The following is a 72,089-nucleotide window of genomic DNA, read 5'->3' as shown; positions in this document are numbered from 1 at the left end:
AAATACATGCAATAAATTAAATTTGTGATGGCTATTTTTTATTCTAAATGGAGACAATTCAGACATTCAGTTTAAATTTGTGCTCCGAATTGTCATCAGTCCATAAAATTTGGAGTTCGGTTATTAAAACTGAAATATATGTACATATGGAGACATCGTCCTCGACATCACTGTTTTTACTGCCTTCCACTATAGTCACTTCTGCCAGACAAACGTTGTTTCCCATCTCCATTCAAATCCTTTTTCTGAGGTGAAGATTTTGATGTGTTCTTTTTTATGGGCAACACCAGCGAATTTAGCTTGTAGTAGTCGAGGAACGTCCGCGCCACATTGCGGCCAAGTTTGAAGTAGCCTTCTTCAGTGTAAGGTGACATTCCTTGGGAAACTGCTGTGTTGTAGCTGAAGAATGACACTTCTAGCGTGTAGCAATGTGTCTTTGGGTTGAGACAGCTCCCAAGGAAACGACGCCCTGTGCCAGCTTTGACAGCATCTTTGTTGAACGACGTGTTAGACAAGGAGAAATCTTCTGCATTAGCGCATAGAAGCCTCGGATACACAGCCTGCCGTTCAAACCTCTCCTCCTCGTCGTAAATATTGCCATACATGAAGCCGTTCATCATGGTGGAATGCGCATGGATGTCGATGTAGAAGTCAAGGTGAACGTTTGCATCTTCGTCGAGTTGCATCAAAAGATTCTTACAGGCTACAAGAGTTGGATGGGCCCAAGGCGATGGTTCTTGCCAGTGTCGATTCAAGTCAAAACCCATCAGAGAACAACGGTAGTTGCCGAGAACAACACCGTCTGGGTTTAACATGGGCACTACTTTGAACACCAGATAGTCTCGCAAAACTCTGGCTACTGGATGGCTGCTCACAAGGAAGTCAATCGCACCTTGACAGACATAAGATGATGGACTTTCACCTGAAAGAGACAACAGAGAAATTTTGTTAATCGAACACAAAGATCCTTTTTGCCAAACTAACAAAGCAAAGAGAGCCGATAACTGAATTAGCCACAGTCACCATTCTTAACTGTTGGTACAAAAGCATTTTCGAAGTATAATTAAAGCAGGTAAAATTTCATTCATATGGTTGAGTTTGCCAATAAATCTCTTACATTTTAATCAAGCTTGCCTGGGAGACCACTGTACATAGATTATTCCGCTATAGACCTTGCAACGCTACCTTGATTCATGCCGTCAAGGACTAGCTGACATGCCCATCACATCTCAGAACAAACACCGGGAAACAAACTACATCCTGTATGGCTTCCGTCTTTTGGCATAATATTCCTTCTTATTTGAAAAACCTTAATGTGTACCAGTTTTCTAAACAAATTAAGTTATATTTTGAACATTTCAACATTTAGTTTGAACATTCTGTTACTGCGAATATCCACTTCTCATATAGTTCGGTCTGTCTACCTGTGTTTGCACCTTATTTACTTGTCTATTTCATTCCCTTGGTCTTATTTTGTTTTGCACGTAAAAGGCACGGGAATAACTCGGCCCTGGGGCCCGTTTCTCGAAAGCCCCGGAAACTTTTCGGGCCCGTAAAGCCATTTTTAGTCCATCTGTATCTAAAAACGGATAAGTGTATGCGCCTGAAACTTCTTGTATGAAGGGAACTTCTCTTCATATTAAGAATATGTGAATAAAACAGCTCTGTAATCGTAAGGTTCGAGATTTTGCTATGGCTCTACGGGCCCGAAAAGTTTCCGGGGCTTTGGAGAAACGGGCCCCTGGCTCGACTTTAAGCACATATCTTTTCCCTAAGTTATTGTAAGTTGTTGTAATTTTCTTCGCAAATGTGTATTAAGCGTCTAGAGTAAATAAAGCATTGTTGTTGTTGTTGTTGTTGTCTTCCGGATTATAAGATACGCACACTACAATGGAAAGTGTGATGGTTTAAGTGCACTTTGCGCAGGATCAAGTTGTCTGAGTTTGAGCCCTGGCTGAGGTCATTGCGTGGTTGTCTTAGGCAAGACAATTTACTCTCACAGTACCTCTCTCCACCCAGGTGTATAAATGGGTAACAATAGATTGCTGGGGCAACCTGACAGAATGCTGGAGTGTAACCTGAGATGGACTATCATCCTTTCCAGGGGGGGAATAGGCAATACTGCCACATGTAACTGCTTCGTGCTACAGAATTGAAACTGGACAGGGTTGCCACCCACCGGAACAAAAAATATCCCTGACTTTTGCCTGACTTTTCACTGACTGTAAAGCAATTTTCACTGACCCTACAGGATGACTATTCTGGCCATGAATCAACAAAAATAAGGATGGCTCAGATAATTTTTAAAACAAAATTGTCTTATTTACACAAAAACATCTAATAAAATAACTTGCGGCAACCTTAAGATAAAATTCCCTGACTTTTCACTGACTTTGAACAGGGATTTAGAAACTCCCTGACCTGATATAAAACTTTCTCTCTAGGAACAAAAAATTTAAAGAACTGTATGAAGCTAACTGGTAATTGAAAATTATTTTCAGAGTGCTGGTGGTGGTGGGGGGGGGGGGTACCCTTCAGTGGGGGAGGTATGGATATCTTCTGGAACTACACAGTGTTAATTTATACCAATCAGAAGCATGCCAGCTTGAGTCTAGCTGACTGCATAAAATATCTTTCTCTCTGTGAAGGAGTAGCTGGACATGGCGTGGTAACACAAGTTGACAACCAATAAAACCAGTCCTGGCAACTGGTTAGATATGGGGAATCAAGACCATATAGCAGTGCAGCATAGGGACAGCATGTAAAATAGTCATGTAAAATAGACAGCATGTAAAATAGACTTGCGTGCGGGAATGTAATTTTGAATTACCACATATAAGCCACATCCTTATGGAAATTTCAGACCTTATTCTTCCAGAGAGAGCATTAAGAAAGCTTAACACTTATCTAGCAACAGAAGTGAGTGAAATAAAACTATGCTAGCAAAACATTTGGCAAATAACAAACATGTCCATGTTAATAGCAGATACCAGGGCTGTGACCCCCAAATATCATCTACAAGCAAACCATATTCACACTACTCTACTCTACTAAAAACCATTCTAATAGCAAAGCATAATTATGGTATTCTTCAGAATAAGATGCAAAGCTAAACAGGTCAGAGAAATACAAATAAGAGAATGGTTTATACACAAAAAATGCTATTAACTGTTGGACTCATCAGAGTTGGTGGTCGGCATCAGATGGCATTTTCTGGCCAATCCAGTAGGGCTGTATCAATAAATTTTAAGTTTAGGTCCCTGTCTGTTCTTGGGACAAAATGAAGACCAATCTCAAGATAGTAGTGGAGAATGAAAACCCACACAGATGTTTAATTTAAAATGACAGTTCACAAACTGGAGTTTGTGTTTTGTTATGCTCTAGTTACAGTTACAGTTAAATTAAATTTACAGGTAATCAAATGTACACATGTACAGATTTGATTCAGTTTTTGTTCTATCCAGTGCAATGAAGTATATCAATTTATTGTGACATTTAATGGAGTTAAAATACTGGATTTAATGGAGTTAAAATACTGGATTTAATGGAGTTACTACTTGATCTTGTGATCACCAGATCCGCTGCAGTTCCCCTGGTGTCTAACTTTTGCATCGCTGAGCAACCAATCTCTGATCATAAAGCAATTACATTGTACCTTCAACCTGACACTTGGTAAACCACCTAACAAATGTAAAACTGTTGTCTCCTGGGCACTCAAGAACCTGTATGTTGAAACCTTCATTGATACTGTTAACCAAGGAGGGTTATTGGATGATAATCTGTGTCTGGTCTCTGCCGTATCCAGATATAAGCTCATTCTTGTAGATACTCTTAACCAGATGGTACCAATTAAATCCAGATTAATTACTATTCATACATGTAGTAGTGCATCATGGTACGGTGACGAGATTGCAATTGAAAAAAGGCTGAGAAGAAAGCTTGAATGCAAGTGGTGCCGCTCTAAATTTGAATGTGATCGGTTAGAATATATCCAACAATGTGGTATAGTTAATCACTTATGAATAAAGGTCATTTGGGGTATACTGATACCTTAAAACCTGTAAATGGAAAATGTCCTTTGGTACCTCTGGATGTTAGAGCCTTTAAGACATTTTTTTAACCCACTTGTAAGCCCCTCCCTTCCCAGTTTATAAGCCCACCCAAAACCTTTTTACTTTATTTATTTTTTCATAGCATTTTTATTTCAATTTCCATAAAAAAGATACAAAGAAATTACAACTGTTGGTATGCAAAAGGTAGAGAAAAAATGGCGAGGGAATCTAATAAAAACCATGGGGCTTGTAAACGCAGGTTCCCCTTCAAGAAATACACGTCTAAGACTATTCATTAGTGAAGTTGTATATGCTTGGTGCCTATAACCAGAATTTTACAGTATGGTGGGCAATCAGAGTAGAAAACATTTCAGGGTAAAAGTTTGGGAGAGCAATGAATTGCTGTGGAACGCGAGCCACTGTGTTACTGCTCTTTTTCATATCTTATAAAGTTTCAGATTTTCCCTCAGCCTTACTTTACATGACATTTAATATAATAAAAATGTCTTACCTGGGTGAATTCTAGCAGTTATAAATATAACCCTCTTTTTGAGATCATCTTTCATGTTTTCCGGTGAAGTGATTGTTAGCAATTCAACTCTCCGTTGTTGCACAGTCAAACAAAGCAACTCCCGCTTGTAACATTCCAAGTTTCTTTTATCCAGTTCATCAAGGAAGTTTTCCAGACGGGAATACGTGTAAGGGAAACAGTAAGCGAACTGATAAACATCGGTGTCATTATCGAAGGCAAACGCAAACGATAGGACATAGTTTTTTCTGTGATCAGGGCAGCGATAGTAAAAGCAGTTCTTAGCTGGAATTCTTTGCCATTTTGTTCGACTGGTAGATTTCACCAGTGGAGTCATCCCCTCGCGATATAAGCTTTTCGTCTTGCTGAAGTTCACGATGTTGAATATGACACGTTGATAAGGTGCTGTGTTCTCCACTGTGAAATTAAACCAAACTCGGAAGCGAGGATTGCAGGTGTCCGGACGAATAAACAAATCATACTCGAATTCGGTGATATAGTCAACTCTGCCGAGATTTCCACTTTCAAAACACGCATCGAACATCAGATGTCCCTTTTTCGGCGTTCCAGAATATCCAGGTGGTAGAGCATAGTATTTAGACAAGTTACCCACAGGTTCGTCCACTTTAACGACATTTTCAGCGTCCAAATCTTCGTTCACGCCGCTCTCCTGACTTTCACTGCGAGAGGCCATCTTGAAAATTCTGAGACCCAGTTAGTTACTATGACAACAGACTTAGATCCCTTTCCCCCAAGGGGTCCGGGTAGATAAGGTCGGGGAGGGGGTCAGTTTTTGAAAAAAAAAAAGAAAAAAAAAAAAAACGATTCGGACGGCTTTGGGTAAGCTAGTAGTCCCTGCAAAGAAGAACGCAAAAGCTATGGTTGGCTATAGTCGTTCTTAGATAGAATTTCAAGCCTTCATAGTATTCTCATATCTTCTCACTCTGTGCGCGAGCTGTCATGTCACTATTTAAAAATAGCAACACGCAATAAGATATCGAGTGCAAGTGACATAACACATGATTGTCTTTGAACGTGGGTCGTCCGCTGTCTTCGCATTCGGCAGCGAGGCGGCCTTTCGATTATCAAGGTGGGAGAGTGATTTGGGCCCATATAGACCTTATATACAAAATAATCCCTCTTAGGTTATTTTTAGACATTGCACCCAGTTCTTCCGCGGATGTTACTCGCGCGTTGCGTGGATGTTTTCGTGGAGCCGATGTTTTTCAGTGTAATGTTTCGTTCCGTTTTACGGGCCCATTAACCGATTTTTAATGGGCCCTTAAAGCAAAGGAAAACCTCTAACTTTATCGGGATATCTTCTTTGATGTTTTGACTACAAACAAAGGAGTATAAAGAAGTTTCGGCTCTCGCTATGTTTTAATACATTTCGGGACTTAAATAAGAGTTGATAAGAGACGGATGTGTGTTCCCTGCGCAAACAATGACAACTGAATAGTGAACGGCAGAGAAATGTTTAGACAAACGAGTGCAAAGCGAACGAACTTCGGAACAAAAGCTAGGTAACCGAACAAACAGATGGTCGAAGGTGCAGGCAGATGCTCGCCGCCCAAGCGGCAAAAGGCAGTTTAAGCAACAACGGCAACAACGCCAAAGACAACGTCGAACCTACGAAATCCACGAATCTCGCAAGAATTCATCCGTGATTCATTCAGTTTTCTATGCTGTCAGAAATATCCCAAACAGATGTAAGACAGCGTCAAAATTCGAAAAAGAAATTTAAAAAATTGGCCGTGGTAGTTCACGTTCTTTCGAATATGCAGAATGTTGCCATTTCACGTTGTTCAGTTTTGTAAAGAACGGCAAAGAAATGAACATAGCAATATAACGCACGCTTACACAGCCATTGTACTCGTTGCCGTTGCCGTTGAAGTTTGCTTATTAAACTCCCTAAAACCAAATAAACAGCAAAATAATAATCAGCCAAACGAGCGCAAAACAAACGAAAGCCCGGCCGAACAAAAAGATGGCTGTCAGTGCAGAAAACATCTCTCTATGAAACGTCTTTTGAAAATCAAAACATATAAAATGACTTTTCCGACGTTTTGTCCTAGGTAGTTTCGAGAAAGTTGCTTGGACTGTCCACGCATCGGGCGAGTAACATCCTCGGAAGAACTGGGTGCCATGTCTAAAAATAACTTCAGAGGAATTGCCTGGGGTATATAGGATTCACTCTCTTACCTTGATAATCTCTTGGCCTCACCAAGAGACCATGATCCACCTCATTTTCTCTTGGCCTTACCCATTACTCATCTGAGTTCGAAATGCAAGTGATAATAGCGGAGCTCCAGCGGCCCACGCCAAGCGGAGCCCCATACTCATATAGGAAAGAAAAGGAAAGGATTTTCTTATGGTTATCACGGCTAGCGGTAATGCTCGTGGGCGCGTACGCACGACGACAGCGGCGACGGAGTCGCACAAGATGGTGGCCATACTCCAAATAATAGTTGACAGAGATATGCAGCCTGTACTTTTTTGATATTGGACATCGGCATGTTATGACCAATAGCCCTTTTCACGGTTAATTTTTCTCATTTGCATTACAATGTAATCCAACGTGGATGCGAGGCAATTTCGGGCTAAAACTACAAAATAGCCCGAAATTGCCTCACATACACGCTAGATTTGGGTTGTTCGGAAGCCGGTTAACGCTAACCCAGGATTAAAAGTTAACTGTTTTCACTGCTTTTGTTTTGTGTTAAAACTCAAAACAGAAGGCCAAACAATATACAGAAAACCTCACTGCAAAGTTACAAAACTCAAATCAAAATTCTACCAGTTATCCTGGGTTAGCTTAATCGCGCTCTGAGCAACCCGGCGGAGGTGCTATGCTTTTAAGCTTGCCTAAACGGCTATATATTATTTTTATAACTCGACCAGATATACGACCTTGCTCATGTTTTCAATTACATTTAGTGATTTACGTAAAGATCTTCTCTTTTCCACAATGCAAGACCCACATTTGACCAGATCTTTAAAAATGTGATGATTTTCGCCACACGCTATGGCTAATTAATTTTCGTATACAGAAATCACAGGCGCTAATTGTTATCTCGCGACAAAAATATGATAAATTACTTTGACTCGTAGGAAGATGTATATATCTGTATCTTATCTCTGCATCGTCACTCTCCATTTAGTGACATTTGAAGGGGTGCCCGAAGTAATGAACGTGGTTAGACCACAAACAATAATTCTTTTTATTGCCAACAGTTTGAACGTCATTCACATTGCGGGCGCGTGGGTCGTCCCCGTTTTTATGGCTATAGTATTTTTACCATAAATATAACCTTCTTTCGGCTCAAGTACCATTAAATAAGATTTCTTTTTGTAACTTGAATGACGGATAAGTTTGTTCCTTTGCATTACGTTCTGTACAGAGACTACTAGGTTCTCCCGTGTCAGTAGCTTACGATTTTCATGTCTCTGTACGTATTGCATGTCCATGAGCTCGTAGCTTTATGCGATGGCTTCAGTGTCTGAACTACCATTTTACATTATAATTGGAACTTAAAAAAGATAAATTAGTTTACATCCACAATAAATCGACAGTATTCAATCATTTCACGTTATGAAAGTGAAGAATGACCATCGCAGTTAATTTTCGAATTTAATCAATTGGAAAGAAGAAACCTGAAAAAAATCAGCGCTTCAACGGGATTCGAACCCGTGACCTCCGCGATACCGGTGCGATGCTCTACCAACTGAGCTATGAAGCCACACATTGGGAGCGAGGTCAATTAATTGAGTTCATATCTTCCCGTGAGGAGTGAAATGATGTGAAGTTTGTATGAAATAATTCATATATGAACTGCGGTTGTAGATGAAAGTGAAGAATGATCATCGCAGTTAATTTTCCAATTTAAGCAATTGGAAAGAAAAAGCTCGATTAATTGACCTCGTCTTCGCCCATGTCTTATAATCAGGACAGGTACAAACTAAAAATCTCGCTTAGTTTACATTGCATGAAGACGAGTCTTGAGTTCCTAAAGAAAGAGGAAACTTGACTGTTTGATTTATTTTCTCGTATTTCTTGATATGATGAGGCTAGCTTCAATCAAGGAAAGGTAAAAATTTACTCCTATATTTCAAACGCAGTTGCACGAAAATTTGGTATTTCCTATTCAATCTTGATATTATTATGTCAGTTGTGCTCGGTTCCTGTAAGTTATCGCACAGGAAGTTGTAAAACATGCTGTCGTTCGTGTACTCCTACACCATATCTGCCATGTTATATCTTAAGACGTATGGCATAGTTTCAGCTAAATACGTTTCTTAAGAGAGAGCTTAAGCAGGAGGTTTACGGCAGACGGCAAACGGCAAAGATTACCTCTGATTTTTTTATTCGTTTCTTGTAATCCTCAAATAAATCACGCAGGAATAGAAAAATGTCTACCACTATTCATTGCAAATACAAATATTTTCACTGTTTTCACTCTAGAGGCCCTGTTAGGGGTAAATTCCGACAAGCGACATGGCCTTGGAACGGCGACATGAGAGCTATGAATTGGCGACGAAAGACAGACTACTCTAGCGAAATAGAGAAAGCGACACCAATGGCAAGATAGACCGACAACGAATTTCGGAACTGAGAATGCAGTGATTGTTTTAAACGTCTGCGTCGAAGTGAAGACGCATTTCCAGAGTTTTAAATGTGTTTTCCTCCCTCACGCGCGATATCGACGGGTCGTGAAACACAGGCTTTCTTATATATATGCTAAAACGTCCACTTCGAATAAATCGGTCCGTATTTAGTATTTTTCTCACTCTCAGCCGAGAGAACAGTGGCCTAAAACGCCTAAAAACACGCTTAAGGAAAAAGGAAAGAAATCTTCGAAAGTCTGCTTCATATTTTTATCAGTGGGTCACCAGTAAAAGAATATGAAGTTGTATTATCAACAAATGGCATTATGGAAGGAAAAGAGAGACAGGGGAAAGCTGCCAAGGTCTTCTCGTGTTCAGCTGAAAGTAAGGGTTACGCCAAATTCAAAGGAAGATTATAGACAGGAGAGATTATCTGATTGAGGCCGTTGAGATTTTGAGTTAAAGAACAGTTGTTAAACATAAACATGGTAAAAATATTCATAGGTTGGATTGTACATTAGGTCCAAATACTGACTGGAAAATGGCTGAAAATAGCAGTTCCAAGCGTCTAAATTTCAAAATTTCCCGGGGGAACATGCCCCCACATCTCCTAGGAGGTTAGCAACTTCAGCGCTCGAAAGCATGCCCAAGCCCTTAGAAAGCATGCCCCAAATATGCCTCCAGCATGCCCCCAGCCTCTTAGAAAGTTTTGAAAAATTGAAGTAGCTAATTAAGAAGTCTTTTCCTTCATTCTGAGTCGAAATGTGATGCTTTAAAAGTAACCTTAAAATAATCATTAAACCCACTGACCGGAGAAATGCTGGCTCTGCATAAGAATTCCTAGTGCTGAAAAGTGTTCGAAGTAAGTGCAAAGCATACAAGGAGTAAATTATATCCAAAGAGATACTTAATTATATATGTACTGGACTAAGACAGCAAAGAACCTTCAATGCGTGAGATATAATAGTTTCAGCGTGAGAGCGCAAGATTGAATTCGTTTGCGTGAGCCTCATGCTCAATGCGTGAGACTTGGGAGCACTGTGTCGGTTTTTTTTTTTTTTTTTTTTTTTTTTTGATAAACAAAGGTATTACGATCTGTTATACGTGTAACTTCGTCTTAATCGAACAAGGTCAAATTTCCCGACACAACTCTTCTGAGGCGAAATTCCGACAGGCGACATAGGAATCTTGCGAAATGCCGACATGGCTGGTGGCGAAATTCAGACAGGGGACATGGGTACCCCCCCCCCCCTAACAGGGCCTCACTCTACTGTACAAACAGCTAAAGACAGATGGCAAAAGCTTCACTTTTGCCGTTTGCCGTTTGCCGTAACGTCATGCTTTATCTCTCTAATGTAGGTCACTTCGGCACGGAAGCCTTTTCGATCTGTTTTGAAGTTCGTCGTTCGTAATTCGTCGAAATTTTGCCCAATCATATCCATTCTCGTACCGTTTTGATTTATATTTTCACTTTGGTGTTTTACACCCAAGTATGATCTTAGATTGGGTTGCCTTTACAGTAGATGACTAATACGTCTATTTAATGTCTGTCAGGACTCACTAAACTGGTCTATGCTAAATTAAATCGTTGTCACCCAACTTTGGCATTAACATTATATATATAATACAGCCCGGAGAACCTCTTTAATACGGACAGAGGACAGAACCACAAGCGCGTGTTCCTATTACTGAAGTGAAAAGGAGAGATTATATGAATTCTGGCTTGGATTAGACCAAGTGAACCTTGCGTAAAAAAAAAGTAGTTGGTGCCTGTAAGCATGGGTTCAACTGGCCACAAATATCTGGCCGTATTAACGGGGTAGCCGTGTTAAAGGGGTTCTGAAAAATGACTGGCAAAGCTTTTGTTCTGGCTGTAAAAACGAGGTGGTTTTACCAGCGGGGTGGCCGAAAGGACTCCACTGTATCTATCTTCGAACATTTTTATACTTCCTGCAAATCAATTATCACTTGATTGAGAAAGTCAGGAATGTGGTAATCGAGTAACAATCAAAATCACGAGCTATGACTCAGCACATGATTTTAATCTGCGTTTTCTTCAAGTTTTGCGTTAATTTTCTTGTTTGACTTAGTTCTTCGAGGGACCACCATCAACGGTCTGTGGTAAACAATCATCCAGAATTCATTACAAGGTCGACTAAACAGCCTGTCATGACGATAGATTAATTACTTCAGTTTGGCGACTGAGATGGCTTGATAACATCAGGTCATTGAGTCCGTCAGGCTTAAATATGGGGCGTGTCATCTTTATGAGAGGTTGTGCTGAAAGACATTTAAGATTTGTTTACTGATAAAAGAAATGAGCCGCAAGAAATAATCTAGGGAAGAAAAGAAAACTTACAAGCCACAGGCCAAATGAGTCACGTCCATGCAATGCTCGGATAGGCAGGGGAAAAATGAGTGGGTATGCATGTCCACCTTCTCTCTTGACGTTTCACCCATGTACCGCTCGCATGCTCTGCTCTCCTACCTTTTTGTTTTTGTTCCTCCAAACGCACTAAGGGGCTTATTCAAAGGCTAGTTGTTTACTAGAGTGTCCAACATCTAATTTATCTTTACAGTGTAAGTACAATATTTAGCAGACATGCAAGTGAGAAGAGTATGGCCCGCGAAACTATCAACAACTGACCTGGTGGCTTAGCCCAAATGCATGACATTCCTGATTACACAGAACTGAACATGAATTTTTTTAAGTAGACTCTAAACTTTTCATCTTGAGATAATGAAATAGAGAACAGTTAATCTGTAAACCTCTGTAATGCGCTGTGATGTTAGTTTTCGATAGCAATAGTTAAAGTATGTTGCCACATAGCTCTTTGAAACAATACGTTTAGCACTTTGAATTTTCACTATTTTCTCTATGCGTAAATTTCACCAAGAGAAGCCTTTACGTCTTGTCTGTCCCCATTCTAAAAATACACAGCAGACCTTAGTTTCCATATGCCGCGCTCTTGAGAGAGGGACATTTTCTTTGAAACTGCAGAAGGGCAAAAATATTACGAACGTGCTAAGAACGTCTCCAATGCAAAATTTTGGGCAAGAATTTTGCCTTTAATGGAAAAATAACAAATACAAGTACTCGGTTAATTGATTTTCATCGACATTAACTAATTTGAGGAGAGTAAACACAGCCGCAAGGCGTCACATTACGTCAAAAATGTGACAAATGATTTTCAACTCGGAAGATGACGCATACATTGTCGGCTGCAAACACAAACGTGAGGAATCAAGACCCTTTGCTATTATATTAATTAGGAGCGTGCAAAATCATTAGCGCGGTTAGATCACAAACAATAACTATTTTAATTGCCAGCATTTTGTCAAACTGATATTACCCACGTGTGGGAGCGAAAACGCAAAGAGACTCGTTGATTTTGTCGTGTATCAGGGGCTGCACAATGCGGTACATTAGTGCTAGTGCTGGCTTTATATTAGGCCCTGTTAGGGGGGTACCCATGTCCCCTGTCTGAAATTTGCCACCAGCCATGTCGGCATTTCGCAAGATTCCTATGTTGCCTGTCGGAATTTCGTCTCAGAGGAATTGTGTCGGGAAATTTGACCTTGTTCGATTAAAACGAAGCTTCACGTATAACACATCGTAATACCTTTGTTTATTGAAAAACAAACCGACACAGTGCTCTTAAGTCTCACGCATTGAGCATGAGGCTCACGCAAACGAATTCAATCTTGCGTTCTCACGCTGAAACTATTATTTCTCACGCATTGAAGGTTCCTTGCTGTCTTAATCAAGTACATATATAATTAAGTATCTCTTTGGATATAATTTACTCCTTGAATGCTTTGCACTTGCTTCGAACACTTTTCAGCAGTACGAATTCTTACGCAGAGCCAGCATTTCTCTGGTCAGTGGGTTTAATGATTACTTTATGGTTATTTTTAAAGCATCACATTTCGACTCAGAATGAAAGAAAAGACTTCTTAGCTACATGTATTTCAATTTTTCAAAACTTTCTAAGAGGCTGGGGGCATGCTGGGGGGCATATTTGGGGCATGCTTTCTAAGGGCTTGGGCATGCTTTCGAGCGCTGAAGTTGCTAACCTCCTAGGGGATGTGGGGACATGCTCCCCCGGGGAATTTTGAAATTTAGACGTGAGTGAGTGAGTGAGTGAGTGAGAACTTTATTAAAGACGCTTGGAATTGCTATTTTCAGCCTTTTTCCAGTCAGTATTTGGACCTAAAGTACAACTGAACCTATTTTTACCATGTTTATGTTTAACAACCGTTCTTTAACTCAAAATCTCAACGGCCTCAATCCGATAATCTCTCCTATCTGTAATCTTCCTTTGGAATTGGCCTAACCCTTACCTTCTACTGAGAAGACCTAGGCAGCTTTCCCCTGTCTCTCTTTTCCTAGTTGATAATACAGCTTCATATTCTTTTACTGGTGACCCACTAATAAAAATATGTAGCCGACTTTCGAAGATCTCTTTCCTTTTTCCTTAAGCGTGTTTTTAGGCGTTTTAGGACACTACTCACTCAGCTGAGATTGAGAAAAAATACTCAGCAATGACGGACTCGATTTATTCCACGTGGACGTTTTAGCATATATAAGAAAGCCTGGGTTTCACGACCTGTCGACATCGCGCGTGAGAGAGGAAAACACATTTAAAACTCTGGAAATGCATCTTCACTTCGACTCAGACGTTTAAAACAATCACTGCATTATCAGTTCCGAAAATCGTTGTCGGTCTATCTTGCCACTGGCGTCGCTTTCCCTATTTCGCTGGAGTAGTCTGTCGTTCGTCGCCAATTCATAGCACTCATGTCGCCGTTTCAAGGCCATGTCGCTTGTCGGAATTTACCCCTAACAGGGCCTCTTATATGTCGTTTCGTTGGGTATATCATGTCTAGTCACATAACTAATTAATTAGTTAATTAATTAATTAAAAAACGAGATTTTTTTTATAAACAAGCCGAAAGACCTGTCATTAGTTTTACCCGTGAGCTAGAGTGTGACCGCTTTTTTGTCTAGTAGTTTTACAGTATTGAATATGTAATCCGGCCCCTTGTGATCCGAAACGCGGAACTGTACCTTTTTCCACAGCTAATTGCGTTCACCTAATAATGAGATGATGATTTTTGTGAAACTTTCAACGCTAGTGCTGAATAATAGGCAGTATTTGTTAAACAGGAATTTCCTAGATCACGAAGAGCTAGTGAAACTGGCGAGACGTACGCGCACTGAAGCGCTTTGACTGCCGTTCCCCCGGACTGGACTTAAATACGAGTTTCTTGTTTTGAGAAAACAAGATAATTTTTAAAGTTTGTTGTGCACTTTAGCCAAACGCGCAGCACTGTACCAGTCATTGTCAATTTTTTCTCACGGATTTCAAAAGGGCTAACTCAGAGTAACCGCAAATTACCTGATATCACGTGTAAAATGTACCAACTTCAGTTTCCTCGCTTACTTGTTTCATGTCAGTATGATTAATTTGTTTTATAGTGTCTGCTTTCATAGTCTGCTCGTTGACAAAAGCTTGGATAGATGTAGTCCCTTGGATAGAACAAAAGACAACAACAACAACAACAACAACAACAACAACAACAACAACAAAATGATTTAGCGTACAATTTCATCGATCTCGGAGATTCCTTCCTGTTTCTCCATGAATGTTTCAGGTGCGGGCCCGGCGGTTTCTGGATTACTCAATCTTCCTGCTTTTCAATTTTTAAGACGAACAAAACCCACAGAGCAAAATCAATACAGGCAGAGTGTTAGTTAATGAATCATTTTGCTTTTCAAGACTGATCAGCGCCTACACCTTATTCTGGCAATATTAATAAAGTAGAAACTAAAAGAACAAGAATTAATATAGTTTCAACAATGTATGTGAGATAAGCACTACAAATAATGTCTAAACATACCGCTAAATTATTTACAGACCTGCGGCGATAAACTATTGCAATTAGTAAATATAACAAAATTTCACCATAAACTAAGAAGAATTCATCTTTCGCAACCACTGACGCCGATAAAACCAATCTGTAAAACTTATCAAAATCGTTACTTACGATAACTTATGTACATCTTGTCTATGAACTATTGGCGGGTGTCAGCCCAGTTGCGTTAGAGCCCCATCTCTTTGAATCTGTTATTGATAACTAATGTTTTACGGAGTTCCAGTAGAGAGGTACTTCTAGATCTGCATCCCACTTGGATGTTGCGTTCAAGCTCTTTACAAATTGCCATTCTTCTTCTCTCAAAACTCTCACTTCCCTGATCGAAAACCGAATCATCGATGTCTTCCTCTTCGCTTTCCTCGCACTGTTCATAGTCAAAAGTATCTTTCTGTTGTTCGATTCGTTTTGAACAGGACCGTAGTTTCTTCTGGCTCTTTGTGAGCTCATCCTCGCAAACACACAGCTGGTCCAAGCGAGTCAAGCTTGCATATGGGATATTTTTAACGCCACGCTTTGGTTTGCAACTGAATGCTTTCGTGAAAGAATTTCTGATCCGTTTCCACGCATCTTCTTTCCAAAGCTTCCCAGCTTGTAGTGCCCTGGCTTTCAAGGTACTTTCATCTTTTCCTTTCTTATTGCGTTCACTGACGGAATTCTGTTCGCGGTAAGTTACATTATCCCACACTAGAATTTGCGATGGTTTTCTTCTAATGTGCATTTTATTTTGACCGTATTTAGCTATTTTCGACTTGTAGTCTTCCTTTCAGGAAAGTCAGAGACGAAAATACGTCGATACTGCAATGCCCCTGCTTTTATGCAACGCATTCGTGGAATGCCTTATACAATAGCTAAGACATTAACGCGTAATTACAGTCAACTTCCTTTAAGCTTTCACGGAGCTATTTTAGGAACACAGGAACATTCAAGGGTACAATCACTTAGCACCCTCCCTTTGTGAAAAGTGTCTGTTGAAAATGACTGATGTGTGGAAACCATAACAGTTTTTTAAAGCGCTTCATTTAAATATTTTTGTTTATATTCCATACCCCAAAGTAAACACCACTTTGTGGTAGCGAGAGAAATTCTAAACTAAACTCTGACGCACTTCCTTCAAGCAGCAGTGCGGTCACCTCCGTTTACAAAGTCGACGGAAATACCGCTCGCCGCAATTGCTTTTCCTGCGTAAACAAACATCTCTTTTACGATGAACTACAAGGCCGACGAAGCAGTCTGTCTACAAAAAGACAGATGGCTGCTTCGGAGACACGATGACAAGTTATGAGGGCAAGGTCATAGACTGATTACGACTCAAGAATTTTGTGTGTTGAAACTTGAAAGAGATGTGTTTTACTGGTAAAGAGAAGACAAATAATGATTTATGCGCTGATGTAAACAAAAACGTTTGCGTAAACTATTAACGGGGTGTGTGCCGCAATTGTATTTTAAATTCCGCGCGTGTTGGAAGCTTAAGACCACACATTACGGCCATTACGCGACACATCACTTAAAATAAACAAGAAAAGTTACTACTCCGTTTTAAAACTGAATGGATTGTGAACTTGACGATCTGTACCCAAGTTTTCGCATAGGTTCACCGCTTTCAATGATTCTCAAAGTCCTTTTCAATGCGGAAAGAAACTATTTCTCAACGCCTACGTGATTAAGACCCATCCGTAGCAATTTGAGAGAAAACGGGATTACATGAAGGGATAACTTCAGCAGGGGCCGAGAGGTTTCGCCCCTAGGAGTGTTTTGGTCTCACAAATGCAATGGGCGCGTACTTGATCTTAATTGCCAATTTTTGGCAGAAACGGAATTCTGGATGGGTTGACCTTCTTGTTTGACAAAGGGTATGGTTTTCTAGGAAATTACGAAAGCGTATTTAGATGGAAATGGCAAATAATATATCATTTTATCATAACGCGATGCGACAATGTTCCTCAGTTATGCCTAGCTACTCTGATCTGACTCTCAGTCTCTAACTCTTTCATTCAAATTTTACTCATAAGCTTTATTCCATACAAATTTAATTTGCTCACAAGAAGCTGTATTTTTGCAATAGAGTTTTCTAGTGTTTTGGCTACGTTTCATCTCTTCTTTTTTTTTTTTTCTTTCTTTTTGTTCGTCATTCTTTCCTTCTTTCTTTATCCGCTTCTCTTCAGCGGAAAAACCGTTAACACCTAACTTTTAAGAGGAACTCGATATTCAAACTCAGCTACTTGACGTGGGAGCTGAATGTTTCGCTAAACTTCGCAATAAACTCTTCTTGTTTTTCCCTGCTTACCTCTGTTTGGTTTTTAGACGAATATCGGCAAATTAAATATCCTCTTAATCTTATCACTTTATGCACTCATTTTTCTGGATTTCTTCTCGCAAAGTTCGCGTATATAATTCATTTATTACCACCACAAAAGTCTAAGAAATCCGTATACGGGAACCGTAACTAGCTTTATGAACACTTTCGTCAGTATACATATTTCTGTTTGTTTGATGACAACTTAGTATGTTTGTAGTTATTTTGTTAGGCGTTTCTGCTACTTTTTCTCGCGTATTGTTACAGTTTCCTAACGCTCTCCCTGCGTTTCTTTATCCTTTTCTTTTCAGCCGGAAAGGTTAAAACCTAACCTTTCAAGTGCTTAGTGTGTGAGCTAAGTATTCCGCTATAGTACTTTTTTTTTCTCTGCGGAACTGACAGAGTTGCGTTGGATTTTACAACTTTACGCATGTTTGCATTTTGTCCATAGCGCTCGGTTTTGAAATATATCCAGTTCTATTTACAAGACTAAAACATTACTTAAATTACTTGAAATTACTTAAAAGGAAAAAAAGGCCCAAGGGTCACGCCAGAATCAAACAATCAACTTAAAATCACTTTTAGTGAAGTCGCATCACAATAACTTAATTTGTTGTCTAAAATTTTGATTTCTCAATGCCCTTTTCAGGATCTTTTATTAACTTTAATAATATTTTAGCCTTGTAAATAATATTTCCACTTCGTGTTAACTTATGTTGTTTTTAATATCAACCTTTACGAACGCCGATGAAAGCGAAATAAACCTAATGGAAATTTATTAGTGAGAAAAATTTGACATAGTTCGGATTAATATATAAAACCGATCAATAATATTCAGTAGCCTTGGATTCGGCGTCACATAGTTTATCCAAAGCGTATAGACACTAAGAAATATTTACCATGCGGTAATTTCTTTTTCAAGCTCTCTTTTCAGCTTCATAATAATAGCTCTTAATCGGTGACAGAGTAGATTTCTTTGTCGTTAAATCTTTCACCCGAAGTCCACATACATGATTCATTCCACATAATTAGTGGTAAAAGCTTAGCTAAAGCGATTTGACCTCTCTTCAATTTTACTATTGTGACAATGTTGCTTTCATGTGATATTTGGTTGCTTATTCTCGCTTCTTCGTTACCCCATTGTCTCCTCCCTGTGTTTCTTAATCCTCTCTCTTTCAGCCGGAATAGTTTTAAAACGTTTAAGACGAACCCGAACTGAATCAAATGATTACCGGATACGTGTGCGAATCAGGCATTTCACTGTATATAAACAAGTTGATTTCTGTTGTGCATGGCTCTGGTGAAATGTTCGGTTTTACTAGTATTTGAAACATGTCTACAAAGATTTTATCAAGTTTGTACATAAGTATATATGTTGATCATCATTAGTAATCTTATAATTTACCAATGCATGGTTGACGTCACATGTTTTCAGTCATGGTTTTGCGTAAGGCCTTAAGGAAATGGCCAATTAAATTATAATAGAAGTAACACTTCAAAATGGAGGCGCCTTGTTTGGTGGAGTTTACACGTTTTTCCGCCGCATACTGAACGAGGGGTCAAATTTCAGAAGGGGAGTATATGAAACATAAGTATATTACCTAGTGTAAGAAGTGTAAGTAGTGTAAGTATTTTATAGCGGCCCATTCCTTAATAAATTTGGTAACCCATCAAGGCGAGAAAATTTGGTTATGAGGTCACCGTACAAGCGAACGCCATGCGTACAGACTCGATCTGAGGGAGGGGGAGAGGAGTCTCGCGGTAATGCGAACGGGGGAGTGGAAGAATGCCATCTTTTCTTGGTGGGAATTTTAAAGAAAAGAAAACTCATTTCTATTTGTTGTGTAAACAAACGATAGCGGAGGTTGATCTAACGTTTTTAAGTTGCGGTTGCACTGAAGCAAAATAAGATCGCGAAAGACAGCGGACCAGCGCTGGGGAAGGAGACGAAACAGTACTGAACAATGCCGTAAATTATAGCGAGTCAAGGGCTAGACTGAGAAAGGAGGTGAAATAATACCGAACAATGCCGTGAAGCAAAGCTAGCGAGGGCCATAGAAAGGAGGCGAAATACGCGGCAAATTGACTCAAAACCGAATATGTAAGACAGTCTTCGGTCAAAATATAAATTTAAAAAATTGGCCTTCGTGGCTCACGTTCCAGGCTTCGAAGAACTCGGTAATTTCATAATGTTGTTTCGCATTATTTTTTGGAAGGTTTATAACGCACGTGCAAAGCGACTGTTCTGCCGCCGGGTTCGTTAAAGCCTTAGCGACGTTCCCGATGCCGTCGTCATTGTGGTTTGCTTAAGGTTACCGTATACCTTCAGGGGTGTCTCGCGTCCAAGCGATGTAGCGCGTCCGGTTTAAGCTGTAGATACCTTAGACCCTATATCAAATTAAAGCTTATAGAGCTGGCTATCAAACCATACCAAAAATTTTGAAATAAAATGAATTGCCAATTTTTTCACGGTCACCAAATGCAAGCGTCCTAATCACCTTTTGGAAGCTACAAGTCAAAGCGAATTTTGTTTTTCGCCATTTTATTTTTTTCCTCGGTTTCAGGACAAAAAGCGCTAAAAAAGCGTGTCTGCGTTTTTCCATATTCAATTGTAGTAAAAAGTTACAGAACATTTTCGAAATAGGATTAAAAAAATGTGAAGTGATCGTACAAAAATCGCTCTCGGAGAAAAAATATTTCGAAATAAACAATTCGCAGACACGTTTTTGTTTTTTATATGTTAATCTAGCTACTGTCCAAATTTGAGGGCAAACAAACAAATTCCGTTTGAGTTGTAACTCTTTAAAGTGTCTGCTTCAAGTGAAAAAATTTATCCCAGAAAACAGCGCTAAGAAAAATATCTTACTTCGCAAACAAACTCCGCCCACAAACGCCTTCAACTGGGTTCTCAGATCACTGAGCCAATCAGCGCTTGGAAAATTTACTACCATTAACTCGCGGTGAAATTTACGCGTGAATCTGCAAAAAAAACCCTTGCGTTTCGCAATGCGCTCAAGGCGGAGAGATAATTTTTCTGCAGCTGGGTTTTTCTTGAAGCTGGTTTGGCAAAATGGGGAAGACGAAAAAGGATACGAACGTTAGAGTAGCTGGGCGACGAGAACAAACAAAAGAAAGCGCGGCAGAGCAAATGTGCATGGATAATATTGCAATGGATCTCAATGAGTTGGACGATTCATCGGTATCGAACTCAACAAAAGAGTCACTGCAAACATCGCTGTTATCGCTGTCGAGTTCCCAAATTTTACACAACCTTTCTCTTCTCTTGACTCGATCTTTTTGCCCGCTTGATACGTCCGTAGCTTCATCCGCGAGGCCAACTTTCGCTTCTTCACTCATTAATGTATTTTTATTCATTATTCGCTCTTTCGAACTGGTAAACGGAGTTTTCCGTGGTCCATGTTTACTTATAACTTAATAGAATTACATCTAACACGAAAAATGCTTGGATTAACAATGCTGATTAACTGAGTAGCCAGCCAATTCGTGGTATCAATATCGGTAATATTCCCGCGAAAGTAGTCTCGGTTGATTGCATACACGTTATAGGGCTGTCAATCAAGAGGGAACTTTTACTTCCGGCCATAACGTAAAACATCCATTTCTCCGCCAATATTAGGTTTTTTTCAATTTTGTTTTCAGAAATTAGAGATTACTCTTCGACCATTAGTTTGAACCAAAAATCCAAATTTGAAGAAAATTGCCGATCTGAAGGTATACTGTAACCTTAAAAATTCCTAAAAAATGGAACCAAAGTAATAACTATTGAACAGTCATGACCACAACAAACGCAGCGAACCAACTGCACATCTCAGTGAAACAAGGCGGTCTAAGATCGTAAGTAGGGCTGTTGCTTGACGTGCTGCTACGAGTGTTGATCATTTGCGGTGCGCAGCAGTTCTGAAAATAGCATGTGTGATATGTGCATGCTAATAGATGCATGTCTCAAAGAAATATCATGAAACTGTAATCGTTCTGATGTATACGTATTTCATCATGAAAACATTGCTTATCTGAACAGATCATTAGATGGAAGTGAAAGCTACGGTAATCATACTAAAGTTGATTTAAGTTGTGACGTCACCTGTCTCAGGGGAGATTGGGGTCACTGTCACGTTTGGTATTTAACAATATTTAAACCCATAAGGCTTTTCTACTGAGTAACACATTGCATAAAGTCCCACTAGTGAGGTGGCTTAGGGAAAACATCGTTACCGACTGGAAGAAAGCATAAAATTTGGCACAAAAACTCATTTTGGTCCTGCGAACAAATTTAGGCTGGGTGCCACATGATCCGATTACCCGGGGGCGTGGCACGCAATTCAATTTGCAACACTCTTTGCCAGCATGAAAACGAGGCTTGTATATTAAAATGTAAAATATTTGTTTAAAAACATAAGAAATAATCATTTGGGTACTCTATTTATTTCACAAAGATTTAACAGTAATTATGATGTAATCACCTGACAATCACATCCCGAGATTTTTGTTTTCTCGCACATACTGAATACATAACAAGAATGTCATTACAGAATGGAGTAACCTAAGAAAAGCACACACATCCCGTGTTTATATTTATATCGTAAACTGCAAGTCGTACTACGAAAATATTATTTATGACAAGCTCGAAAAAAATCAAATCACGGAGGTGTGTCAAGAAAACTTTGAAAACTGGCTGGCAACAAGGAATTTGAAACACATTCTATTAAGATCAGGTTAATGTTAATTATTGCTGCATTCTCCTGAACACTGACATAACCCTGCACAAGGGAGATTAGCTTTGATACATTTGCATCTGCCAGCACATTCTTGTTTGCAGCCACATTTAAGGAGTTCTAGACAGGCTTTGGCCGCTCCAGGAAGGGTCATCCAGACAGGTTTCCGCGTGCCATCCATGTCACACCAACCCCATCCCTCGGGTGAAGGAACCATCTGAACGGCCTGCAGGCTTGTGTACCAGATGCTACTTTGGTAAACTGCTCTTAAAGTGTGCTGTAATAGCGAGTCCTACATAAGCAAAATTAGAATTCAGCTTTGCTACTTTTGTCCCTGTCGTTACACATTTATTACTACAGAAACACGGCATGAAATAAATAAGAACAGTAGAATAAGTCGAAAGCCTGAATTTCACTCTTTACAAAATGTTGCGAGCTCAATTTACGTATGTGGGAGAGATGTTCTCTAGGGTCCTGTTCCTTTTGGTGAAAATTTCTTTGCGGGCTTCATTTACATTGATCACATTGCTGGCCTTGTCGTAGAGAACTACGATAAATCGCTCCAGAAGTTTGAAGATGGAATCTTCTTTGTCCAGCTGGTAATAAGACTGATCTTGCAGGAACTTAAATGCCTCTGTCACGTTAGGGAATGACTTCCATACGTCCCAGGCGGACTTCTTACCCTTACCAAAGAAACAGGAGGTCGTGTCGCATCCAATGAATGAATGAAACATAGGGAGTGCCCGAAACGTTTCAGGGCCAAGAAATGCGCGGGTGGCATTCACACTGATGTATTGGACATATTTCCCCATGCCCAAACCAATCCAGATGGCTGCAGACGGATACAAAGCGATCAAGTCATGAAAAATCCCTATCATTATGACAAGAACATCCGTATCCACTGTGCGAACAAAAACCTCACTGCATCCTTTGTTCAGCGCGTGTTGAACATGTACAGCAATTCTTGTGCCGGCTTCCTCGTGGTCACATCACTGTATATCGGTAGAACCTCTGCTTGAGACTACAGATTCGTCTGAGGTGATGTTTACCTCCTTGTTCTCGGGAAACTGGAAGTTTGAAACTCTGCTTGTCAGGATGGCCAAGAGTTCTTTCTTGTTGGTATTGTCTTGAAGAAATGCTTTCCAGTTTGGAGGACTCTTGGTGTCACCTGTTACTTTTCTTCTCTGACCCTTACCTCCCTTCTCTCTTGTTGAATCCTTGATATTGTTCGCCTTGTACGTATCCCAAACAATGTCCACTCGTTTACTTGATTGGAGATGATTCAGAATGAATGGGATAAAGACGTTTTCAGCATAGCTATCAAAGGTGGAAACAGTTGTGGATGGAAGGGCGTGAACAACAGCTGCTCCATCAAAGATCTTACAATCGTAGAGTGGAGGTGGATCCGGCTGCTTTGTACTGGCAGGCTTAACACATGTCAAGAGGTCTGACTTCTTCCCGAATCTTAGCTTTCCAAACTCGGAGAGAGATGGTGGGTAGGGCTGGTTTTCGTGCATAAAAAATTCGTCTAGGTCTCCGCTTCGATGCTGGGTGGCAATGTACAAACGGCTGAAAAGGTTGCAATCGCTTCTCAGTACACTTACTTGCTGCTTTGATTTTGCTTTTGGCTTGGGCTTTTGTCGTTTAAACAGCGGCAGAGAATTTTTCTTGATGGTATCATGAATCGATATAGTTCTATCTTCGATCACAAAATTCTTGTACTGATTCTGGCCCACACTCTCGATAGACTTCAATGCATTTACAACCTCTTCTGATGCGCAATCTCCAGTGGCAATGTTCACAAGCTCTTGCACGTCTCCTTGAAACGGATTTCCTAATGCTTTCATCGCGTCTGTCAGTTTTAGCACCTGCGTCTGGTATGTCTTCTGTGCAGAAATGCCACTTTCATGGTGTTTACCCTTTACCTTTTTACTGAGCTTGAAACTCTCCCAGCAAGCGAGCAAACTCCGGACCAGAGACCATCCATCTTTGAAATGCTGTTGGGCTTTCGGTTAAGCCCACTGCACCACCAGAACCTTTTACGATGGCGTTGTTCTGCTCGTGAGCTTGATCAATTGGTATCATGGAAAATGGCTTCTTTGTCTTAGCTACAACTTAGTATTTCTGTACGTCTTCTTTGACTGCTGGTGACAAGGATTTCATGTCCCTGATGTGCACTGGAAGCCATCGTGCATAATTAGTATGATCCAAGGAGTGAAACCATGGAACGAGGGCTTCAAGTGCTTCAACATAGAGTAGAAAATTTCCTTCACGAAGGGATCTAACGAAAATGAGTATGAGGACTTCCAACCTGAGAATCATGTCCCAAAAATGGAAAGTGGGGCTCTTTTCACTTGTGGAGGACTTCCACTGCTCAAAAGATTCTTCATCATACACAGGGCCGGGACTCTGGAGAAATGCCTCCCTTTGGAGCTTGTGGAGAGCTAAAACAGTTACTTGGTGAGCATGCCTAGTTCTTGTTAAATGGGTCACTTTTAAGAACGACTCTGCTGTACCAGAAGATGTAATCCTAGCTTCTGCCAATGATGCTGTCCATCCTGAATCCTCCAGGAGGTCACCGCATACTATACACTCCATAGAGCCATTTCGATGTGCAGTCCACCAAACATCACTACATGCCTGCTCTCTCCATGGACCAAGGGCCAGTTCCATTGAACAAATTTTGCAACTGCAAACAAAGGCTGGTCAAATGAAGTGATATGAATTTGCCCCGGATTTAGGTACGCCGTTGCCTTTCGCTGCATCTCCATTCCATGTTTGACCATTGCCAATGAAGAAGCTTTTTCGTAAAACAGAAGCAGCAGTCCAGAAATTACTGGCAACATAGGCGGTGGCCTGTTCATGGATCCGTGGTAGCCTGACCAAGTAACGACGTCATTACTTCGAACTTCCTTGTCTACAGTAGCAAGAGCATGCTGAGCCCAACAATCTTCCTGTGCCATTGCTTCCTGTAAGTTTCCGGAAAAAGCTTCTGTATACTCCGTTTTTGATACGGCAAGTTCCGTTGCTTTAACGCCAACTGCAGGAACGGTTTTATAGCTCTCTAGAAGCTGTATATTCCTTTCCGATCCTTGAGGAAGTGTTATTGGAGGCCTCGACTGAGCGCCAGCTACCGAGCTGCTTGGGAACTGAAAGAGACTTATCCCTGTGCCGTGAAAGGATCCCTGTGCTGTAGTTGAAGAAGGATTGTAATCCATATTGTCAAGGGCTCCAACAGTAAAAAGGCCACAGTTCAAGTTTAGGGGAAAAACCACTCCATCTTGTTGAAAGCGACTGCATACAGCAGTGCCTAAGCCATTCATCAAATCATCCAGTCTGTCGCATGAGACGCTTATCCCCAGTTGATAGAGCTGGTTTATGATCTTCTTGCTTCTGGTATATGAGTGTATACTCAGGCCAACGTAAAGTGGTAATGGGGGCTCCCTTTCCAGTGAATGTCGGTTGCTGGAAGTTGAAGAGGATTTCTTTTTGGAGTTGAACACAATTAGTTGTGATATTGTCAGTGTTGCTTGTGACGCTGTTGCGCTTCCCTGTGCTATATTGGACCCGTTCAACAGCATTGATATTAACACCTTTAGAGAAGAGGGAACTGATGCATTTTGGCAATTACTGGGGAAACTCCCATCAAAGTGGAATCCAGGTTCGATAAACATTTCGCATCTCACAATCCTTGCTGCTTTCGCCAAAATTAGAGCGTCGGATTCATAATCATGTTTCCATAACTCTTCCCTAAGCAAGGACGCCATTCCTTTATTGAAAACTAGGAGAACATTCTTCCCGTCACTTTGTTCCTGAAGTTTGCAGGGAATTGACTTAGGATACGTGATTTTAGACGGGTCTTGTTAAGTTCTTTCTCAATTCCAAAATCTTGTAGACGGTTCACGTACAATTGATGTAGTTCTGTCAGGGTCAATATTTACTTTCCATCGTCTACGCAGCTCTCCATGAATGAAATTAACTCTACGAAAGCCCTAGCCTCATTCTTCTTATCTTCCTCACCTGACTGGCAATCTTGACTTTGACGAAGAAATGCCCTGTGAGGATTAGTTAGATTTGTCATACATTTTTGTGGTATTTTGCCTCGATTGCAATCATATCTCCACCTGCTCTGTGCTTTAACAAAGCTGAATCTTGGAGGTCGGTGGCCATTTTTCGCACTTTTTCATCAACTTCTAGTGTCATAACCTCGTGAAGGTCGCCAGTTTCCCCACAAAATAACCAAACCGCCTTGCTCAAAAACTGCCTCTTAACTCTGGTCGAGGTTTCGTCTTCATAAACATCACTTTTCCTTTTGTTTCTTGCACGTTCAAGTTTTGAATTGGAAAACTTCAAGTGACAATTTAGCAGTAACTTCTGGCCCAAACTCCAAATTTACTGGCAAAGCATCAAGCTCCTTAAATTGTTTTACGTTCTGCAGAAAAGCCGTGTGCACTTGTTCACAATCGTTGTGAGGACTATATCTACAGGGCATTTCAATGGTTCTCTTTTACGGCTACCACAAATAATGCATGAACTCCAATCCATTGCCTCTAGACAATTAAATTTAGATACAGATATAAATAAGTCCCTGTCTAAGTAACGAACACGTATTTGCCTAAATTATCTTTATCTAGAATTCTGCGAACGTTTATTTAAAAGAGCGAACTTTAAAAAGAACATAAAATATGCAAATGAACGCTATGGTATTAATTTTTATTGGCTTTGTCACTGGCGCAGAGCCGGGAAAAAAAATTAGTTTGTTTGCTTTACAGTGCAATAACAATGTGTGGCCAGAAATGTTTTATCGCAGTTCTCAGTTGAAACGACGCTCTTTTACCTGCCACAGAAAATATAACCGAAAAGTTTTGTTGTTGTTTAGTAAATGCATTTCCAATACTTGATTGTTGGGAACTTAAAGCTGGTGAAGTTTCATCGTCGCTTGGTAGTCAGGTTCTGAACTTAGTTTAAAATACCCTTCGGAAATTCTTTTTTGCCGTAATAAACAGTTAACAGTAGCCCAAAGAATCTGAATTCAATTAAATAACTATCTACCCATAGTAGAAACCAAGCATTCTGTTCATTCTGTTCAATATAAATAGAAAGTTGGCCTCTTAAAATTAGTCTATTTCGCCGGCCATCTAAAGCTTAAATTGCATCGTCAGATAATCAAATATTCTGTTTGTCTTACATCGTGTTGCCTGAACGAAGTTAGCTCATGATCACTTTCGACAAAACCAAAACTGATCCTCAACTAAATTCCTGGACTCGTGTTTCCCGTATTTGGCGCCTTTTGCATATTTTTCCGCGCTTGGCTCCGGTTGTATATTATCCTTTGCATACGTGGCAGCGATTGTATATTTTTCTATTTCCTCAGTTTCTCATTCGCTTAATGAAAAACCAAAGTAAAACTATATTTAAAAAAAAAAAAAAAAAAAAAAAAAACGAATTCAAACTCAACTGCATGCTCTGAAGTCAGGTCATTCAACATGAGCGAAAAAGCAAGAAACATTCAATTTTCACTTGACATAACCACGTTAAGGCTATCTAAGTGAACCACACAACCTAATTTACAAGCTGTTGACGTATTTTGGTTTAACTTGGTGATCAAAAGCATAAAAGCTATGGATTGATTTATCAGCCTCGTTTTCATGCTAATGAAGCTTATCGAGAATTGAAATGACGTGTCTTCCCCCCCGGATCATCGAATCACGTGGCACCCAGGCTAAATTTGTTTCTTATACTAACAAGATTCTTTGTGCCAAATTTCATGCTTTCTTTCACTCTGTAACGATCTAGCCTTAAAATCACCCTAAACCACCTCACTACAGAGCGCAGCATTGTTTATAACAGCAGTTGTCTTCTTCTTTCACCCTGTTCACTACAGTTATTTCATATGTACTGATCTGCACTCCTGTAAGTTCATGAATGCCGCATAACCCACCGTAGCAACCTCGTTCCCAGGGTCTTTTCCCTGGCTTGGGGGTGGGGCGGCCCCCGCCCCACCTCCAAGCCAGGGAAAAGACCCTGGGAACGAGGTTGCCACCGTAGGAAAAAAGATGGCGGCTGTACATTTTACCACAATGCCTTGTGAACCTAACACAACCTATAAGGCACAAAACTTGTCCAACAACATGAGAGCGTTCGCTGACAGTGCCTTTCACATGGATCAACATCGTCTCTTGCCATACCGAACTTGTAACTATACAACAAGTTTTGCTGGTTGACCAAACCATATTCCGACAGTCATCATAGGGAAAAACTCCCTCTAAGCATGGGCATATCATTAGCCCCGTCTTACTAGGGTCATCAACAAGACGGTCTAAACCCAGCTCACGTTCCCTACTGGTGGGTGAACAATTCATCACTTAGCGAATCCTGCTTCGCAATGATAGGAAGAGCCGACATCGAAGGATCAAAAAGCAACGTCGCTATGAACGCTTGGCTGCCACAAGCCAGTTATGCCTGTGGTAATTTTTCTGACACCTCTAGCTTAAAACTCCTGCAGCCTACAGGATCGATAGGCCACGCTTTCACGGTTTGTATTCATACTGAAAATCGAAATCAAGTGAGCTTTTACCCTTTTGTTCTACGTGAGATTTCTGTTCCCATTGCGCTCACCTTAGGACAACTGCGTTATCATTTGACAGATGTGCCGCCACAACCAAACTCTCAATCATCCGTATGATTCTATCAGTTACTAGGCACCTTAAGATACCAGGACGGGACGAGCTAGGACGGCTACCAGAAGTAAATTTACTCAACCGGGCATGCGCACGAGAAATCTCGACTCATCTTCTCTACTGTCCTCGACTCGTCGAGGACGCCATTTCGCCCGACTAGCCGTCGTATCGAAAACGTGAGTATTTGGTCCTTGTTTTGCCCCGATAAATGTTCTAATCGACTTTATTTTCAGTTATATTGATAGGAATGTTTATAAGGTTCACATTTTTCGTGATTGTAGTGTAGAATACTACACTGAGATAGGAAAATGTGAATAAAAATGTTCCTCGTCTGTTCGTTTGTGTTTCAGTTACTGTTCAGTCGCTGTCACGAGTGAGCAAGCTCAATACAAACTGTATGCATTGAGAATACATCAGTGTAAGTACAGTCGATAAAATGTTGTAAGAATGAATGCCATGGAAGCATCTATCGAGCAAATAAAATACACATTTTCAAACTAATGTTTAGTTGTTGTTTTTTCATACTACCCACAACTTGATGCAACGTTTCTTTTATTTATATAATAGTTGCGGCTTGTTACAATTACAGATGGAAATTGAAATGTTCACCAAAAGTCAGGATTCTTCGGCGACAGAATTCTCAAACGCTCTGGTGGTAAAAAGCAATCTGAGGCAGGTCGATCAGATTGTTCGTTTAATTTTTTCAGACGGAAATTCTGTTTTATCTATTAAAATATGACAGATGATGACAGATGTTTGCTTCGCTTATTAAGAAAAAGAAATTCAGCATCGCTGTTCATTGTCGTTTAAGCTTAATAAGATAAGATTTCTACCATCTCTTTTAAAGTCTAAAGGATGTTCGAATTATTGACGTCGCCGTCCTTTGCGAAAATACACACCTTAAGCATTTTGTTTTTGGCGACACAACGGGACCCACGAAAGTTTCCCGCGTCCACTGCCGTTCCCGTACTGGCCTTTCCGTCCTCGTATCTTAAGGTCCCTACTATGAATCACTAAAGAACAGGGTAGAACCCGCATTGGTTTTCTATCTAATAAATACATCCCTTCCAGAAGTCGGGACTTTTCGAATGTATTAGCTCTAGAATTACTACGGCTGTCCATTTAGCCATGGTACAATCACATAAACGATAACTGATTTAATGAGCCATTCGCAGTTTCACAGTAATAGTGCTTATACTAAGACATGCACGGCTTAATCTGTGATACAAGCATATGACTACTGACAGGATCAACCAGGTAACTATCCCTCAGTAAACCCGACGGGAACCCTTTTGCGTTTACTTTCTTTCAAAGGAGCTGGCATTCGACTGACAATCTGCACTGGGAATCCGGTCGGCCACGGAAGGCGCACGAGGCGGACGGAAACCCGTTCTATCTTTGCCACGTTTTCCCACTGCTTCACCCTAGTAAACTTCAGACATACCAGTGGGACTGGCAAGTCCACGGAATGTCAAGAAGATACATTAGGGAGGAATGATTCTTCGGAATCTAAGCCTCTATTCTTGGCCAAAGGCCATCACGTACAACATCCATCCATTCTCTCGTCTACATCGAGACAACTTGGCTACAAGTTCGGTCATTTCATGCTACCAATCGAGTAAGTTTGGTCAACTTTGCTCCTTTTCCCTCAAAATGCCATCATTTCGTGTACGAGGACACTTTACCTAGGAGGGCTTACTCATACGGACCAAATACAGCACAATTAATTGCTCCTTCGGTTTTTCCCGATGCCTGCCCTCACATTAGTACCGGAAATCGTCTATTCCCCAATCGGAGCGGCGACAATTCGCTGCCAAAATTGACAATTCTCGTAATCCATAGTACAAACTAGGGATTTTGAACATTTTCAAAACTTTTTTCAGGGAGCTATTCACAGCGTTCACCTTAATGTACACACAGAGTTTCACGCTCTGAAACCATGGTTAAATGGTACCTTTCGGTCTAGGGTCGCGACAATGGGCATCGGCTCTCCAATATGCAGAAACATAAGATTTTGAACTTTTTGAAAACCTTTCACAGGAAACTGTTGACAACGATCAACTTAGTCCACACACCAAGTTTGGGGCTGTCAAATCATGCTTAAGTGGTATCTTCAGTCTAGGGTTGCGACACCGGGCGTCGGCTATCCTAATATGCCTAAACGGGGATTTCTGTACTTTTTCAAACTTTTTGGTAGGAAACTATTTGCAGTGTTCAACTTACTGTATACACCAAGTTTGGCGCTCTGAAACCATGGTAAATTAGTACTTTCGGTCTAGCACAGTGGCACTGGGCGTCGGCTCCCCAATATGCACAAACCTGGGATTTTGACCTGTTTGCAGCGTTCAACTTAGTCCACACACCAAGTATGGGGGTGTGAAACCGCGGTCAAGTGGTGCCTTCGGTTTAGAGCTCCCGGTTTTTATAAGGGTTTGTATGGGAATCTGGCGGACCACATAAAAAATTCAAAATCGGAACGGGGACCACAATTCTACAAATCTCGAAGTTTTTACCTCGCGGTACACCTGTGGAAAGCCATGGGTAACGTACCCCTGACAGAGCAACAACCAAAGTGAGAATTATATTTGATGCGGCGGCGAAGCATAATGAGAAGAGAGAGTCAATACCGTAGCACTGCCAGGTCCGAAGCTCCAAAGTAATATATTCGACACTCTCGTACGATTCCGAAAAGAGCTTGGGTGATGTAGGGAATAACAAAGCCTAAGGCTAATGTAGTTCGCTCTTTAGATGACTGATATTGTGCAACAGCTAGTACAGAAGTTATAAATTAAACTCTCATAAAACAACAACAAAAAAAAATCCATCATGGAGTGATAGAAGTGTTGTTTGAGAACCCTTTGTATACCAAATGCAGTTAGTCTACTTTTCGAAATTTGGGGGTGGGGATGGTTGCCTGGTTGAATATTTTTAAAACAGTGACTACTTTAACATAAAAAATGTTGGCATTAATTTACAGCCCTCACTGTGTACAACTCAGAATCAACAAAATAATGCCAATACCCTTTCTAAGCCACAATATGACATAATTTATATTCATTTGATGTCTTTCCCTGGCAACGTCAATGAATATTTCAGGGTTTACGACACAACAAATGTACTTGTACAATGATATATATCTTGTATATAACCCAAGACATGTGGAAGTTGTTTTAATGCATAAAATAGGGAAATTATTACTGAAATGAAATAAGCTTAAGACTCATTTCATTTCATTGTTGCAACCTAATAACTAGGAAGAAGAATGTTTTCTAGGATATATTGAAGAACTCTATCAGGCATGGTTACCACACCAAGGAAGGATCTTGCAAAGGTTTCAAATTAAGGATTCAGAGAAGGAGGTGCCCAAGCCAGTGAATACCATGTTCACTGAGAAAGAGCCCAAAGAAGAAGCAAAAGGAAAATAAATGTCCCGGCATGGAAAAGAAACTCCAATATGCCCACCCACACGTACAGGTATAAAATGGAGAGCAAAATGGAATGATTGCCTGTCTGATCAATTATAAACAATGTTCACCACAAGGTTGTCACAAAGTTTTGAAGTGGGCAGCTTTATTGCTGGATTTTGCCATATTGTTTTAAAGAATCAGATACATGTAAATAGCTCAGCAGACAATGGCATCACAAAGTAGATAATGATTTATGTTACTTCTGACAACACTGTCACCAGTATATAAATTCACAAGATGAATTGACATGACAAGTGGAAAATGTCAACATTTGTAAGATGTCCACTTTTGAGTCAGCATGCTTAATCTACTTGTATTTACAAGTACCCTTGAATTAAGATTGATTTATGATATTAATAATATAATTCAGTCGGTTCCTTAGTGTTTAAAACCATTTTTACTAAGCTGCCAATAGACCCTTGTCCAAAATGGCGCCGACCGATCGAGGGAGGACTGGAAACTGGGGGTATAGTTTGTTTACATCAAGAGTCGCAGAGATCGATTTCCGCCATTTTTTGTCCATTAAAAATGCAACATAACTGTTTTGTGCCCTTTTGTAATGGTACATCAAAGAAGAGTAAGAACCTTCGATTTCACCGTTTTCCCAAGAAAAGAGAGCTAAAAGACCAGTGGATTGCTAAAATTCGCCGCGATGAGGGAGATTATTTTACTGCTACAGAGAACACAAATGCCTGCTCTGAGTGAAAGCGCTTCTGCGAGGAAGATTACACAGCTAGCGAAGATGGAAAAGGCATGAAAATCGTTCTGAGAAAAGGTGCTGTTCCAACTACTTTCAAATGGTCTGGTGAAAAACGATCTCGGAGTACTTTTGTAAGCACAGGAAAGCGTAAAGGTGAAACTTTGGAAGCGCCACCGAAGAAACGGTAGCGAAAGAGCTGCCCGCATTGCGAAAGAAAACAAGCTGCTATCGACGGACTGCAACGTGATCTTGAAGAAAAAATGCACGGTTAAAAGAACTTAGTGAAAGATTCGAGCATTTTAAAAAGGAAAAGGGAAAGCAAGAGGTTGCCGGAACCTTGATGGAGGATAAACACGTGTGTTTTTCTGCAGAAAACTTCAATAACCAGGACCAGTTAATTCGATTTTACACAGGTATTGTAAACTGGACTGTGTTTTTGCAGCTGTTTAATTTTATTGTCAGTAGATGTAAGGATATAAAATACTGGAGATCTGACGTTAATGGAGATGAAAATCGGCACCAACCTGAGCCTGATCAGCTAAATCAAGGAAGACCTCGAAGTTTGTCGATGCTTGACGAGTATTTTCTAACTCTTGTCAGATTAAGACATGTCTTCCCAGAGGAACATCTGGCTTACCTTTTTTAAGTATCAAGGTCAACAGTTTCAAGAATATTCCTTTCTTGGATTAACTTGTTGTACTTTGAATTGGGATCCATTCCCATCTGGCAGAACAAGGACTTAATTGAAGAAACTATGCCCATTCCTTTTAAAGAAAGGTACCCAGCCACCAGGTGCATTTTGGACTGTACAGAAATCACGATTTGCAAACCATCATCCTTGTGAGCTCAACGTCAGTATTTTTCCTCTTACTAAAACACTATAACTGCAAAGGGATTGTTAGGAACTGCACCCTCTTGTGCTCCAGTATTTATTTCTGATCTTTACACTAGTAGTATTTCAGATGAAGACATCACAAAACAATGTGGAATTCTAGAGCTGTAGGAAAAGGGTGATGACTGCATGGCAGATAAGGATTTTAAAACATTAAAGATCTACTGGAACCAATTGGAGTAACTTTGAGTATATCTCCCTTTCTTTCAGATAAAGTCCAGTTTAATGAGGAAGAAGTTGAAAATACACAGTCAGTAGCTAGTGTTCGTATCCATGTGGAGAGGGCTATAAGTAGAATCAAAATGTACAAAATCATTACCAATGTTGTGCCCTTGTCTCTGGCAGGAGTGTTAAATCAGATTTGGACAGTCTGTTGCACGCTGTTATTATTTCAGTGCCCAATTATTAACCAGGAAAAGTATGAAGATGACTGATTATTCTGGTCCATAAAGTGTCTGGCATTTATTGTTAAAAATTAAAATTCAAAATATCAAACCCTCTATTATACTTTGCACAAAAACATGCTTGTAAATGAGATAAATTTATACTTTTTATCCTGTTTGTAATCAGTTATCTACTTATTGCCTCAAAAGGTAAGGCAAGCAGTGAGAAAAATAAAGTTCATGAACTTTAGAAGTGACTTTGTGAAAAACTCTAGGATCAAATTCAATTTTTTGTACAAACAGATTCTGACCCTCCTTAGAATGGATACAAAATTTGCTACACAGCAACCCTGAAATTCCCATTAGGCCTTGTAGTTGAAAGTAATACTTATGATTATGTTTGAGTCTTATTTCTCCATTTCATTTCGATGAATACAAATGTCTCCTTTAAGTTCTAAACACTCCTCAACTGACTTTTCCTTCATCGAAAATTAGCTCTTAATTTCCAGATTCCAACCGATGGATTCTCATTAGGATCATAACTAAACCCATCAGTCGAGCAACCCATCTAGTAAATATCAGGATGAATCAGCAAGCCAAATTTGAAAACTTTTACTTGAGGGCCTGAAAATAAACTCTTCGACAACCACTGTTTCCATTTCCAGACCATATTTCATGGTCTCAGTCTGCACCTTTGTTGATGAAACTAAACTATGTAGGAACCTACCATTAACTGGTGCTTTTCTGTGAACAAGTTCACCAAATCTTGAAGCAGTGCCGATTCTGAATACTCTCTCTTGACACCAATGCTGGGCAATTGGACTGACTTCTCCTATTTTTCTCGATTTCCAACGCTTTATCTCGAGATAACATGATATATGATAAGAAGGGTTTTTCTTCATCTAGCACTCAGTCTGTTGTTGGTGGCCCTTTCCTAATATGTTCCAGTAAAGTAATTTCTCCAGGAAATTCAAACACTGCTTCAAGGCCCTCACTGTAAACAGTAGCTACAAAGCCCGTAGGATATATATCCCTTAACTGATTTGCTAAAGGAAAGCCTTCCAAAAAAATTCCCCCATGGAAGAGACGTCTGGTGGGATGCTGAGTTAAAGTATTGGAGCCAAGAAGCATAATTGGTAGGATTCACATCTGAGATGTTTCTCCAAGTTGTTGAACGTGTCTTTCAGTCATCAGCCGTTGTTCGATGGTCTGGGATCGTGTAAATACTCCTGTACAGTCTTAAGTGCTACTTCGCGAGGTTTTCGATCTATTCGTGGTTTCACAAACTCGGAAGCAAACCATCTTTGTGGCTCAAGCGAAGGACTGTTGTAGATGGGAAGTTGGAGAGTTGCCATCGTGTAGTTTTGCCGTTACGTGTGTAAAAGAAGCAGCTAAATGCTGGCATTTCCCAGTTCCAGCTTCGCATGAACCCTTCGATTCCTTCTTCTTCGGAACGACCAAATACAATTCTTAGTTTATATGGCGCTTCAGTCTTCCTCATCGAGCGATAACATTTTGCTTTTACGACGCAGCAATCCTCAGAAAAGAAGATTTGACACCCTCAAGGTACGTTTCCAGGTAGTACTTGTCTCCCTTTTTCCATCCCTTTTTGCTTTCGAGCCACTTATCCGCAAACTCTATAATAGCTCTCACGAAGTTCCCATTCTACGGCACATTTCTCTCCACGCTTTCCGCCATATTGAAAATTTCATACCTCCAGTTTCCAGTCCTCTCTCGGCCGGCGCCATTTTGAAGAAGGGTCTATTCACATATTGATAATTTTCTGCAGATGATGAGTTACAAAGGCTGGTTTAAAACAAAAAAAACCAACCACTCAAAGAAAGCTTCCAACATGCCGTAGGTGTGGCCTGAGAGCGAAAGGGCACAAACATGGTGTCTGTCCTATGCAAAATAGTGACGACTGAGTAACATACATGTGTAGCAGCGACATCTAATCTTGAATGCATATTGTTATTCTGTTTTGCTTTGTATAATAACTGGTAATGTGATCTTGATCTTGACTGCATATTATATCACAAACATTCTACTATGTGGCTCCTCTCCACCCAGAAAGATAGGGAGGAGTACTTACAATGCTACTAGACAAAGTATCATGGAAATGGAGAGGGCAACTTCTAAGTCAAGGGAGAGGGCTTATAGAACTTACAGTATTCCCTTTTATACCGAAAAAAACAAACAACAACAACAACAACAACAAGCAAACAAGCAATACCACAGGCCATAGTAAGGGTGACAGCTTCAATTAGAGTGATTTCTCCTCACAGTGAAAATTTGGAGTAATTCCTTGTAGTATATGTATTCTGGTTTTTTTTCTATTGTAACAATACCATTAATTTGTGCCTTACATTCACTGGCAGTTAGATATTGTTTTGCGGGTTAAATTAGATAACTGTAGTTTAATAGCCAAATGTACCAAGACGTTTGGTAAACTCCTGTGTCAGGTACTTGCAAAAGATTAATTTTGACTCTATTTGTGACAATAAAAGTAGTTATTTTTAGTTGAGTTTGTGGGAATGAGTCATGAGAATGTGAATGTTATTTTAACAGGCATTTTAAAGTTAAAATTACTATACAAGCATCTTTTCATCTCTTTTAAGTTCTAATAATATTGTGCACTATCAGTAAGTGTTGCGCTTTAGATGTGCCTTTTACTAAGGTAAAAATGTGAAAAGAGAAAAAAAAAAAAAAAAAAAAACACGAGGCAATAGTTATGGGGATTAACTTAAAGTTCAGTTCATGATGACTTTCTTCTTCAGCTGGCTACTTTTGCCAACTCTGGAACTCATATCCAGATAAGTGACTGAAAAAACTTTTGTAAGGTAATATGAGTTTGAGATAGTAGCTTTATGTTTTGTTAACAAAGCGAAGAAACACCTCCAACACTTGTGGGGGGGGGGGGGGGGATGCCCGCCTTGATATTAAAACAAAGGAGGTTCAGCACTTGCGTTTGTTTGTTTTGTTTACAAAGTAAAACCTCTAATGCTATGGAGCTTCGGCACCTGCTAGTTTTATTTCATTTCGGAACTGTAATACATGTAGAGTTGCAAGTGCAGATAGACCTCTCTATGTAAATGGCAGGCGCTCCCCGCCCAAACAATAAAACTGAATTGAACAACATAAACAGCCAAACGTCCGGATATTTTTTGGGATACTTAGAAACTTCCGTAATATTTAGAAAATATTAAGATATTTAGATAAATTTATCATTTTATGGCTGTACCCTGAGTTTTCCTCGCTATTTTCTAGAAGCAACGCTTATTTCTATGCCACAAATAAACAGTGGTTTCCCATTTGAAAAAATATATTCCATAACACTAAAAACAATAAAGCAGCAATTTTCCAATATGGCAGATATATTCTTCCTCTACTCCTGCCACTACTGCAAGAAAATTTTGAAAATGTTGAAATATTTTCCGAGTGAGATATTTGGAGGCTTGATCGAGATATTTGAAAATGTTTTGTGATATTTAGAAATTTTTTTGAGAATTTCTGAAGAGATATTTCAGCGATTTTACGAGATATTTGCGGAAAGGCCTGGCACAAAGCACACAACGCAACCGATCAACATGTGATCGAAAGCGCAGACATCACAGACGTCTGTACGTCTGTGGCAGGCCCTCCACGCACAAAAACAAAACCCGTCCGTACGAGCGTGAAGCTCTTACTTTGCGAAATGTTACGAGTATGACGTCATAACTTGATCTACTACTGTTAAATTGTGGGCTCAACTGGAACCAGTTTCGTGTAATGGCGGACGAAAAAATCGTAAGTTTATAGCTATGTTTTTTACCTTAACAGTCGTTATATTCAATTTTCTTTATATCGAAGAATGTTTTACACTAAAATTGGCTATTCTGTGCCAAAATATGCGGGGAAAATGATGCCAATTTTCGTCGAACTGGCACTTTAAGAGGTGAAGAGTCAAGTTCCTTAAATTACCCAAATCCAACCAATATCTCAACATTCCTTTAGCTGCCATCATATGACAACAGCAACAGTAACGCTGTAATCAGTGATGAGTTCAAAAAGCTTCTTGTCTTTTAAAATGCTGTTGTGCTATATCATGTTATGGTATTTGCTTTTTCTATTATTGAGCCCTCGTAGGAATCAACCTGCACTGAATGTAATTGTGACCATAGTAACAAATGCTTTCAAAAATTACAAGCAAAGTCTAAACATCTTACTATAAATGTTTTTTCCAAACAGATCGCATATCTGTGAGTTAATATATGAAAGGGGGGAATCCTGTGATAGCAAATTGATGCTGCAGAAATCTCTCTGACAAAACATCTGGCAATACTGGATTTGTTACTGTGGCTCTTGTGTAGCTTCCATGTTTTCAGTATAATTTGAGAGCTAAAAGTACCAAGTTTTTAACAACATTCGAAAAGAATAGCTATAGAAGCCTGAAAAGATTTCAAAATAGATGTGATCCAGGATCTCTTATTTAAATAATAACTGATACAGTAAACATAGAATTTCAATGCAATCTGAACACATTATTGCATCAAGTTTCTATTTTGCTCATGTAAGATACTTCAGCTTCTTGAACTTCAACTTTTATTGCCCTATTCAAAATCACTTATATGTATCGTTACATAAGTATCTCTTAACAAACGTCGTATGATATTGAGCTGGAAGTTCCAGAAGCCTTTTTTGGCTTATCTAGGAGACCCGCTATTCACAAGTATCACTCTTAAGTGACAATATAACTTGGATTCTCATAGAAGACCCAGACAAAGAGATGCTACCTGATTTGCTGACATAAATCAATATATACTGAATGTTTTCTTTTGATTTGCAATTTTTAAACTTTCGCTTAAAGCTGCATTGATTCTCCTTTAAAAATCATATATATGGTAAACTATTATAAATGTCTACTCCCTTATTACATATGGCGAATTTTCTAATATTTGTTTTGCTTGCTGCCTTGTGTAACTTTTTGATCGACCGCGTGTTATAATTGTGAATTTCTTCATTCGTTTTAAAGAGTAACATTAACGCTGCTTGTAGTTGCTTCTTTGAATACTGATTCATTAAATTTCCAGTACCAAAGTAGTTTAATTGATACACATTAAGTAAATTTAATTCATAAAACAACGGTTTTGAACTGTGGTTATAATCCTTAAAAGTCATTAGTCGTAACAAAAACGCAACATTTTATTTTCCAGTTTATATACCTCGTCAAGATTGGATTTGTACGCGCTAGCCCATACAACAGTTCCATAAAGTATGCTGGGGTAAATTAAAGCGTAGTAAATTGATTTTAGTAACGATCTTGTTACAAAATGTTTACATGCACCTTTACCTTAACACAATAGTCCCGATAATTTTGATATTTTGTTGCAACGTTATTGATATGTTCTTTCCAATTAAAATGTTCATCAATTATTACCCCTCGGAATTTTGTGTGTTTTACTTGAGAAATTATTTTGCCTTTAATTTTACTGAAATTAAAGGCAATTTTTACTGAAAGACTCCTATACAGGTATAATGGATGCTATCATCTTTTAATCATAATTCAAACAACCGAGTTTAGTTAAGATCAAGCGTAACATTAAATATTTAGTTTAACCAAATTTCTCCATTAAAAAACAAAGTATTTTCATTTAACATTTTTTCAGAGAAATGTGTAACTGTCAAAAATATTATCATGGACGTTACGTAACGTCCATGAAAATTAAAGTGATTTTTTTCTCTCATGGTTTGTATCTAAGCTCGATATAAAAAATAACACAGATGCTTTTTTATTTAACCAAGTAACAGATATCTGTGACAACAAAACTGATCAGTTCCTAAAGGTCACTCAAAAAACCTGATGTTAAGTTTCTCATGACGTGAAATGGGTAATAATTGCCCTAAAAGCCTGGTTCTAACATTTAATTTTGTTCTTCGACAAAAAATTGAGGACTTAGAGTTCGAAACAATGCTGAATTATTATAAATAACAATAATAATATAACAGTCAAAAAATGTCAAAGTGTCAGTTTTTTCATCTTCTAAAGTGAACACAAGAAATGGTCAACATGGCTCTGTGATTAGAATCTAATGTCTTTGAAGATACTACTTCTGCTTTGTCTCTTAAGTTTGAGTATATGGAACTGAACAAAGGTTCTTAGTCGCAAACCATGCAAAGATACTATCAACAAAAGACCTAGTAACTTATCCAGTCTTGATCAAATATGTTCAAAACATGCTGGAAACAAGGCAGTATTTTTAGGAAAACCTTTTCTACAAGCTTTTGGCCAGTTTTCTAATATATGTGGGAAAAGAAGAAGGAACGGGTGATTTAATACTTTTCAATATCTTTAATTTCATTTATTTATCTTTTACACATACCGTAATGTCCATGATCTGGAATGAAGGTCCATGAAAATAAAATAAATTAATAAATAAATAAATTGTAATATTTAGAGAAGAAGCCACATCAGCCCTAGCTGGTTTTTATGCCTGTCCTCTATCCTGATTGAAATTTCAAAATGTTGGTTAATTCCATTAATTTCATTATCTTTTTCACACACTGTACTGTCCATGATCTGGAATGTAACGTCCATGATGGTGTTTTATTATCAAACAAAGTAGACACACAGCACAAAAGAAAGATTTCTCAGTACGTTCAAAATTTTAGTGTTGACATTTACCTAAAAAACAATATCAATGGTTTCATGTTACGCTTTCAGAATTCACAGGAATTTAGGATTTATAATTTACACTTGAGAACATGGCTGATTCAGCTGTAACGTCCATGACAACTCTATTTATTTAAATATAGCTTTTTGGAAAAGAGTTCATTTGACGAGATTTCAACTAAATATGGAACTCTTCCCTATCTGTCATAAACAAAGTAAAAGGGAATTATATTTTATTTTTTTTGTATCTTTTTAGATGATTTTTCTCTCGCCATATTTGTACAAATGCAACGTCCATGATCGTGGAATGACCCTCCTCAGCTTTGCTCTCGAAGATTTGAAAAATATAAAGTGGGTTTTGGTAAGATTAAACAACAGTTTGTTTAGTAATAACCAAGTGGATAATTTCTCTAGCTCCTAGCTCATTTCGATCATATAGTATTTGGGTCCTTGAGTGACATTAACAAATTTGTCTCGTCAGCAAAGAGTATGAGATATATTAGTTCTGAGCTGTTACTAATGTCATTTGTGTATATTAAAAATAACAGAGGACCCAAGATATAGCCCTGGAGAACACCACAAGATATTTCTTTTTTCTCAGATATTTAACTATTATATTTTACACACTGGTAACGCTTGGCTATATCATTTTTGAGCCAACCCAATGCTATATTCACCTAACACCATAATGCTCAAGTTTTTGGAGTATAGGACTATGGTTGCCGGTACTGAAATGTGTTAGACGATGATTTTACCCATTTTTGACTATTGTGATGTGGCTTGGCATGGGTTTGGAATGATTAACTCTGATACCATCCAGAATTTGCAGCATAGAGCTGCGAGGTTAATTTTTCCACACGGTGGTCTCCATACTAAGAAGCTGAACGCTGCTTTGGGTCTTGTACCATTAACTGATAGGCGAAAACTTCACATTGTCTTGTTAGCTAAAAAATCCTTAACGGTTTAGTACCACCTTATCTGAATAATTACTATGATTGAAATACCTCTGTACACTCAGTTGCAACTTGAAGCTGTAATGATATTCGTATTCCCAAAGTTAACTTACAAGTCGCTAAGAGATCTTTTTATTTCAGTGGTGCATCGGAATTCAACAGCCTTCCTTGCCATATTAATAAAGAATCTTTTAGTGAATTTTCAAAGGACACTAAAGACTTTTCCCTTTACCATAATTACACTTCTTACATTATTGATTTCTATACTTTTTATCTTTTTGTATGTTTACACACATGTTTTACATGTATTTTTAATTTACCAGACCCCCTTTGATACCTGTGCTTATTGCACTGACGGGGCTATCCTGTATATTATTATTATTACTATTATTATCATTATCATTATCATTATCATTACCATTATCATTATCATTATTACTATTACTATTACTATTACTATTACTATTACTATTACTATTACTATTACTATTACTATTACTATTACTATTACTATTACTATTACTATTGCTATTGCTATTGCTATTACTATTACTATTACTATTGCTATCTATATCCTTACCCTTACCCTTAACCTTACGCGTATCCTTATTATTATTATTATTATTATTATTACTATTATTATTATTATTGTTATCTAGAAAAACCCCAATTGCAAATTCATTGTTATCTAATGCTTACGTGATCTTATTAACTAGATCTATCAGCGCAAAATTTGTTGAATGATTTTTTCTAAAACCGAATTGATGTTCATTGAGAATCTTTATTTTGTTCACATAACTTATTACTCTCTTGTGCATAACTTTTTCTAATACCTTGAAAAAACAGGGAAGCAGAGAAATGGGTCTATAACTGCTGAATTCTGAAATTCTCAGGCTTTGTATACGGGCGCAATGATTAAAGTTTTCAAGTCCATGGGTATTTTCCCTGTTGTACAAGTCAGCTTTATGATATTATGTTGATGGCACAGCTAACTCTGCTGCTAGATTTTTCACTACCTTCGGCATGACGTTATCATGTCCACAGCTTTTTGATGCGTCAAGATTTTCTAATTCTTTCTGAATTTTTGTTTCACATACAGGTGACAGCATCATTGAATCCATAAAGTTTCCTTTCAAGTAGCTTTTAAATGTTGAACTAGTGTCAACATTTATCTTTCTTGCCAGGTCATATCCAACATTAGCAAAATAATCATTGAATCTGTTCACAATCTCTTTGCAATCAGTAACTGGCTCGTTGTTGTATTTAAATTCTGTGATATATAATGATTCTTTCTTTTTTCTTTTAATTATCTCATTAATCAATTCCCAAGTTTGTTTAATGCTTTTTTCTGAAATCTTGAACATTTGCTCAAAGTAGATTTTCGTTAGAATAATTGATACTTTATTTTTGATTCCTCTGTTCCACAACCTTGAAATTTTGTATGAATTATTTTTACTCGTGAGAATTTGATAAATCCTTACGTTTTCCAGGGTTTCATTTTGCTTTTTGAGCATTCTTTTTCAGGAATACAAATGTTATATGAGTTCAAAAATGTATCCTGAAATTGTCTATAAATATCATCAACGTTATCAGTAGATTTAAGGTAATATCTTCCTGTAATTTATCCAGGTTTTCCCTTGTATTTACTCGCTTTTTATACAATTAATTTGGTTTAGGTTCTGTACATTTTAAAGGTAACATTTGAAATATTGGTAGGTGATCTGAGAGATCATTAACCAAAATTCCATTTATACAGTTACAGCCTATGTTATAAATAAATATATTATCAATTATTGTTGCTGTGTTAGCAGTTATCATTGTTGGCTTATTAATAGAAATGTGAGTTATACATTTGGTGAGTAGTCGAAGGTATAGATATCCACTGTTTCTCAAGTGCACCAGTGAAGTTTTGCTTTTAGACCTTCTAAAATGTGTGCATCTACTTCTGGTGCATAAGGTATCCCGATTAAACGCTTATAGAGCGTCTTTTTTCACATTAGACAGGAAAATATCGATGGTAGGTCGATACGTCCTAGTATTTTGTACATTGAACATTAAACGTGATAGGGCTAAGTTCCAGTGGAGCCGGAGAGCGAAAGCAAATCGACCTTCGTCGACTGTGCATAAAGTAATTTGCGAGCCTTATGAAGGAAATGTCTTACCAAGCTCGAATATAACATGTAAAACTTATCGATATTTACGATTTTCTTTGCATGAGGTATCGTTTGTAAAGCCAAGGACAGTGGAAGCATCATGAGGGCTTGCCTATAGTCCGTATGTGTGCCATCAACAAAGGCACTTCGGCCTCGACTGCGCTGAGCTGTTTTACCACATTTAGGATGCATTTGTCTAGGATTTTCCGCAATAAGAATATATTCAGTGGAAACAAATAGCATTCCGTCTATTATGCATCTGGCAACAGAATAGCTAAAATGAAATCAAACTATTCCGCAACGAGAATATCTCCTAAACGAACGTTCACTCACATTATTCAAAATAGCCTTTAGAGACAATATCAAAATATTCCGGAATGATCCCAAACGAATTCCCCGTTAAATAAATAGAAGTTGAGAACATGGTTGTTTGGTGTTTCAACGTGAAAGGAAATGTGCCTGAAATGCTGAATTACGGACCAAGACCTCATTCATCAGGGAATTAGGACGTTTTGCCACAATTTGAAGATTGTGTGTTAATCCCGTCTTAACATGTGGGAGATAGAGTATTAAACTCAACAAACACAAATCCTTCGTGAATGCAATACAGCTAAGGATTGAATTGTTTTAATACGCTCAATTTATTGTAACGATTAATTTGTTAAAAAAAGGAAAGAAAATATTTTGTCATTGCAAAGTGCTACGCTATCAGGTATATTTATAGTAAAAGTTGCAATACTTCAGTCAGGACAATCCAGATTGAATTTCTGTGAACTGGAAAAATCCGTTATAAAATTCAGGTACTAAAAATGAATGTTCAGTTCTTCAAAGTGACTGTCACTGTAACTTTTATTTCCAGAAAATTCAGTACCTAGCTAGATTTCTTTTACTGCTAACCTAGGGCCTCCAACACTTTCCACTTGTGTTTACAAAACAAAGTATTCAAGCAGTTAAAGCTAATAGGCTAAACTCTAGTACCTTCACTAGAGCATTCAACATCACTCAATCAAAAGCCACTTTATGATTTTTGGATCGTATCATAACTTCTACTTCCCCTTTTAACCTGCAAGAGTAAAATTATGAAGTAAGTAAATTGTACTTTTTTAAAACCTACAATGAAAACAGTGAGAACACCTTTACTAATATAATATAGTTAGTCCTTTCCTTTAATATGGGCCATTAAAAGTGTGACTGATTCTGTCAGCGTTTGCATGTGAAGTTTGTGGACTTCCACTGGCTCACGACTCCCACATAATGAATATACGCTACTCCTTCTCCTGATCTCCTCGACCCCTCAAATTTCCAGACATTAGGGACAGGTTTCAAAACCTTACTTCCCTTTTGCTGAGTGGGCGTCAGTATGCCCATGAACCATAGTAAATAAATCTCATTTTACGGCTTAAATTTGTCACCCACACATAGACTTGACAGATGAAGGGACTTTTCATCGTATAATATGGTCGACAGCTAAGCAGTCGAAAATTAGGAGAAAACAGCATAAACAGAAGCTTTGTACATAAGGTTATTACAGCTTTTGTCCTTCATCACTAGGAAATAATTTTTTTATTACTGTCAAAAATTCAGTCATTTAAAGGAATGTGTAATCATCGTAGATAAAATAAAAATTGTAATTTTTGCGTGATCAATGATAAATTTTGCACGGAGAACATCATTAATGCCAATAGAGTTTCAATTAATGACGGAAATAACAACCTTTCAAGAGAACAAGGAAATATTTGCGGCATCCTAATGTTCTTTAACGAGGAAAAAAAAAACATTTATGACAAAAGTCCAGAGGTAACTATCCCCAACTATCCTTTCACGATGTTCGTTTGGAATACAATTTCCACGCACTCTGTGCTCCATTTCTGCGAGATTAGTTTGCACATGTACACCTTCGTTTCCAAATTTAAGCGCTCATCAAAATTCGTTGAGAAATTGATGAGAAAAACTTCTAAGAAATTCTTGCAATTGAGATTATGTTCGCACAATCGAACATTAAGCCAAGGGAAATGAATTTTCATAGCAGCTAAAGAATGTTGTGTTTGACAAAACGCCATTTTATTTGGCCTTAATCAGTTAATCTTCTACTCCATGCAAAAATCTCTTAGCTAAACTAATTATACATAAATTTTATTGACCGATATTTTCGCGATAACGAAAATTTATTTCCTGGTAATGAAGGGCAAAAGCCTCAAAGATACGTATACCCTAGAAACTAGGAAAGGGAATACCGGACATTATTGTTTACAAGAGAGGCGGTAACGAATCGAATTAAACGGTAAAGAAGCAATGCTTAAATATATCCTAAAAAATACTACAAGTATACTGCAGCCTTACTAGAAGGCAAAAGACCCATAAAATAAAGACAAAATTTAGACTTGCCGAGTGATTGAACAAATAATCCGCCTAAAACTAGTTTCAAGGTAGTTGTTGTGTGTGGTTGTGCTTGTATTTGAAAATGTTATGAATAAATATATAAATATACTCTACAGTGTTTCTTCAGAAAGAGCTTTTTTTGCACTGCCGGCCAGAGAACAGAAATGAACACAGGGTAAACCTGGAGCAAAAAGCAGTGCACTCATCGGTGGACTGACAAACGTAGCATATGGAGAAAACTCGACTATTGCATCATCCAAAGCCTCGACCCATACAAGAATTTTGTAAACCCGTACAAAAATACCAGCAGATAAAATGAAATTTATAAAGATTTACGACACATTATTTCAAGGAAGAACTTAAAAAGCTCTACCTACCTCGTTTGTCGATCTATTAGACGTCTTCCATGGTGTAAATGGTTAGTAATTCAGCCTTGATCTCGTTGTCCCATGTTGACTACAGCTTAGTACGCTAAACAACATTGTTTAATTGTCTGTGCAGTACATTTGCGCCCAGAAAGTTGAGCGCTTAATTGGTATTTGTAATATGCTCACAAAAGTGAAAAAGACAGTGGATTTCAGGTGGTTCAAACCAATTTCAACACTTTTAATACTCCTTTTTATTGGAAGAATTGATACTTCAAAGTAACGGCGTGTTATGCTATCATGCGGAACACTCATTATTTCTCACTAACATTCAATCATTATCTTGACGTAATTCGTTACCATGGAAACAGGAAAACCCGACAAAACACCCTTTATTTTGGTAAAAACCAAGGCGATATTGGTCTCGATCGTTATCCGGCGTATATTCCTATATTTAGATCAATGCGCAAAGCAGTCCTTTTGGAAATTGAAACAAGCAAACATAAAAGACACTTTTGTTGCTAGTTGAGTTAATTAAGTCAAATCCATGGTAACTCACTAACTACTGGATTGTATTGAATGTCTGCACAGGTGCTAGCGCGCTACTTCCTTCTACTTCAGGCAACAAGTAGCTTCGAGCGAGAAAATTAGTCGTCAACAGCTCATAGTTTACAAAAGGATTCACGCGAAGACTAAAAAGATCTCAAAGAAACATTTTTTCTTGAAAATGCAAAATTTCAAAACAATGTAAATGCTCGAAGTAAAGATTCCTAACTCCTTTGAAGCACCGCATAACTCAAAGTTCAATTCTGTTTACTTACGTCACGATCAAGCGCGTGATCGTAATTGCTTCGATGCGCTGCAAAACTCAAAGTTCACAGCAGTTTAACAGAACCAAAGTTCAATTTGTTTAGTAATGTCAAGCGCGTGATCGGCAGTCGCTCATCAACCATGCACGTCCAACCATGATGGCTGCGCACTGCTGGTTGGAGCTCAAGCAAGAACGACAACCAAGGCTACGAGAACGTAATTCGCGTTCCTGTCATTCAAAACTTCGTGCGTGTTATTCGAACTCGTTCAACATTTAAAATGTGTACCAGCTATTTAGGCATTTAGCCCAAAATTTAGCTTGAGAGCAATTGCAAAGCATTTAGGGTTTTTTTGTCAACTGATTTACCCAAACAGAACAATCTATGGTGCTCGAAATAACAGACCACAATAAAATTGAGGCTGGAATACGCACTATGCGATCAAAAATTTACTAACTTGCACAATCACTGACAACCGATTAGGTTCTGGGGTCGAACAAACCAATAGAAAAGCTAGTTAATTAACACGAATGCTCTTCTTCCTTAACCACAGAGCACTTGCTTCCTATCTGCTTCTTTAACTAATTAGATATGTTCACAACCCGTATAAAAACACAACAACAACTTTAGAATACAGGATACAACCATAAAAGATATTTGGCATTTTTTTTGTACTAAAACACAATATCATGTGTCCAGCAACCAACAACATCCTACCATCGACCATGCCTGTGTAACATTAGTAATTTAGTAATTAATGGTTCTTTACTAACAGAGGAGTTGTTTTAGCAGCGGTTAACTTTAAAACATCTGAGGATTGACTTTACCATGTGAAGGATTCGAAATAGTCTGTTAACTGACTGAGTCAATGCACTGTCAGGAAAAACAATGGCGGTTTGAGTCGATTTGGGTTAGGGAGGGCGGGGAGTAAGAGGAACATTTCGATCACGCGCATATTTATAATTACCACGTGTTTCATACTTATTGTTTATTTTTCTCTTCAGCAATATTAAATGGAACCGAAATCAATCCAAGAGCTACCCGGGCTTTACGCTTCCCATATCTCTCAAACAATCACTGCCATTTCCGCGTTTGAGAGCCCAGCAATGCTTGCTTTTATCGTATTTTAGTATAAATCTACTAAAATTCTATCATGAATGCTGTTCTCTGATTGGCTACGTTACTCCCTTTCTATTGAAGATGATGAGTAGAGTGAATAGCGCGTGCTGTGACCTATTTATATCATAATTCAATAAGAACGAGAACCTGTCATGCTGTTAAGTTTTGAACTAGTAGATTTGTACTAAAGCAATTAGATTATTTGCTCGAAATTTCTATGCGTGATAGTTAATTCGGGCTTCGCCCTCATCGACTATCCCGAGATAGAAGTTTCGAGGTCATGATCCACTTGTTAAATATTAACCAGTACGAAACGGCAGCTTGTCGCGTTGAGTTTGTTCGTTTGTTTGAGAACCCTGTGACAAAAAAACGCTTGGACGTAAAATCTACTGAATTACGGAAAGGACGGCTTTACTTAAAATAGATGCTAACCTAAAGAATGTCCTGTTACAAAATCAAAACAAAAAATAGCCAGTGAACCGGAAGACACCGGCCGGTGTTTTGATGGTGAAATACAGTTCTTCTGTAATATTCAGTTTCAGTCTTTTATGTGCCAAAACCAAGAGGGGGCTTACCATCGGAGTGCAAAAAACTCAGTGTAAGAGAACACAGTAAAATTAAGTGACTCAAGATTTCTAACAACAAAGCTTAGGGTTGTTTAATTTGGAGGTATTATTGAACTTCTGTCAGCATGCGCAATTCCCGGCCTTTCTTTTGTTCATAAAACTGATCCCTGATTAACTTCCTCCTGCTTTTGCGTTTTTCCTTCAATAAAGCTTATGACAGGAGATAATTCGTAACGGTGTGGAGCAACCCATGGTGAAGGGAAATGTATTGGGATGAACGCGTCTCCGGTGAACCCTAATATTACGTAATTATGTAGATGTTGTACACAATAGACATAACTGACAGAAGTTGCAAAGTACAGCTTATTTCCCAGTAGGCTTCTTCCAAGTCGGTCGCATCTTTTTTGGGTAAGTGTTGGTAATTTCTTAGTAACTCTTCCAGTTAGTCCCCAGGGTAAAAGGTTCGTCTGATTTTTTTTTTGATGGTGATCTTCTTTTCTCTGTTATCTTTTTTAGACTGACCAGCCGCTTCCTAGTTAAGGACAGACTGCTAAGTTAGGCCCGAGCGAGAAAAACTATGAGCGCTCACCAAAGTTCGCCTGTAGAGAACGGGAGTTACAGTCCGAGACCTCCGCACTCTCCAACTATCAGCCCTGCGCGAGGCCATAACCAGGCCTCAGATAATGAAGTAAGTTTTGAGATTAGTTTTCTGATAGCTTAATGTAATTTTTTTCAAACGCATTTTGAAGACCGTCGCTTCGATATAACTGTGCGTTTCTACATTCGGTGAATTTTAGTGCGCCCACTTTTAGAAGGCTGGTGGATTACTAGGGTTGTTGACATCTGAGCAACGTCAAAAAGCGATTAAAGCACGGCGCACTGCATCAGCTATTCCTTAAGGCACCTTAAAGACAAAAGCCGGAGCTTTTGCGCTGTTACTCCGCAGACAAGATGGCATCAAAACAATTTGACAGGTTTCCGTTTGGCTGCGTTTTGTTAAGGCCAACGATACAAATTTATACTGTTCAAGTTGCAAGGAAATCCGAGGTCTACAATCCTTGTTAAGTCTTCGCCAAAAATGAATTGAAGAGGCGAGAAAAAGCACATTTATCACTTTTGCGTTGCTTGGTGAATTAAAGCCGAAATTCAAATTTTTGAACACCCTCTGCTGCATTGTATTGAATGTCTGCGGCTTTGGGTTGAATTTAAAGTGCTATCAGATGCGGGCGCTTAGCCCCTCGACAAGCGGTTTCGAGCAAGAATGCAACCGAGAGCAACAGATGGTTTACAAAACGACGCTCGGGTAGACTGAAAGACTGACGGAAACATTATTTTCTCGAAAATGCAGAAATCAAAATCCTGAAAACCCTTGAAGAAAGGGTATCGTTTTCCGATAAAAAGAACAAGTTCAGAAACATTACATCATGTTGGACCGTTTGATAAATTCCTCAGACGCTTCGCAAAACTAAAATTTCTTCCCAGAAACATAACCAAAGTTCAGTTTTATTTTGCTATGTCAAACACGTGATCACAACCTCTCTTTACCTCACATTCGGTTAAATACACGTGAAAAGCAAAAACGGGCTTTGAGTAATGCGTGAGCAAGCGTTTTTAACTCAACCATGACGGCTCAGAGTGACGGCTGCTACGCATACCAAATGGACAGTCGATATGGGTTTCCGTTCTCTCAGCTGTATCGACAGAAATTAAAAAAAAGTCATTTCTTGCAAGGAAACAAGTGAAATTGTGCTAAGCTGAGTCAAACATTAAATGTAAGAAATATGTGATTTATGATTTGCTGGTTTAAAAGTCGGGTGAAGCAGTGCCGAATAAATGACAAAATGGCGAAAAATGCATGTTCAACCTATAAAAACTTCACTGAAATGTCTTCAGTGTCAGTTAAAGAAACTTCACATTTCCCAAAAAAGTTAGTCCAGATATCCAAGTTCAAGCAATATCTGTGATGCATCAACATATACGCATTCCTCTCGAGTGCTTCAGTATAGATGTGCTCATGATTTTTTGACCATTTTTAGAAACTCCCAGGAAATATCACCAAAACCTCACGGTTAACTCATGGATACACGTTCACTTAATATAATAATTCTCTTTCTGATTAGATTGTCTTTACCTGCTGCTCTGAATCGCATGTTCTGTATTTCTAGTTAAGGACTTCTTTCGCAACCTAATTTTCTTGGTGTTTAGATAGAGTATATATATATTTGGCCCATTGAAAGCAACAAGAAGTCAAGCGCACACTTTGAGAAAGTAGAAAATCCAGTTACCTAACCCAACATGAGAGCAATTGAAAACGAACTTTTTGTTGACATACATGGATACACACATAGTACATAAATAGCAAATGAGATGTTTGCAGCTGCATAAGATATCGACAGAGTGAACTTTGGTTTTGCTTGTTTTAGAACGCGTCTGGCGAAGCACCTCGACGAGGACGAAGGACTCCTGCGCAATGGTTTAAGAAATATTTTTGGGAAGGTAAGAATTTGAACAGTCTACTAAACAGCCAAAAAGAAGACTCCGTAGCTACCATGTCACAAAATGTGTTCGAAGAGTTCTTTTCTACTTATTATGTACACAGTTACCCTCGCATCCACTTCAGATACCACACAGAATGTTCGGCCCAAGTTTTAAGTTTGCAAATTACGTTAATCACGAAGAAGCAGAAGCATTTGTGGTTTCCTGCGAAGTAATCTTGTCACTGGACAATATTGATCAGAAGAAAACACTTGAGGAAATATATATTTGGGAATTGAGCGAATTTCAAAATATACATGTCTTCTTAACGGGGGAGTAAAACAACAGTTTATTCGCGTACATTTTCTATTTTACCACGCTTAAGTGTTCCAATGTTATTCTTCACCAACAATTTTTATCGCGCTTTTTTGCTTTGTGAGAAAATATTGCGAACCTTTACCCATCTCGTAGCCTACTCTTTAAAAAGTCATCTTTGTGGAAACTTAGACCTTTATGTTTTTGTGACGATATGCTAATTGTAGTAAGCAGAAATTGCGTACGAAAAATAAGAAGCGCATCTGGCAAACAAACTCTTACACACATTAAAACTATATCATCTACAACTAAGGTATGATGTTGCACTATGGGTATGAAATCAAACGATAAAGTGTTCATCGCGATAAAGTATATTAATAAAGATATTACGAGAAATGTTTACGGCGACGACAAGATTCGAATAGAAGACCTCTTCCTATGGTTAATGGGTTTTGGGATACATGTGCTGTGTTGTTGAATTTCAGTGATTATTGCAGTTGTTTGGCTTATTGATAGCAATACTAAAGCCGGACTAATGCCAATTTTCGCACCTTTCAGGACAGACTGTGACTGAAACCCAAATTAAGGCTCTCGAGGAACTAGAACCTGATGCACCATGGCACAGGAAGCTTATGGTGAAGTACCGTCTTTTCGTTGGTATTGCCATAGCGTCAGGGCTCTGTCACATTGTTTGGTGGACTTGCGCCATTAAGTACAACTGGTTTGCTCTCTTTCCTGACTTATACTACATGACCTTGACAATGGTTCTTGGCGGTACTGTTGCAGGTGAAGACTATTTCTACAAATAACTTCCGAAACTTACATGTGTTGAAAACACTGGTTATAATTGGCGAGGTTACGCGTACGGGTTCCAAAGAAATTTTCAGGCAAACGAGAGAGCAGCTATAGCGAATGATCAGCAAAATGACTATCCACCCCCTGAAATGAGGCTACGTAGTAGTTGACTTGTTAACATTAGTTTTCCGTTGCTGACACAGTTGTTTGAATCCTATGTTGGCATGTGTTATGTCTGGTGGACCCTATTCTCTTCGCAAGCATATCATTTATGAATCTTTCTCCCCCTTTTATCGCTTGTATTTTAGAGGCACTTGCTATCGCAAAGAACTTGCTAGAAACACAACATAAAATTGCACTGTTGCTCCTCTAACAAACAACCAATCGATTTTTATGCAGTATTGAACTGTTTTAAAGGCAGTTTTTGGGATCGTTTATGACTATTTTAATAGGGCACATGCGACATCTTTGAAGTAATACACTAACTAATGTAACTTTTACTTTTCTTCACAGGAATGACCAGCGAAGGTGGAGGTGCAGTTGCTTTTCCCGTATTGACCCTTGCTTTTGATGTGTCACCATCAGTGGCACGCGATGTGGCACTTATGGTGCAGTCCTGCGGTATGTCAGCAGCAACTTTTGTCATCTTCTGGATGCGGGTGCAGATAGAGATGCACTCCATAGTATTTTGTTTCGCCGGAGGTGTCCTCGGAGTCATACTTGGGCTGGAGTTTGTGGATCCGTACGTCAGTGCAAAGGTAAAGAAAATGATTTTCGTCTGCGTGTGGTTCTCATTTGCCTTCGCCCTCTTTCTTCTCAATCGCTACCACAAGCGCAAGACTTACAAGACCATCCCTAACATCAAGCCTTGGAAGATATTCGTTCTCTTGATGTGTGGATTTATCGGTGGTCTCTTTACTGCCGTTGTCGGGGGCGGAGTGGACATCTGCAGCTTCAGCGTCTTGACGCTCCTGTTCCGTGTCACTGAGAAGACGGCCACGCCAACATCAGTTGTCATGATGGCATGGACTTCTCTGGTGGGCCTGTTCTGGCGCCGGGTCATCCAAGAATCTGTCACTCTTCAAGCCTGGAACTACATCATTGTGACTGCTCCAGTTGTGATGTTCATGGCTCCTTTAGGCTCCATCCTTGGAACTCACTTCCATCGCCAAGTTCTTGCTGCCTTAATCTACATCTTGGACACAATCTCTCTTCTCACCGCCTTCGTTATCGTCCCACTCAGCCCAGCACTAATTGGGATGTCCGTGGGCATATTAATCTTTGGATTCGCCTTCTTCGGCTTGATCGCCTATGCTGGCCAGAGAATGATGGAAAATATTGAACGGAACAATGCAGAGCTGGCACATGTGGAGGTTAATGGAACGAAAGAAATGGAAGCTGCTAATGAAGGCTTTTCCAACATAGGATATAAAGCTGACACTACTGCTTTGTAGAAAAATGAATTGATCAGGCACAGACTAGCAAAAACACTCGCGCTATAAAGTGAGAAAGCGTATCTTCCGTAACATTTTAAAGTAAACATTGCAATATGTAACCTACGTTAAGCGTTATAGGAACGCACTCCAGATAGTAAACTGTCTGTAAATTCTTGACTAATCTAAGCGTAGCACCAAACACAGCTATAATTTTTAATACAGAGATCTCACTCCGGCGGAATCTCACAATTTACCAGACCTACAATTGTTGGGTATATCTAACTATTTAATAACACCTGGAAGTTTTCTTTGTAACTTAATTTTGTTGTAAAGAACTCGGGATTCATCATGTTAAGGGGCTGGCCAGTCCCCTCCAGTTGTAGAGGCGCATTTTGTAAGTAATTGTGAAATTTCATGTCGATTTTAAACTGATTTCCACTGCTTTTCAGTATGTTTTAAATCATTCGTTACATTAGAATCTTATTTTTGTTTGGTTTTTGGTGGTACAAAACGTCTCTGTTGAAGGTCTTAATTAGGAGAACGAGATATCGAGGTGCTATGATGGAATCAAGTTTCCAACAAAGTAGTTTTTTTTTTCTCTGCTGTGTATAATTTTCCAATTCCTTACTGATTATTGATGTGAGTCTATTTAGAACTTTTGCTAACTAACAATAGAGCGGTTTTCGAAATAAATTTCAAATTCGCTTTGATTTTGTGTTACTAATTTTGTGTTACTACGCTTACTGTTGGCTTAAAAAAAAAAGCGCCACTTTCTCATCCAATCAGAAAGTTATTGACGGAAATGTGAGTTGATAGGACGCACTCTCTCGCTGTCAACGTTTGGTACACGTATGTGCCTTGGGTTCTGAATGATTCACTTGATTGTCTACGATTTTTATACGTGTAATAAAAATGGGTGTTTGTTTCTTCAATTAATAACAACGAGAATCATTTACATTTATCAGAACCCAACTTGTCGCTTCACTCCCTCAGCGCGGGCCATTGCTTTTGCTGGCACTAATAAACTCGTTAAGCTGTTTTTGTGCATTGTACGTCGGTTCAATCTTTTTAGAAAAATCATACCAAGTTTCCCATACTTGTCTACCAACGTGGGTTAATTGTTTGTGCGGAAACGTTTAGTTGTCTTTGCGTATAAGATAGCGTGGCGCGCTTGTTCGCCCTGTGACTTAAAATATGTGTAGCGCGCTTTTTTCATCTCTAGAACGAGGTATATTACTTGTGCAGCGCACTTGTCTCGCCTTATGGCTTAAAGAACGGAGTATATTACGTCTAGCACGATTTTTTGCTTCGTGCCTTAAAGAACGAGGCGCATTACCTGCGCTTCACGACTCAAAAGAGGGAGGTATATTACATGTGTGCCGCGCTTGTTTCGTCTCATGACGTAAAGAAAGAGGTGAATAACGCGCCTTTTTCGTTCCCTAGCTCAAAGAACGAATATTACATGATTGGCGTCTTTGTCTCTCTTCGTGGCGTAAAGAACGAGGTATATTACGTGTAGCGCACTTGTTTCGCTTCATGGATCAAAGAACAAGGTACATTAACGTAAGTGGCGCGCTTGTCTTTCTTCATGGCGTAAAGAGCGATGTACATTGTATGTTAAGAGCACTTGTTTCGCATCATGGCTCAAAAAGCGAAGTAAATTTCATGTTTAGCGCGCTTGTTTCGTCTCGGGCATGGCTTAAACAACGAGGTGACATTTTAGCGACTTAATTTCTTCCAGCAAGTTTTTTGATAAATTGAGTAACAAATAGTCACCTTTATTAACCATAGGACGACAAGACAAGTTCTTCGGATATTTATAATGATCACGTGTTTCCTATTTATTGTTTATTTCTTTCTTAAGCAAGATTACAAGGAACCGATATCCAAGAGCTAACTGGGCCTTACCCTTTCCATATCTCAAAGAATCACTGCATTTCCGTGTTTGAAAGATGGTAATGCTTGTCTCAGGGCGAAAAGGCAACTCGTCTCGTTGAGTTTTTTTCTTTTAATTTCGTTGCGTTTATTGAGTTTCTAGCAACCAATGAAGCAAAACTGACTGCTGCGACCAGAAAAAAAAGGCTTCAGGCGTCAAACCTATTGAGTTACGGAAAGGTCAGCTACATAATATCAAGGTGACGCTAACCTAAAGAATGCTCTATTACGTAAACAAAACAGAAAACACCGACCGGTGTTTTGGTGGTGAAATACTGTTGTTTGATACTGCTCAGTTTTCGCCTTCAATTCGTCAGAACGTAATCCAGTGGCGTATTTCAGTTCCTGGCGCTCATCCGAGCGATATCGGCCTCGATCGTTCTCTGAGCTATATTCAGCTTAAATGAAAGTGATGTTTACTTAAAGAATGCTTTGTTACGTAACCATAACAGAAAATAGTCGGTGAACCGGAATACAAGAGCCGGTGTTTTGATGGCGAAATACTCTTCTTTGATAATGTTTAGTTTTAGTCTTCTATGTGTCAGAAGATAACCATTAAAGGGTCATTCTCAAGAAGAGTCCAGTGGCGCACATTTCAATTCCGAGCGATAATTGCCTCCATCGTTCTCTGACAAAAAATCACTTGAAAGTATAATAGATCTCCAGCGAAAACTTTACGCTGGAGATCTATTATACTTTTTGGTAGTTGAAATATACAACGCGTCTCCAAGGTAGCGAAGTGGTAATCCACTACCTCTTTGCAATTCATTAGAAAACAGGATAGTAATATATACATTTCGCCGATGATGATCAAACAGATCGAAAACGTTGAGATTCATAATTTTAACAGCTTTTTACCTTAAAGTTTTATAGGATAGTAATAGTTGCAATACACTGAGCAAATCAGTCTGGTGACAAAAGTCGACCATCATTTCATTACTTCTATTGTTAGAGTGATACTAGAATATCGTGACAGTGCCGCGATGCTAAGGAACTAGTGAAGCACGACTAAGTGAAATAAAATAGCTCCGTACATCAAAACAAAGTGTCTGTCGAAAATGCACTAAGCTAGATTCTAAGACGAATTGTTTTGCCATCGGAGTGCGAAAAAGTCAGTGTAAAAAAACACAATGAAATTATTGACTGAAGATTTTTCAAACAACAAAGTTTAGGGTTGTTTCATTTTGTAATATCATCGGAACTTGACAAATTTCACTGATCAATGATTTTGCGAGCGGTAGGGAAGATGAAAAATTTAGGACGCACTCTCTCGCTGTCAACGTTTGGTACACGTATGTGCCTTGGGTTCTGAATGATTCACTTGATTGTCTACGATTTTTATACATGTAATGAAAAGGGTGTTTGTTGCTTCAATTAATAACAACGAGAATCATTTACATTTATCAGAACCCAACTTGTCGCTTCACTCTTCCAATGCGGGCTATTGTTTCTGCTCGCACTATTAAACTCGTTAAGCTGTTTTTGTGCATTGTACGTCGGTTCAATCTTTTAGAAGAATCATACCGAGTTTTCCATACTTGTCTACCAACGTGGGTTAATTGTTTGTGCGGAAACGTTTAGTTGTCTCTGCGTATAAGATAGCGTAGCGCGTTTGTTCGCCCTGCGACTTAAAATATGTGTAGCGCGCTTTTTTCGTCTCCAGAACAAGGTATATTACTTGTGCAACGCACTTTTCTCGCCTTATGGCTTAAAGAACGGAGTATATTACATGTCTAGCACGCTTTTTTCGCTTCATGCCTTGAAGAACGAGGCATATTACATTTGTAGCACATTTCTGTCGCTTCATGGCGCAAAGAAGGAGGTATATTACATGCGTGGCGCGCTTGTATCGTCTCATGACTAAAAGAAAGGGGTGAATAACGCGCTTTTTTTCGTTCCATGGCTCAAAGAACGAGGAATCAGTCGAATATTACATGATTAGCACCTTTGTCTCTCTTCGTGGCGTAAAGAACGAGGTATATTACATGTCTAGCGCACTTGTTTCGCTTCATGGCTCAAAGATCGAGGTGTATTACATGCGTGGCGCGCTTGTTTCGTCTCATGACGTAAAGAACGAGGCGTATAACATGTGTAGCTCGCTTTTTTCGCTCCATGGCTCAAAGAACGAGGTATATTAACGTAAATGGCGCGCTTGTCTTTCTTCACGGCGCAAAGAACGATGTACATTGCATGTTTTGCGACGTAAATCACACTTGTTTTGCAACATGGCTCAAAGAGCGAGGTAAATTTTATGTTTAGCTCGCCTGTTTCGTCTCGGGCATGACTTAGCGACTCAGTTTCTTCCAACAAGTTCAAGTCTTGGACAAATTGAGTAACAAATAGTCACCTTTACTAACTTGAAGACGACAAGGTAAATAAACGTTTTATGGATACAAAAGGCCAAGTTACGTTAAGTCAAAATGAACTGAACGCGCACGAAAAGATACGTGAAGTTAAAAGTACTTTGAAAGGGCAGTTCATGAGCTGGGAATTATCGTTTGAATGAAATCATCGGGTTAAGGCGTGTGGAGTTTTATTATATTTTGGTCAATTTTGTCCTCAATACTTTTCTTTCAAAACAACTTACTTCTTCCATAAAAAAGACAAATCGTACGAAATATCTGATTTCCACTATTTAGCCCAAAATTTAGCTTGAAAGCAATTGGGTAACATTTAGGGCTTTCTTCTGTAATGATTTACCAAAACAGAATAATTTAAGGTGCTCAAAATACAAAACCGCACTAACATCGAGTAATGCCGTAAGGAAATACGAGATTACAAATTTCCTCAGTTGCATTTCAGTCCCTGACACCCCGATTAGGTTCTGTGGTCGAAAAGCACGAAAACTCTGCTTCCTTAACCACCGAACACTTACTTCCTAACTGTTTCTTTAATTGATTTGACGAAGAGAGAAACCTTTGATTGCAGGATACAATCATATTATATTCGGCATTTTTTTTTGTATTGAAACACAAAGATCATATGTCCAGCAACCAACATCCTACCATCGACAATGTCTTTGTAACATTAGTAATTTAGTATTGAATAAATGGTTCTTTACTAGCGGAAAAGTTGTTTTAGCAGCGGTTAACTTTAAAACAATCTGTGGATTGACTCTACCATGTGAAGGATTCGAAATAGTCTGTTTACTGACTCAGTGAAAGCACTGTCAGGAAAAACAATGGCGGCTTGTGTCAATTTGGGGTAAGGAGGGGGAGGAGCTGGAGGAATATTTCGATCACGCGCATATTTATAATGACCACGTGTTTCCCACTTATTATTTATTTCTTTCGTAAGCAATATTAAATGGAACCGATATCCAAGAGCTAACTGGGTCCTTCCCTTTCCATATCTCTAAGAATCACTGCATTTCCGTGTTTGAAAGCTGGCAATGCTCGTCTCTATCGTACTATATGTATTAGTGCGAAAATATAACTCTTTTTTTCTTTTAATGTCGTTACGTTTATTGAGTTTTTAGCAACCAATGAAGCAAAACTGACTGCTGTGACTAGAAAAAAAAAAGGCTTCAGGCGTCAAATCTATTGAGTTACGGAAGGTCAGCTTTACATAATATCAAGGTGATGCTAACCTAAAGAATGCTCTGTTACGTAAACAAAACAGAAAACACCGGCTGGTGTTTTGGTGGCCGGTGAAATACTGTTGTTTGATACTGCTCAATTTTAGCCTTCAATTCGTCAGAACGTAATCTAGTGGCGTACATTTCAATTCCTGGTGCTCATCCGAGCGATATTGGTCTCGATCGCTCTCAGACCTATGCTCAGCTTAAATGAAAATGATGCTAACCTAAAGAATGTTTTGTTACGTAACCAAAATAGAAAATAGTTGGTGAACCGGAAAACAAGAGCCGGTGTTTTGATGTTTTGATGGCGAAATACTGTTCTTTGATAATATCTAGTTTTAGTCTTCTATGTGTCATAACGTAACCATTAAAGGGTCATTCTCAAGAATAGTCCACTTTACGATCAAATTCTTTTTGGCAGTTGACATATACAACGCGTCTCCAAGGTAGCGAAGTCTTAATCCACTACCTCTTTGCAATTCATTAGAAAACAAGACAGTTGCAATATACTGTGTAAATCAGTCTATGGTGAAAAACGTCGACCATCATTTTATCGCTTCTATTGCTAAAGTGATACTAGAATATTGCGACAGTGCCGCGATGCTACGGAACTAGTGAAGCACAAAAAAAAAAAAAAAAAAAAAAAAAAAAAAAAAAAAAATAGCTCCGTACATCAAAACAAAATAATTAATATCTGTCGAAAATGCACTAAATTAGACTCTAAGACGAATTGTTTTGCCATCGGAGTGCGAAAAGTCATTTCCAAACAAAATAACAGACATCAGAATCCTGTTCCAACGAGCGTAGAGAGACGATGACAAATTTCGGTAATCAGTGATTTTGCAAGCGGTACGGAAGATGAAAAATTTCATTTATGAATGATCTTGCGAGCGGTAGGGAAGGTGAAGAATGTCAGTGTTTTTGCTGCTCTGCGTTATTGGAGAGTTAAACGTTGGATCTGCTCAATAATATCCACCTCTGTTTCGATCAGTGGAATCTCGCCGTAGTTTCTTCAATTCGTTGTCATTACACCATTCTCTCTTAAACTGATCGCAGGTTCCCTTTAATTATTTCTAACCGAAGTAACAAGCAAAGCGCTTGCAATACTTTGTACAGACGAACGCGTCGCTCGATGAAAACAGTAAACACACTTCCAAGACCATCTCATCTATTTCCAAGGTATTTTCGATCACGCTCGGTATCCATGGAACTCTTGCAGGGGTATAGAAAGGTAAATCCGAGACTGCGAGACCCTCGTTTTAAAATCGAAGACCGAGACTTCACTGTTTCCATAACTTTTGAGCCCTAGACTTATCCTAAAAAAAACTCTGAGCCCCATACTCTGAGAGGTTCTGAGTGTTGGACAATTTATAAGTCGATAATACCAAAAATAAGGTTGTCATTCTTCATGCTTGTGTTCGTTGTCTTTTACTATTAACAGAAATAGACCAGAACCTTCCTTTTCTCGCTCGACAATTTGAGAGTCTTAAATATTCAAAATTTGGTGCATGGACCAAATTCTAAAGTCGTTCTTTTTTTCGTTCGACAACTTTCCAGATATCGAGACTCAAAAATTCAAAATTCGAGATTACGAGATGGAAAAAAATTCTAGATTCCGAGACTCTAACTTTAAATTGCGAGAATTCGAGACTCGGTTAATAGTTTTTGAGGATTGTCGTTTTTGATAGACCATTAATTTTAAACCCCTACTTGCCGACCACTCGTATTCTGGCATTAGGGATTAGAAAAGAACTACAGAGGAAACAAACGTTTCCAATTATTTTATTAGGAATTACATCCATCGTAAAATAAGGATTTTGAATAAATTGAGAACTCGCGAAAACATTAATCGCTTCAATGGAGCGATTTCATTCGCAGCTTATGATTGGTTTTTTATTAGACAATAACTTAGCCCTCATTGGCTCTCTGGTAATCTTCACGTGAACTCTGACTGATGTTTGCTGGCAAGGAGGCTAATTTTAGCATGCCCAACTTCTCTTTCTTTTGCTCGTTAAAACTGCTCCCTGATTAAGTTCTCCTTGGTTTTGCTTTTATTTTTCTTTAAATAGGCCAATAAAAGAATTCGTAACAGTATGAGACAACCTGCATTGAAGTGAAGTGTACTGGAATGAACACATGACCGGCGAACCCTGCAGTGATTACGTAATTATGCAGATGCTGTGCACGATAGACAACTGACAAAAGACTTCATACTTAATGCAAAAACCTATTATAAATCCGGCGTACGTTCAGAAGTATAGCTCATTTCGGGGCAGCCTTCTTCCAAGTCGGTCGTATCTTTATTTGGTAAGTTTTGGCAGTCTTTTATTGATTCTTCTAGTTAGTCCCCAAGGAAAAAGTTACATTTGATTAGTATTGGTGTTGATATTGTTTACTCTGTCATTCTTTTTAGACTGATATAGCAGCTTCCTTGTTAAGGCAGTGCTAATTTAGGCCCAAGAGTGAAAAACTATGAGCGGAGAAGTTGCAGTCAGTTTGCCTGTCCAGAACGGGAGTTACCGTCAGAGACCTCCTCATTCTCCAACTATCAGCCCTGCGCGAGACCATAACCAGGCCTCAAATAATGAAGTAAGTTTTGAGATTAGTTTTGTGATAACTTAATTAATGTACTGTACTTTTTTGAATCCATTTTGAAGAGCGCCGCTTCAATTGAACAGTGCGTTTCTACATTTGTTCGATAAATTTCAGTGCTTCCACTTAATTTTGGAAGATTGGTCGACTACTACGCAACGTCAAAAAAAAAAGCGCCTTTAACACACGGCGCACTCATTAGTTATACCTTAAGGCATCTTAAAGACAAAAGACGTTGTTACTCCGCGGATAAGATGGTATCAATACAAGTTGTAAGGTTTCCGTTTGCCTGCGTTTTGTTAAGGCCAATGATACAAATTTATGTCAATTTGCAAGGAAATTCGGGCACAGTTTTTTTGAAATTGGTTTTTTTTTTAACATTTCGCCAAAAACACGAATGAATGCCTTGAAGTAGTTTTTAAGAGGCGACAAACAGCACATTTATCACTACTGCGTTGCTTGGTTGTCAAACACGTGATCAGAGCCTGTTTGTTAACCTCACATTCTGTCAAAAACACGTGAAAAGACAAAAGCAAGGCCTTTCAGTAATGAGTACCCAAGCGCTTTTTACCCAACCATGACGGCTCAAAGTGGCGGCTGCTACGGATACCGAGAGGACAATCGATCTGTGTTAGTCTCAGCTGTATCGACAAAAATGAAAAAACAGTCTTTTCTTGCTAGGAAACAACTGAATTTGTCTTAAGCTGCTCTCGACAAGCGCTTTCGAACAAGAAAATAGCCGTGAACAACACCGAAATAGTTTAAGAAACGATGCATAGGTAGATTGAAAGAATGTCAGAAACATTTTTTTTCTTTAAAACGCCGAATTCAAATCCCTGAAAACACTTGAAGAAAGAGTTTCATTTTCAAATGAAAAAGGTCCGGAAATATTACATAACGTTGGACCGCTTGACTGATTCCTCCGACGCACCGCATTTCGTAAATTTTTTCTCCAAACATAACCAAAGTGCAGTTTATATTTACCTATGTCAAACACGTGATCAGAGCCTGTTTGTTAACCTCACATTCTGACAAAAACACGTGAAAAGACAAAAAAGGACTTTGAGTCATGCGTGCGCAAGCGTTTTTTACCCAACCATGACGGCTCAAAGTGACAGCTGCTACGGATACCGAGAGAACAATCGATCTGGGTTAGTCTCAACTGTATCGACAAAAATGAAAAAAAAAATATATCTTTTCTTGCCAGGAAACAACCGAATTTGTCTTAAGCTGAGTCAAACATTAAATATAACAAAATATGCGATTTCTAATTAGTTGGTTTAAAAGTCGAGTGAAGCAGTGCCGGAAAAATGACAAATGGCCAAAAATACATGTTCTGCCGGTAAAAACTTCCAAGTGAACACGAGTTTGAGTAGAAAATCCTTTATCTGCCCAAGATACGCTCCAGGTTGCAACTGCTGAATGGATACTATTGAAAGAAGTCAAAAAGCTACCGGCTACTTGGTTGTCTCGGGATGAAACATTTTCACCATCTTTACTGAAGTGTCTTGCCAGTTGAAGATACATGAGATGTCGGAACTAAGTTAGTCCAGCAATTCAATGTCAAACAATATCTCTAGTACATCAACATATACGTATTCCTCTGGAGTGCTTGAGTGTAATCTCAAAACTATTATGTGAACTTGGCGATCGATGTATGGTGTGCATGTATATTGAATAGTAAACTTGGCTGAGATATTCTGTTGACTGTGTATAAGGCCTTCCAGGAATCCTCACAACGGTTAACTCCTTGGTAAACACTCAATATTGATGTGTTTGTTGAAACGGTGGTCATTATCTGCTTCTCTGAATCGCGTTCCTTTTAAACTGATGAATTGGTGTTTAGGACTTTCTTCGCAATCCTTTCATGTTGGTCTTAAATACAAATATGCCACTAACATTTGGGTATATCAGCCACTAAAGTCTTTTACCATGAATCAACTTCACAAAATTTCTTCTTTAGTTCCGAAATAGTATGTGGATATTGATGTCTCTCATTGGTGTACGCGCTCGGGATTCTTGTCCATTATTAGAATCATATCATCAAAAAAGTCGCTGCTAACTTGTTGGTACTCGTACGTGTAATGTACTAATTCCCCTTCTGATTAGATAGTCTTTTTCTGCTGCTTTGAATCACATGCTCTGTATTTCTATTCAAGGACTTCTTTCGCAGCTTAATTTTCTTGTGAACATTACGGCACATCAGAGTGTTGTTAGAAAGAGCATATTTAGATTTGGCGCATTGAAAGCAATTAGAAGTCAAGTGCATACTCTGTGATAAGTTTCGTTTAAGAAGAAAGTTAGTAGCAAATCCAGTTGGCTAACCCAGTGTGAGAGCAATTGCAAAAGATGCTTTTCTTGACATACATTTATACATATATAGTACATAAACAACAAAGGATGTTCAGGTTTGCAGCTGCATAAGATATCGACAGAGTGAAATTTGGTTTTGCTTGTTTCAGAACGCGTCTGGCGAAGCACCTCGACGAGGGCGAAGGACTCCCGCGCAATGGTTCAAGAAATATTTTTGGGAAGGTAAGAATTTGAACAGTCAAAAAGAAGACTCCGTAGCTACCATGTCACAGAATGCGTTCAAGTAGTTCTTTTCTACTTATTACATAGTTGCCCTCAAATCCACCTGAGATTCAAAACAGAATGTTTAGGCCAAGTCTTAAGTTTCAAAATACGTTAACAACGAAGAAGCAGAAGCATTTGTGGCTACCTGCGAAGTGCTCTTGTCACTGGACAACAATGATCAGAACAAAATAATTGACGAAAGATCGTTATTAGGAACTGAACGAAGAAAATATCTCTGCCTTCTTAACAGAGGAGTAAAAAGAGTTTATTCACGTACATTTTTCATTTTAGCACGCTGTGTTTCGGCCAACGTTGTACTTCAACAAAAACTTTTATAGCGCTCTTTTAATTTGTAAGAAAATATTGCGGATCTTTTACCCATCTCGCATAGCCTACTCTGTAAAAGTCATTTTCGTGGAAACTTAGACCTTTTTGTTTTTGTGACCATATCCCAATCAAGTATTCCGTACCATAAATTTTAAGCGCATCTAACAAAAAATTCTCGGGCATATTAGCACTATATCACCTGAAACTAAGATATGATGTTGTATTGTTGGTATAAAATCAAACGAGGTGATCATCGTAGTAAACTAACAAATTTCACGGCGTCGCCAAGATTCGAATCAGTGACCTCTTACTCTGGCAAATGTATTCTGAGATTCATGTGCTATATACTGTTGAATTTGTGATTATTGCAATTGTTTTCATTGACTTCTTGATAGTAATAATAAAGCCGGTCTAATGCCAACTTTTCTACCTTTCAGGACAGACTGTGACTGAAACCCAAATTAAGGCTCTCGAGGAACTAGAACCTGATGCACCATGGCACAGGAAGCTTATGGTGAAGTACCGTCTTTTCGTTGGTATTGCCATAGCGTCGGGACTCTGTCACATTGTTTGGTGGACTTGCGCCATTAAGTACAACTGGTTTGCTCTCTTTCCTGACTTATACTACATGACCTTGACAATGGTTCTTGGCGGTACTGTTGCAGGTGAAGACTATTTCTATAAATAACCTCCGAAACATGCATGCGTAGAAAACACTGGTCATAATTAGCGAAGTCACGGTTGCAAAGAAGTTTTCAGGCAAACGAGATAGCAACTATGGGGAATGAATTTTTTCAACTGTAAGCTGCGACCAGCAAAATGACTATCCACACCCTGAAACTTGTTAACATCAGCTTTCCGTTGCTGACATAGTTGTTTGAATCGTGTGTTAGCATTAGTTATGTCTGGTAGACCCTTTCCTTTTCGCCAGCATATCATTTATGAATCTTTCTCCCCCTTTATTGCTGTTGCTCCTCTAAAAAACAACCAATCGAGTTTTATGCAGCATTAGACATTGTACGGAGCGGTTATAAAGATAATAAACGAGGACATTTCAGTAAACTGTTTAAAAGGTAGTTTCTGGGATCGTTTATCACTATTTTAAAAGGTTACATGCGACGTCTTTGAAGTAATACACTAATGTAACTTTTACTTTTCTTCACAGGAATGACCAGCGAAGGTGGAGGTGCAGTTGCTTTTCCCGTATTGACCCTTGCTTTTGATGTGTCACCATCAGTGGCACGCGATGTGGCACTTATGGTGCAGTCCTGCGGTATGTCAGCAGCAACTTTTGTCATCTTCTGGATGCGGGTGCAGATAGAGATGCACTCCATAGTATTTTGTTTCGCCGGAGGTGTCCTCGGAGTCATACTTGGGCTGGAGTTTGTGGATCCGTACGTCAGTGCAAAGGTAAAGAAAATGATTTTCGTCTGCGTGTGGTTCTCATTTGCCTTCGCCCTCTTTCTTCTCAATCGCTACCACAAGCGCAAGACTTACAAGACCATCCCTAACATCAAGCCTTGGAAGATATTCGTTCTCTTGATGTGTGGATTTATCGGTGGTCTCTTTACTGCCGTTGTCGGGGGCGGAGTGGACATCTGCAGCTTCAGCGTCTTGACGCTCCTGTTCCGTGTCACTGAGAAGACGGCCACGCCAACATCAGTTGTCATGATGGCATGGACTTCTCTGGTGGGTTTGTTCTGGCGTCGGGTCATCCAAGAATCTGTCACTCTTCAAGCCTGGAACTACATCATTGTGACTGCTCCAGTTGTGATGTTCATGGCTCCTTTAGGCTCCATCCTTGGAACTCACTTCCATCGCCAAGTTCTTGCTGCCTTAATCTACATCTTGGACACAATCTCTCTTCTCACCGCCTTCGTTATCGTCCCACTCAGCCCAGCACTAATTGGGATGTCCGTGGGCATATTAATCTTTGGATTCGCCTTCTTCGGCTTGATCGCCTATGCTGGCCAGAGAATGATGGAAAATATTGAACGGAACAATGCAGAGCTGGCACATGTGGAGGTTAATGGAACGAAAGAAATGGAAGCTGCTAATGGAGGCTTTTCCAACAAAGGATATCAAGCAGACACTTCTGCTTTGTAGAAAAATGAATCGAATAGGCACAGACTAGCAAAAACACTCGCGCTATAAAGTGAGGACACATATCTTCTGTAACATTTCGAAGTTAACAGTGCAATATTTAACCTGCGTTGAGCTTTACAGAAACACACTCCAAACAGGAAACTGTCTGTACGTTTGTTACTTCTTTTAAAGCGTAACAACAACACAGCTACAATTTGAGAGCATAGATCTCACTCTGGCGGAATCTCGCACCTTACTAAACCTAGTATTGACCAAGAAAGGGTAGTTTAGTTGGGTATAAGTAACTATTCAATAGCAACTGCAATTTCTCTCTATAAACAACTTGGGATTCAACATGTTGTAAGGCTGTACTGTCCTATCCAGTCATAAAGGCGCATTTTAAACAATTATCGGATGAGGTTTTTCGTGATATTAAGAATGACCAAGGGCGAGGTAAGTGTTATCAGCCGAAGGGCTGATAGCACTTACCTCGCTTTTGGTCATTCTGGATATCACGAAAAACCGAATTCAATAATTCTTTAATTATACATTGATAAAAATAACACATTTTTCAATTACGCGCTCCGACGAAGAAGTAAATCGAGGATGCATCTCGCGTGTGAAGCAGTGGCTATGCGACCGCGCTCGACAGGTGACAAATTACCCTTGCAGCTGTGTAACCAGGCTCGACAGGTGACAAAATTACCAGAATAATCTGCAATTCACAGAATAGGGATTAAGAGCCCATTGTATAATAATTTGAGTAATTGTGCAATTTCATTTCGATTTTAAACTGGTTTCCACGGCTTTTAAGTACGCTTTAAATCATTTGTTATATATTTTATTTTTAATTGGGTTTTGGTGGTACAAAACTTCTTTGTTGAAGGCCTTTATTAATTACGAAAACAATATCTCGAGGCCCCATGATGGCATCAAGTTTTTAGCAAAGTAGTTTTTTTGTTTCTCCAGTTTACGATCCTTCAATTCCTTATTGATTATTGATGTGAGCCTTGTAAGAACTATTTCTTAATAAGAATAGAGCAGTTTTCAATTGAGTGTCGAAATCAATTTCAAAATCATTTAGTGTTGGCCAAAAAATCTGACGCAACTTTCTCACCCAATTAGAAACACAAGTAAAAAATGAAATATGAATTCCAGTGGCTTCCACAGAGTGGCTCTTTCATCCGCCGTTTCCAGGTCGAAATGGAATTGGAAAATGTGACTTACTAGAACGCACTGAATGATTCACTTGATTCTGTAGGTGTCTCGTCATTGTTTAGCTAAAATAATCAATTTGGTTTTGCTTTTACAACAGTTGCACGATCGGAGTAATACATTTCTACGGTAACCAAATGTTTTCTGGATATATAATTGTTCATAGGGTTAGGGTTAGGTATATTACGTAATAGGTATATCACGGAATACAATATTTAACTTTTATTCAAGTTGTGCGGTAGAACATTTGTCAGTGACACCGAGGAGTGAAAATAAAGGAACCGCAGAGAAAAACTAGTGAAACAGTTGATTGAGTTAATACCAGTGTCTCTTTTCAGCGAAAGCTCATTTTTTCGGGAGTGGAGTTCAGCCTGAAATCTCGTAGATCAACAAATAAAGAGTAACCTTGAGACATCTATGTGGAGAGAGGAAGAGACACTGAGGTATAAACTATGGGATAGTACGGAAATTGAGAGCGATCACCAGTCGAACACGTGCAATATGAGGCTGCTAAAGTTGTAACTGGGACAGCAACGAAAAGGACTACGGTAAGCACTGTCCCACGAAATTGGTTGAGAGACATGAAAATCACAAGAGTTACTCAAAACTTGATACTATATTTTAAAACTGTAGTCATAAACTTCGTCAGACCTGCCCTTCGCCTGCACAAGTTTGTGGAAAGACGCGTTACTTTTTAAGATCCATCTCTCTTTTTGATAACTGCATCTTTCTTTGCCTCCGCTGGCAGTCGTGTTGTGGAATGATATTCGTATAGTCAAACTTGTATGAAGCGGACACATTTACAGAGGGTGGATGTTGATTGGAAACAGATTCCTTTGAGATTCGTCTTATTAAGGGTCCAAAACCATTTCCTTCAACGTGAGATCAAGCCCTTGCGTGTTTTGATAATTTCCTTTATTAGGATGTGTGCAACGATTGAAAATATCATTTTCACCGACTGTTAATTGGCTCCTCACTCCAATCAAATGGGTTTATCGCTAGCCTATGACAATACTTTCCCGCGCGGAGTTGTACATTTTCATGTAACTGACTGAGAACTGACTTGATGAAGAAGGGGTGTTGCTAGTTTCCTAACTACATGTCTTCACTAAGACATATTTTGTCCGTTTGTCACTGAATGTAACAGCTCTTATGTCGCTGAGGTCACGCATTTTATTTGATCACGTTATAAATTACGATCCACCAGAGTATATATCCTGTTGTAGAGGTATCCACAAAGATGTGATAGCTGTTTTGCTTGCAAATTTTTTTGATCGATCGAAAGTGGACATAAAACACTCATCCATTCTCTCGTGTCCGTTTAATACAGCTTTTTAACAAAGGAAATGATGGTTGCAGTCAACCTTAAGGTATTCGTAACCGCTCAAAGGAGGGTTCCATTTAATCGAGGTATTTTTTGTGTAAATGTGTGGAAATTGGAATTTATAAGACAGATGAAGCTTCTAGCTTAACAGTGGGTGTCCGTGGTTGGCTCGATTCCCTTTGTTTCTTTTAAGGAGCTGTATTGTCCTTCTTTTAATGTGCCTAGTTGCAGAAGTTTATCCGATATTTCTCTTGATAGTTTTTTTTTTTTTTGGTCTTTCAGATAGATAGACAGATAATTTTGTTCACACTCCTTTACGCCTGCAAGTGCCCTTTGCAATAACACAAATCAAATCATTATACGTCTAGCAACAAACCGTGTGGTCAACCAGGCCGTTGTAGTACTTTGTCCGAGTTCTCGGCAACTGATGAAGCAAAACTGATTGCTTTGACAAACAAATTCTTCAGGCTTCACATCTATTGAATCTCGGAGATGCCTTCTATACCCAAAATAGATGAAGCTGACCGAAAGAATTGACCCTGCTGCGTAAACAAAATAGAAAGGGAAAAAAACTTATTAAACAAAAAGAGAAACCCCGCTGGTGTTTTCATGGAATTATAGTACATTGCTTTCATGAAGTTAAGGTATTCTACCTGTCAGTACCGTAATAAATGACGGTAATCACTGACGGATCATTCTTAATTCTTAATTCTGGTGCTCACCCGAGCGATATTGGTCTCGATCGTTATCTATATTAACTTTAGTTCAATACACAAAAGCACATGCAAAATAGATCTGAAGCGAAAATTCAAAGATCAAATTCCTTTTAAAGATTGAAATATACAAACATTAAAGGTACTTTCGTTGCTAGGTGAGTTGAAGACAAAAGTCAAATCAGTGGTAACTCACTTAAACTGCCGGATTGCATTGAATGTCTGCGCAAGTGCTAGCGCGGTATGTCCTTCTACTTCAGGCAACAAGTAGTTTCGAGCAAGACAATTAGCCGTGAACAACAGATAGTTTATAAAAGGATTCACGCGAAGACTAGAAAACTCTCGAAGAAACATTTTTTCTTGAAAATGCAAAATTTCAAAACAATGCAAACGCTGGAAGTAAAGATTCCTAACCCCTTTGAAGCACCGGATAACTCAAAGTTCTCAGTCGTTCAACATAACCAAAGTTCAATTTTGTTTACTTATGTCATGATCGAGAGCGTGATCGGCATTCGTTCATAGACCTTGCATGTCCAACCATAACGACTGAGCACTGCTGATTGGAACTCAAGCAAGGGCTACTACAACGTAATTCGTGTTCATGTAATACAGTACTTCCTGGGGATTATTCCAGCTCGTTCAACATGTGAAATGATTACCCAACTATGAAGTTTAGAGAGAGAGAATGGAAAATGTATCATCGTGTGGCTACGTTTTCCGCAAAAACTTGAATTTGGTCGTTTCACGTCATTAGGGACCTTAAGCAACGACGACGACGACACAAACGAGGACGTTTTTCAGCTCCGGGATAGGTCGCCCACATTACACAAACCAAATGAGTAGCAATTATCGCGAATTTATTCAGAAAACGCGAATGTAATTTTTGAGTTCCGTTGGCGTCGTCGTATTGTTTTGCGGAGGATGGAAAGAAACGTACCATAGTGCAAAAAAAAACAACAAACGCGCAGAGCCATTCTCCTGACTCAAGGCCATTGTTTTCTCGCGTTTTGGTTCTCATTGAGTTCGTGGCTTCTTATATTATAATCCATCTGGGGTTATCCTTCCCTCAGCTGTATGGAGAGAAATGAACAATTTTTTTTTTCTTACGAATTGGCAACTAAGTTCTGTTTAAGGGAGTCAAAGACCATGAAAGGAATATATAATTCCGGATAAGTTGTTTAAAGCCGGGTTCAGAGAAAAAAATGGCTAAAAGTTCAAGTACAATCTACAAAAGCGCCCAAATAATTTCTTTTTTCTGCCTCAAAGCACACAATCTAGTCTGGCTATAAATATGAACAACTGAATTAACAATAGGTGGTTTTCACGTCATGCTGGTGGACGTAAACAATAGATCTTCCATTACCTCCTTTTGTTCGCCCACCAGCATTTGTACATTTCACCATTGTTATCTGTGTCTATAGAGACTGCTTGCAACCAGCTATTGCTTCATGCT

The 72,089-nt window shown here is 39.0% G+C and overlaps 4 protein-coding genes, 1 long non-coding RNA gene and 2 pseudogenes across 6 annotated transcripts in view; 3 read left to right on the top strand and 4 right to left on the bottom strand.

Annotated features, from left to right (window-relative positions):
• Nucleotides 1-5,422, bottom strand: part of LOC110058408 (cytosolic carboxypeptidase 6-like) — a 6,090-nt gene extending 668 nt beyond the window's left edge. Inside the window, exons 1-2 of the mRNA XM_020765059.2 lie at nt 4,564-5,422; nt 1-922 (exon numbers count right to left, since the gene is read on the bottom strand). The exon at nt 1-922 is cut by the window's left edge and continues 668 nt beyond it. Of these exons, the coding sequence (XP_020620718.2) occupies nt 177-922; nt 4,564-5,275 (1,458 nt within the window). The 5' untranslated portion in view covers nt 5,276-5,422 and the 3' untranslated portion in view covers nt 1-176. The remainder of the gene's footprint in view (nt 923-4,563) is intronic.
• Nucleotides 5,423-14,750: 9,328 nt separating this feature from the next.
• Nucleotides 14,751-16,052, bottom strand: LOC149097178 (uncharacterized). Its single transcript, XM_089278836.1, has one exon. It carries the CDS (start codon nt 15,842-15,844, stop codon nt 15,293-15,295), a length of 552 nt encoding a protein of 183 aa, XP_089134962.1. The 5' UTR covers nt 15,845-16,052; the 3' UTR covers nt 14,751-15,292.
• A 7,089-nt stretch (nt 16,053-23,141) lies between these two features.
• LOC149097177 (uncharacterized) lies at nt 23,142-25,115 on the bottom strand (annotated as a pseudogene).
• A 7,672-nt stretch (nt 25,116-32,787) lies between these two features.
• LOC110058156 (uncharacterized) lies at nt 32,788-34,527 on the top strand (annotated as a pseudogene). The gene is made up of 2 exons (XR_016204295.1): nt 32,788-33,412; nt 34,102-34,527. The product of XR_016204295.1 is annotated as an uncharacterized LOC110058156 (transcript).
• Nucleotides 34,528-44,860: 10,333 nt separating this feature from the next.
• On the bottom strand, nt 44,861-47,918 carry LOC149097176 (uncharacterized). Its single transcript, XR_016204247.1, has 2 exons — nt 46,786-47,918; nt 44,861-45,092 (listed from the first exon to the last, which is right to left on the bottom strand). It is a non-coding gene; the product is annotated as an uncharacterized LOC149097176 (long non-coding RNA).
• A 1,609-nt stretch (nt 47,919-49,527) lies between these two features.
• Nucleotides 49,528-54,998, top strand: LOC110058157 (uncharacterized). Its single transcript, XM_089279844.1, has 5 exons — nt 49,528-49,675; nt 49,784-49,955; nt 51,691-51,763; nt 52,616-52,843; nt 53,366-54,998. Exons 2-5 carry the CDS (start codon nt 49,845-49,847, stop codon nt 54,304-54,306), a joined length of 1,353 nt encoding a protein of 450 aa, XP_089135970.1. The 5' UTR covers nt 49,528-49,675; nt 49,784-49,844; the 3' UTR covers nt 54,307-54,998.
• A 7,015-nt stretch (nt 54,999-62,013) lies between these two features.
• Nucleotides 62,014-68,893, top strand: LOC110058310 (uncharacterized). The gene is made up of 5 exons (XM_020764943.2): nt 62,014-62,110; nt 62,217-62,392; nt 64,858-64,930; nt 65,737-65,964; nt 66,465-68,893. Exons 2-5 carry the CDS (start codon nt 62,276-62,278, stop codon nt 67,403-67,405), a joined length of 1,359 nt encoding a protein of 452 aa, XP_020620602.2. The 5' UTR covers nt 62,014-62,110; nt 62,217-62,275; the 3' UTR covers nt 67,406-68,893.
• The last annotated feature ends 3,196 nt before the right edge of the window (nt 68,894-72,089 follow it).

The sequence above is a fragment of the Orbicella faveolata genome, unplaced genomic scaffold, assembly GCF_042242905.1.
Source record: "Orbicella faveolata isolate gen_17 unplaced genomic scaffold, um_ofav_v1 contig_47, whole genome shotgun sequence".
Taxonomy (NCBI): Eukaryota; Metazoa; Cnidaria; class Anthozoa; order Scleractinia; family Merulinidae; genus Orbicella; species Orbicella faveolata.
This window is presented reverse-complemented; position numbering and strand designations above follow the sequence as displayed.

Excerpts from the sequence above, each read along its gene's own strand:
- LOC149097178 (XM_089278836.1), bottom strand. The coding sequence starts at position 15,844 with ATGCACATTAGAAGAAAACCATCGCAAATTCTAGTGTGGGATAATGTA.
- LOC110058157 (XM_089279844.1), top strand. The coding sequence starts at position 49,845 with ATGAGCGCTCACCAAAGTTCGCCTGTAGAGAACGGGAGTTACAGTCCG. Across the intron at positions 49,956-51,690 it reads ACCAGGCCTCAGATAATGAA|AACGCGTCTGGCGAAGCACC; the intron begins GTAAGTTTTGAG and ends TGCTTGTTTTAG. Across the intron at positions 51,764-52,615 it reads TAAGAAATATTTTTGGGAAG|GACAGACTGTGACTGAAACC; the intron begins GTAAGAATTTGA and ends CGCACCTTTCAG.
- LOC110058310 (XM_020764943.2), top strand. The coding sequence starts at position 62,276 with ATGAGCGGAGAAGTTGCAGTCAGTTTGCCTGTCCAGAACGGGAGTTAC. Across the intron at positions 64,931-65,736 it reads CAAGAAATATTTTTGGGAAG|GACAGACTGTGACTGAAACC; the intron begins GTAAGAATTTGA and ends TCTACCTTTCAG. Across the intron at positions 65,965-66,464 it reads TCTTGGCGGTACTGTTGCAG|GAATGACCAGCGAAGGTGGA; the intron begins GTGAAGACTATT and ends TTTTCTTCACAG.